The 72,089-nt window shown below is 42.8% G+C and overlaps 1 long non-coding RNA gene and 2 pseudogenes across 2 annotated transcripts in view; all 3 read right to left on the bottom strand.

The window, feature by feature from the left end:
• Positions 1–26,720: 26,720 nt before the first annotated feature.
• On the bottom strand, positions 26,721–29,483 carry LOC129784674 (uncharacterized). The gene is made up of 2 exons (XR_008747685.1): positions 29,396–29,483; positions 26,721–28,296 (listed from the first exon to the last, which is right to left on the bottom strand). It is a non-coding gene; the product is annotated as an uncharacterized LOC129784674 (long non-coding RNA).
• Positions 29,484–35,900: 6,417 nt separating this feature from the next.
• LOC129784673 (casein kinase I-like) lies at positions 35,901–49,266 on the bottom strand (annotated as a pseudogene).
• Positions 49,267–68,415: 19,149 nt separating this feature from the next.
• LOC129784739 (NADH-ubiquinone oxidoreductase chain 2-like) overlaps positions 68,416–72,089 on the bottom strand; it is a 4,655-nt pseudogene continuing 981 nt past the window's right edge. The window contains exon 1 of the transcript XR_008747796.1: positions 68,416–72,089. This exon is cut by the window's right edge and continues 981 nt beyond it. The product of XR_008747796.1 is annotated as an NADH-ubiquinone oxidoreductase chain 2-like (transcript).

Below are 72,089 nucleotides of genomic sequence, written 5' to 3'. Positions count from 1 at the left end.
AGGGGACCAGCTGGGATGTACCTGACACAGCAGAAGGCCCTGGGCTCTGGTGAGTCTCAACCCCTCTGAGGGTTATGAACGTGGCAATGGTTTGGGTTTGTTCTTTATACTTAGTAAACTCCTATTTTATGAACACTCCTGGCTCGGGAATGTGTATCCAACTAAAAATAACTTGAAATGAATGTAAGCCAAAGTCAGCCCACCTGGCGGCTGCAAACACAGTTATCTCTTGTTCCTTCCTTCCTTCCTTCCTTCCTTCCTTCCTTCCTTCCTGCCTGTCTCCCCCAGCTCAATTTAACCAGAGCACAGGTGTCTTCCTGCACACCGGCGCTGGAAAGATGAAGCAACCACTCTTCTCTTAAACCAGTGGGGGTTTGATCACTCGTGTTCATTTACTTGTGAATCAGAGCAGGGCGAAGCTAATGCTTTGCAGATGCTTCCCTTCCAACCCTCAGCAGTCCCCAGAGGGAGCCGGTGAGGTGGGGCACAGGGGATCTGCGCCCCCCCCCCCTTCCCCCCCCCCCCCCCCCTCCGAACCACAAAGAAACAGATCCTCACAGTGACTGTAAACAGATCTGACAGAGGGAGGAGGCAGTACTACATTGGCCAAAGACAAATATAACCATGAGTAATGTCAGCAAAGGTAGTAGGAAGTCCCATCCTGGGGTCTCTACCTTTCCTCTACTCCCTTCAGCTTCTCTTGGACTCTCAACGGTTACTAGTTGAGACCTTCTTTCCATCATAGTTGAAGGGAGATAAGGAGACGTGGACACTTGGATGGTTTTATTGAGCTAGACCTTTTTATGTAAAACAGATCTGATTCATGTTCCTTTGAAAGAACAACTTAAAAGACAGCAATTTCTTTTGGCACAACCGTGTTGATCCAAATCTAACCTGAATGCAAGGCAGGGCAGAGCTGCTCAGCCAAGTCCTGTCCTTGGAAGCAGTTACCAGCTGTGGACACTTTTCTAGACGTGGGATTGTGTGGAAGGGAGCACTGAGCTCTTTCTCAGCTTTCCCAGCAATTCCTGTGCGGACATGAACACATCACCTAAACCTCTGCATTTCCATATATGAAACAAGAGTAAAGATCACTTTTGAGTAAGGATTCACTTTTCCAACTAGCTTTTGGATCTACAGCAGAGAGGTGGACACCATATAGAGGACTTTGGAACATATAATCAGGACCAACAGGTAGCCTGCAGGCCATCCACTGCCTTCACGTTTGAGGTGTTCACTTTAGAAATCCTCCAAGGACATGCTACTGCCCTTGCGTGTGAGCTGGTGCCTGGACCTGTGAGCAGTGTGGGGTATATGGGGGGTCCAAAACAGGGGCCACCCCACACTGCTCTGGAGGCCAGCTCACCCTGAAAACACTTTGTGTTTGCATGGAAAATGGAGCTGCACAGTGTTAGCCCCATGTTTCAACACAGGTTTTATTTTTATCTTTGCATGCGGAATGGTAATTTGAAATGTCAGGTTTAACCCTGAATGAAGGACAAAAAATATGTTGGCAAGAAATCAAAACCTACAGCTGTTCTCATGTCTTTTGCTTCCTTTCCGTAAACTTTGAGAAGAGGCAGCAGCGGTGTGTCAGCAGCAGTCCCACCCAGCCACTGGTGCAGGGAGGAGGATGGGACTGTGTCTGCTGTGGTGTCTCCTCTCCATGTCCCCACCAACTCAACTACTGCTGACCTTCCTGAAATCTCATTTCTCAGCCTGCCTTTTTGTACGGTAGGGCTACATCTACACGGGGGGCAGAGATGGCCTCTTCTGCTTATCCAGCCCAGTCCAGCGATGGGCATCTCACTGATGGGCATGGGTTTGCCCCTCAGGGACTGCCACCACCTTTCCTGAGCAAATGCATTTTCCCCCAGCCACTGAAAGAAGCAGGACCTCCTTCTCAGGCCTCCTTTTTAACCAGAAGGGATGTGGGAGAAGGAGCCCAGGAGAACTGAGCTGTCACACCTCTGGAAGATGTTTGGGAGCCACTTCGTGCCATGCATGTCTGTGTACACCCCTCTTGGCTTGGCTTGTGCTTGGCAGGCAGGCTGCTTGCACTGGCAGTTGGAAGCATCTTGGTTCAGGAGGGGTTTGCATGGCCCTTTGGGGTGAGGGCCCTGGTCCCGACCTGCCCAGCACAACAGTGTATCTGTCTGTATCAACTGCAGCCCTCTCAGCTGGGAAACGGCTTGGTTACCTACTGCCTCCCCACAGAGCCCTAACATCACTCATTAGATTTCAGAAATTGGGCCATGGTGAAGAACCACTCAGAGCTAGTCAGAAATGTTATGGAGCAGCAGGAGAAGGGTGCCAGATGAGTCAAGGCGGCAGAGGAGAGGGGTGTTCTTCAGGGGAGCTGCAGAGAAAACAAAAGGTTGGGCAAGCCAAAGGGAAAGGAATCCTCTCTGCTGTGCTGGTTTTGGCTAGGATAGAGTTAATTTTCTTCATAGTGGCTAGTGTGAGGCTGTGTTTTGGATTTGTGCTGGAGACAGTGTGATAACGCAGGGATGTTTTCGGTGCCGCTGAGCAGCGCTTGCACAGAGCCAAGGGCTTTTCTGCCCCTCACCCCACCCCACCCCACCAGCGGGTGGGCTGGGGGGGCACGAGGAGCTGGGAGGGGACACGGCCGGGACAGCTGGTCCCAGCTGACCAAGGGGATAGCCCAGACCATATGATATCATGCTCAGAACATAAAGCTGGGGGAAGAAGAAGGAAGGGGAGGACATTCAGAGTGATGGTGTTTGTCTTCCCAAGTAACCATTACACGTGATGGAGCCCTGTGTGCCTGGCAGGCTGAGCCTGCCTGCTGATGGGTAGTGGTGAATGAATCCCTCGTTTTGTTTTGCTTGTGTGTGTGGCTTTTGCTTTTGCTGTTAAACGATCTTTATTTCAACCCACAAGTTTTCTCACTTTTACCTTTCTGGTTCTTCTCCCCCAGGTCCCATGGCGGGGGCAGTGAGCGAGCAGCTGCGTGGGGCTTAGCTGGCCCAGGTTAAACCACAACAACAGCTATTGATAGAACAAATCAGAAAGGCAGAAAGAGGGAAACTCTGAAACTGCAAGATGCCATTACTTACCATTCTTCAGCTGATCTGTAAACATATTAATGCCCAGCACATTTTTTTTTCCAGACAGACATCCAGCCCTCTTGTGAATCCAGAAGAATGATGTCTGTGCTCTCATTACTCCCTCTGTTCATACTACCATAAAACATGCAATTGATTTCTTACAGCATGAGGTGCTCTTTTACAGTTCATGGCTCCCTGCTACATGGAGAGACTCTTGCTTTAGTCTTTTTCCTGTTGCTTTTCTCCTGAGTATGATTAGATTTGTCAAACACAGCGGTCACCACCACCACCACTGTTACTGTGTCTTTTGAAAGCTTATATTGCTCTCAACTTGCTTTGATTTGAGTCTTGATAGCTCATGAATTCCTCATGACTATACAAAAGAAATTATTAGCATTTTAGTTAGGGGTTCATTAACAAATTTTATTAACTCTGGAGGAGGCTAGTCACTGTGCAAGGTTCAAATCCTACATCCACACCACATCTTTCCCCATCTTTCCTTTATTATTACTTTAATGAACTGCTCTTCATTTTGTTAATGCACATAATTTTCTTACTGAGCACAGGTTGGAACAAAGGGTTCAATAATATTTAATGGGATTTTTTTGCTTTTGTCTTCACTGAGACTTTCAGCTGGGACCTGAACACTACCACAGTTAACACAGATGAGTACAGTAAATGCTGAAGCCTGCATAGGTGAAGAATAAGTTGCAGAATACATAGAAAGGGAGGTGTTTTCAATCTTCTGGGCTTGCAATTTATGCTGGAGTTGTTAGGAGCCAGCAGAAGCAACTGCAGACCCAGTAGCAACTGTCTTTGGATACTCAAGGAGGATGATGTTTAGGACTGGAAAATACATTGAAATATACTCAGAAAGCAGGGAAAGAAGCTTTCAGGGCATTATAGACCAGTTTGCCAAGCCTCAGTTCTCAGAAAAGCACTGGGAAAAACAAGAACATAGACAAAAAAATTGAAGATGAGCAATAGCCAGCACATATCTGTCCAGAATATGTAATGTCAGATGCATTTAATCCATTTCTGAAAAACAGCAAGCAACTTTGTTGATAAGAAAAGAGCAGTTGACTTCACATTTCTTGGAGCGGTTGTCTACAGATCCATTCAAACTGAACAGGCACCGCATCTCATGGCCATAGTCTTTTCTAGCCTAATCATCATCAAACAAGTGCCCTGCCTTTGCTCTGTCAGGCAATGACCATGCATAATGTATAGTTTGGTTATTGCCCGTGCATCCTCAGATCACCTTGCACATCTAGATGGAACCCTTTTTATGACTGAAGCTTTCTTTGATCTAGCCTTAGATATTCAGCTTGGATGTTAACTTGACTTACCCCTTTCATTCATTCTCCCCCTTTGGCACATTTCTCCCTGAAAAAGGAGAGGCATTTTTATTTAATCTTTGATATTCAGACCGTCAGAGCTGCTGAGCCTCCAGTCTGCCCAGAGACCTGGTGCATATGGACACAGTCTGTTTTTTGAAGTTCCATTTGAAGTCCAGATTCAGTGACCACACCCAAAGCAGGAGGATGTATGGGAACGTATGGGAATCCTCTGGGATGCATGGTTTAGACATATAACCCATTTGCTACAGGTAAAATTCCAACAGTATCAAGAGTTTAACCCTGGGATTCAAAACCAGTATGCAACAGAAAACTCTGGAGAAGAAAGTCTGCAGAAATTTCTCATTAAAATTTTCTGTGTCTTAACAGAGCCCTGGGCTTTGCAATGCCAGCCCGGTCCATATCAGCACCGAAGATGACATCTATACTAGTGTAATAAACAGGGTCTGGGTGTAGGCTGGAGCATTTGCCTGCAACTATCCCAGCTGCGCAACTGCTGGCATACTGCCTGGCATGGTTTTGACCTGTGTCAGTTGGCAGTCCCCAGACGATTCCTCAGGCTCAGTGTGAAGCTGCTCCCTACAGGCAGTACAGACAGGAGTGAAGGAGTTTAGGCCGGTGGATGTGAACCGTGCCACGCCATCTACCATCTGTCCTTAAGGCAAAAGAACAAGTCCTGTCCCAGTTTTATTTACCAGTATTAGCGAAGAGGCTGCCTTTTAGGATGACACAAGGACTTGCCCATTGGCCAAATGGTAAATGGATAAGAGGTCTTTGAGTTTACCTCTGGCACAATACAACCCTGCTCCACATTTCCTGGCCCCCAATGGCCACTAGTGAAGCTCAGCATTGGTATTCCAGCTCTCAGAGATGCTCACAGAACCAAAAACATTGGCTCGACAAATGAAGCTAAAGCTTAAGGACAAATAAACCCTACAACATTAAATGATGGGGAATGCAGGCAAAATGGATCCTAATGGGAAGCATATTCCCCATGCCCCTTGTCAATGTCAACTAAAACAGCTGCTTGAGTTCAGCAGGGTGGTATCCCTCCGCAGGGTCATTGTGGAGCTCTCCAGCTCCTCAGATCCTTTGGAGAACAGGCAGAAAGCTAAAGACAATCTAGTCCCTGGACTTCACAGGGGCAATCTGAATGTGATTCTGGTCAGGACTTGTCTTTCCTGAGGCTCTGTCCCTGTCCCTGTCAGGGACAGACATACTCTACAGCTCACCTGGGAGTACACTGTAAGTACACGGCTGCCTGTCTCTTGCTGGTGTGTGTTATTTAACTCTGCAAATAATACTGCACTATGCCAATTTCTCAGGAAAACACCCCATATAACAGGGTCTACTCTTCTGTATTGTCAAACTGATTGGCATGCCATGCCAGTCTTCCTCACATTTCTCTTTATCATGACTTATTCTTCCTTCTCTGCTGGAATGGGGACACTTACTTGTAAGACCTGAAGGCCCAGAGCCTTTGGTGACCCTAGGAAAGGGCTAGCCTACAAATTCCAGTTTTTTAGCCCCCAGAACAGTGAGGAAGGTCTCTTGATGTTGCCATATCCAAGTGTTGACAAGCCTTACAATACTCTGTATGAAGCAGCTGAGGATGCTCAGTTTCCTCTATTGTGCAGAGAAGACATTTATTTTGGGTTTGTGCATGACACATGTACATGTTTTTCCTCCCAGTGCTGTAACAACAGACACTGAATACATTGCCAACTACCGCAGCCTGTTCTGCCCAGAGTTTCAGCAACAGCTATATGCAGTTTTCCAAAATACTCAAAGCTCATCTGTTTCCTTGGACTTCTACAGAAAAAAAGCAAAAACCTGGGCCTTCTAATAAATACTTTTTGATACTTTTTGCAGGACACATGTGAATTACCTCGAACTCTCTTTAACCTCCAGTACTCTGAAAGGTGAAGGTAGCTGTGATTGTGGTCAGCACAATCTTGTGGATGCAGTTTGATCCCAGAATGTAAAGATGCTATTGGCAAGGGACCATCTTCTCTGGGAAGATAACCTATAACCTATATTTCATAGCAGGAAGACCTATTTTTTGATTCACCTGGATCAGGAGACAACTTTTGCCTGGAAGTTTGAATAGGTCTGGCTCATCTTGGTAGAAACTGATTCTGCTTACCTGAGGTGAACAGCCTGTACTGAAGGAATCAAGCTTCCCATTAGTTATGGCAACTTGGAGCCCCTTTCAGGCCTTCACAGAGCCTTGTGTCCTTTCAGAGCACTGAAAAATTATTTTTCCTTGGGAAAAGGTGTGCTGAGATCCCTGTTCATTTGAAGCAACCTGAAACAAACCACCACGCACTTGTGAATACCTGGGGCACTGTGTGTGCTCACTGAGAGTTGACAGAGTGAGTGATATTCTTCAGCGCATGTTGATCCATGTACTAATTAACTTTCTTTTCTCCTTTTCCTCATAGCAGTCTAGTAAGTGTCTCCACAAACTTAGACTGAAAGAGCTTGTGGGCTTATGAATTCATGCTATTCTTGATCTTGGCTTGGCTTGGCCTACTCCAATAGATACTGCTAATACTGATAAAGTCTCCAGTCTCAAGTGCTTACAAGGCACATCCATCTAGAGACTGGATATGCATATGTATGATGTTCTTAGAGAAATACCAATGAGTCAGAGAAATGACCTACCAGTGACTTCAGCAAGACTTTGGTATTGCTCCATGAAACTCTCTCATGAGCATGTTAAGAAAATATGGACTAAATAAGTCATAAATCTGCTGGAAAACTGTGCTCAAAGGGTAGTTATCAGGGGTCCATGATCAGACTTGAAGGCCTTATTGAACAGATTCCCTATGGACCAGTCCCAGGCCAAGCAGAAGCCAATGTATCCATTAATGGTCCTGACATGGGAATAAACAACGCTCTCAGTGGTGTTGTGGATGATCAAAGCTGAGAGAGGAGAGAAATGCAAACACTTCGAAAGGCAGGATTAGAATTGAAAAGTTCCTGACCAGCTACAGCAAGAACCTAACATGGGTAGTAATAGGGAACTACATAAATGCAGACTGGGTAACTGCCTAAGCAGCAGCTCTTCAGAGATGGAGCAGATGATTAAAAGTGAGCATGAGTCATAGGCTTGGTGCTGCTGTGAAAGGAGGCAGATGCCACGCTCAGATACAGGAAGAAGAGTGGAAGGTAAGATGCAGTCAGTATTTCTTTCTTCACTTTATTCATCTTTTCAAGACTTCTGAAATTTCATGCATTTTCAATTACTACATTTCACAACTCCAACTGGACAGTGCCCTGAGGAAGGCATGGAGGAGTGTTTTGCTTGGAGGCCAAAAAGAACCTGGCCTGAGAAGAAGAGAAAGAATTTGGTTTGGTTCTTCTAGAGAAGATAGGGCTGAAGGGAAGGGCAGGGTGGAGTATGCTAATGCTTTTTGGGTTATGGTAAAAGATTGCTAAGTATAGTAGGGGGCCAAACTGTGTGTGTACCAAGTGTAGAGCAGCAAGTCATGCAGAAAAACATTAGGACAAACTCAAGGATAAGTAAGCTCTGGAACAGATGGCCTAGACGACCAGCAGTATTTTAGAAACAGATTGTAAAATACCAGTAAAGGCTGATCTAGGTATAATAAGATTTAGACACAGGGCAAGATAGCCTCTCTACTTGCTGTCACTCCCATCATATATATGATTCTGTGATCCTGTGATTATTTTTTAATTCAGTATCATACCAACGTCATTACATGTTCTACCTGACTTATTAACCTATTTACCTTTTCTCTAGCATTTCTTCTGCTGGTATTGTCCCTCTCTTCCTCTCCTGCTCTCTGATGGCTTTATCTCAGTGTCTTTGTTGTCTGTTTTTTCTTTTCCCTGAAAGGCAACCTCTTTGATATCATTAGTTTTTCTCACACCACCACCTCATAAACAGTAATTTTCTTCAGTTACACATTCAAAGTAGGTGTTTTCACCCTCAGATGTTTAAGCACACAAAGGTGAATCATTGGGTTTTTTTCCCTTCTTCTTCTTCTTTACATTCACATGCATTTACATGGGTTGTGCCCTCCCAGTGACATGCAGCTTGCTTTCACACCCACAGGCCAAAATCTCTGCATTAAGGATTTAAACAAAAGTGTGGTCTACAAGCTGAGAGTCTTGCAGATGCCTGTTTTCATCTTGTGTTATACATTTAAACAAGAACCTTAAGTGGCAAGCCTACTTGGCTCTGTAAGCATTTCTGGTGGATGATTCATCCTGACTAACACCCCAAACTATTTTCAACATGTAGCTGGGACAGGCTTGCTATCTGTCAGGCAACATGCAAGTTGCAATCAGGGTACTTAAAACTTTCTAAACCAAATAAATGACTTTCTGTCTGCTCTACTAAACTTTTAAAAACTGTGTTTGTATGTATAAAGTGTATGTATGCTAACCTATGATCACTGTAACAAACTTTTTAATTTATGTCTTTACTCATGAAGATGAATGATGTAAAAAAATACAAAAGTTTATAAATACTTGTGAAGAGCTACAACCAAAAAAAAAAAAAATCTCACTGTGTACAGCTTGGTTGCAATGTACCTAATCTCTTTCAGTGTAAGGTGGAGCACTTAATGCAGGCTTCTCATCAGACTCAATTGATTTACTTTTTTATTTCCTTTTTTTACTTTGCTTTTGAGCATAATATTTTTGAATTTTCACTGAATCCACACAGGTCTGGCAAGAAATATTTGAGGCTCAATACGCATTCTATTCTTGCACCTTTATCTCTCCTTAGTGTGTCTCCATAAGCCCTGCTGCAGCCTTCCCCCTTTGCCAGCCCAGGATCCCAGGCCGTGACCAGCCCCAGTAGTACCACCTGGGCTCAGACTGTAGAATAAATTCCTCAGTCTTGAGAAAGAGTTCTGAGAGGGTCTGTAAAAAGAGAAGGTAGAGGTGGGATTGGTGAGTCAGGATTGTTAGTAACTCAAGGGTTCAAGAGGAGAAATACCAACTTGGAAATGTATATAATACTAATGAAAAAAAAGTCTGCTAGAGGCTGGTTAGGAAGCTTTGGGTCAAGTCATCAGTCACCAGTATCGATGGAGCTAGGGGACAGTGGCAACTTAACAAGACTGAGAACTTGTCCCCAGAAGCTGCAAAGGCCAACCTTCCCCTCCTGCGTAGCCAGCAAAGACTTTCTGGGTGTTGTAATGGGGTACTGAGCACATGGATGCTTAGTCTAACAGCTTCTCAAATCCTCAATATTTTTTTGTGTGATAGTCAATTGAAAATTTCTTTTCATTTTCAAGTTGTATATATCCTGCCTACACAGTCTCTGCACCAACTTAAAGGTGTCCAGACAAATTGAGCCAAAACAAGGGAGGTAACATTATCCTCCTTCCATCTGCTGCTGTTCCCCCTTCACTCTCCACCTTGGAATTGCTACCTCTTTTCCTAGACAGCAGCAGCAGGTGAAACTCGGAGCTATTTGACTCCTTTCACTAACCCCTTTTGTAGTCCCATGGCAGTAACACTACAGAAATATCAGTTGGGAAGTATTTTTCCAGCCTGTCTGCTGTGGGTTTCTGTTAGGAAACAGCTGGTCCCAAACATTAAAACCCATTTCAGCCAATGTATGGAAATGTTATTCTTAATTAGGTAGCTGTTTTCTTGAAGCTGAAACCAAACCTTCTTCTGTATAGTAGTGTAAATATAAAATTTAATTCCTATGTTCCAATTGTGATTGTTTTTATATAGACTTTGTATAGATTTCAGATCAATAATGCTTGTGCAGTCAAAGTGGCATTGAAACCAGACCTTGATTTTGCTGTTAATAGCTCTAGAACGAATGAGAAACAAACAGTGAGAACAATTTAGTGAGGTTCACTGCTTCAGTAGCTAAACTTAAACTGATGCATTTAATAGAACTCTGAAGGTGTGAAGATGCTTTCCTTTAACACAGCACTTTTATTTTAAGGTTACTTGCAGTTTCTGGGTAACTTTGTCTCATCAAAGGAAGATACGGATCTGTTGCAGAGGTGCATCTGATACCTTGCAAACCTCAAAACTTCCTGCCTCGATGTTACGAACTGTAGAAAGAATCACCAACAAAGAACATAAAACTCACTTGGAGTTATTGGTTGTGGACCAGGACAACCATTTCTGAAGAGTGGAATTACAATTCTTCCTTAAATAGTGCCAGAAAATTGATTTGTGGTCATTACATCAGAGAAGTGGTGCTCTTTACCTACACTTTCTACCATTTCACATAAGATAATAATAATTTATCATTGCTTCATTTGTTCTCTGCTGCTTACAGTTCTCTACTGGAATTCAAATCTGCTTTTATGTGGCTTCAAGTGGCCCATATTTCTTAAGAAGCATGGTGATCTGTGGCAGAACTTCTGGTGGAAAAGCCATTTTGCTGCCAGTATACCAAATATACTGGAGCTATTCAAATCCTTAGTACCCTTTTTAAGGTTTTCTCGTTTCATGAGCCATTTTCCTGGCATCCGAGAATGGCTAAGTTCTGGTTTTATAAGGGGAAAGTACTGGATTTTTTCCCCATTCTCTAATTCACTCTATCACAAAGGCGCTTTTGCGTATGTAGTTTTGTTCCTCAGTGGGAACATGGTCTAAGCAGATGTTCCTGTACAATGATGATGCAAAGAAGCAGCATTTATATGGCTGGCTTTCATTAGTTTGAGATATCAGATGCAGAAATCTTAGTTTTGGCTTGCAATTTCAGGTAATTGCTGTATAAAATTGTCGATTCTTTATAAACAATTGTTTTTCCAAAACAACAAAAGTCAAAAGTCAATGTTCTTACTCTGGCTTCTGTAGTAGCCTGACAATATAGGTCTGTGGATTTATCTGGGCTTTTCTTGGCCTGAGCTGATATTAGCTCATTTCAGTTGTGGCAACAACTATCTAAGAGTCAGGTTATGAATGTCTAAGGTTGTTGCAGTTTAGTTTACATTCATGACAGGTAGTGATTCTGTACGGAATGAACTGTATATGTCTAGAAAAAAATGCAGTGCAGAAGAGATGATGATCAGCTCGAGATGGTGATCAGCTCAAGATGATACCAGATATTCGAGATGGTGAACACAAATCAGACTTGTCCATCAATGACCACTGCAGGAGTGCACACATGTGAGTCAGTAAAGGAAGAGAGAGAAACAAGGAGAACAGAAGAACTGTGTAACTGGTAACCAATAAAAAGAAAGAACATTGAGCAGACAATCTTAAAAAAGTTAAAAACATAAACAGAAGTGAACCCCAAGAAAAAGGAGGAAAACAGCATCATTACTGCCATTGTCTACCTCCTGAGAAGAATGAAACCCTCATAAGAAGCATCACACTCCTCCTGGTGAAGACTTTGGGATGTTGACAACTTATGCTAAGTGCCACACCTCTTTTTTGTTGAGGAAGACAAGAACTGTCAAGATTAGGACCTGGAGGGATACTGGAAATTTGAAGATAATACCATAAGAAAGGGGTAAATGCTGGGATGGTTTTGTGCTAGAAGTTAAACAAGTTATGAGACTGTTTGTATTAACTAAGAATTTTGATTATCTGACTGTTAAAGAATGAGTTGGACTAGTAACAAATTCATAGCTTCTTATATAAGGTATTTTGCCCGGAACAACATTTTGAGAGTAGAAGTATTCTCATTGAGCCAAGCAGCAGATAGCAAACCTAATATGCCTGCTTACACACATGGGAATGAGAGAAAAGAGGAATGATCAAGAAAGTTTAACAAATTAAGTCAGAACTAATTCTTTCTGGTGAAGAGGGAGGAAAACAATTGCATTTTAACATGGAGATAGACAGAGATAGCTGTTTTCAGTAAATGTTTATAATATTACAATTATAGAGAATATGTAAAGGAATTCAAAGTTAAAACAAGGCAAATAATAAAAACTCGATCATGATTGTTTTTGAGGAAACTGGAAAATAAATTAAGTGTTTCTAAGTGCAAACGGAGAAAGAAGCTCAATGGTGGACACAGGCATGATAAATGAAAGTTAGGACATAATAACTATTAGAGGCCTGGTTTCTCCCAAAGGAAGAGGCTGCATTATAGAGTTACAGGATGTTCCAGAAGAAAATGTTCAGCAGAGAAAAGCAGAAGAGGAAAGGGAGTGTATCTTTGAACTGTAGGAAAGTTAAAAGCACTCTTGAATGAAAAATAAAATCAATTTGGAAAAATTAATATGGAGCAACTGTCTAAGCACCAAAAAAATAAAGTGGTAACTTAAAGACTTCTCATTGCCAAATAAGCACAGAGTAGAGGACAGAAAAATATTTCAGCTGCTCTAAATTAGTACAACGGTATTGCTTTGAGTGGAGCTACAGTGATTTGCATCATCTAAAGATAAAATGAAAGAACAGTCTAGATTAAAAGAGAAGATGAAAGGTAACAGCAGTATTCCTAAGTAGGAAACCATGGAGGAACTTAAATGAGGACTATCATAAATGATCCCTCTTAGAGCTGAGTTTTATTAACTTTATCTGATCTGGATCCACTTAGGCTTTGGAGCTTTTAAAGCTAGATTCAAACTAAAAGCTCTTTGATTTGTTTTTCCCATAAGAAAACTTGTGAAAAGAGGAGTGGGAAAGAAATAGAGGAGAAAAATTCCAGTAAAAAGGGGCATGACATCTGGAGAAGAAAGAACAGGGCATTAAGAACTTTGCATAATACCTCAGAAAACCTATTCACTATTTTGAGCCAGGGTGACATTCCAGCCCTGATCTTGCTGTGACTTTGATCTGCTTTGTGGTCATTATTAACCAGATGGGGTATAATTCTCCATGAAACATAGCTGTGTGAAAAGGAGTATTACAAAATTTGTAAATCACCTCCTATACATAGAAACAAAAATATACATCCCATGTTCCACTCTCTTTTAATGGTGTTTGCAGGTTCAGGCTAGGATGTAACACTGTGTTTCTTAACAGTTTTATTACAGAATATGCTGTTAATTCCTATGTAATACATACTTAGTTCAAATTAACATCATTGTGATGGAAAAGGTCAAAATAAAGCAAAGAAAGCATTCAAAAATAATAGACTTTACGGGGGGGCAGTGTGTAAGTACTGAATATCATACAGACTCAGAGCTCAAATTCCCCATGTGTGTTGGAATTTACATTTGGAGATATAATGAATTTCAGATGCTGGTTAAAGTTGTACCTTTGTCCTACTCTTTGGCTCAATCCCTGCTGACAAGATAGGTTTCACTGACCTCTGGTGTCTGTACACATTTTTTCTCTGGTATGTAACCAATTTTGCTTCCAAATAAAGATTGCCCTGCAATGTTTCAGCTGTTTTTTTCCTTTCCTTTCCTCAACAGGCATAATCAAATGTAATAGAAATGCTATATTCTTATCCTAAATCCTCTGAATTCAGCAGGCTGTACTCAATAACCTTGAATTCCTATTTGATGCTTATAGTCTTAGTTGTCCTGAGTATAATAATTAAATCACCTAACATGAGACAATATGGTGAAAAAGAGAATTTGTACCAATTGCTTTCATACCCTCACATTTTACTAGGAGAAACAGTTGTTTCCATGACAGAACAGTTTTACAAACTACAGGGCGACATTTTGTCATCTTTATTGCTTTTATTGCTTTATTGCTTCTAAACATTACCTTAGTCTAGAAAGTCCTTTACAGAATTCATTGAGATATTTGTAAAATTAGATATAAATCAAGGCTTACACAGGTCAGAATCTGGATCAGGATAAGTGAATAGGGACAGAAAGATCTATGGGATCAAGCTGAAATGCAACTTGGTTAATTTCTTGAAATTACAGATACATGCTTTAGAAAATATAACCTTCATTTTGACCTCTGTGATTTAAAGTCCATTTTCCATAATCAATCTGGGCATAAGGGTGCCATCAGCACAATGTGTCAAGATGCTTTCTGATTCAATTAATAAAAATGAGGCACACTAAGATGATGTTCATGACGTTTCCTACAAGTACGATACAACTCTTAGCTCATACTTTCAGCAGATTAAAAAATCTGATTTTCAACTTGCACAATCATTTCAATGCTCTGTAATGAACATTACAACTAGATTTGTAAATGTAAAGCTGAAATAGGACCTTGACTCAAGTAGGCCAGGACTTGTGTAGTACAGCCCTGTCCTCCATCTATGGTTCTTGCTGGGACCTCTTAATGATTTTTATTTTTTTTTTCACAATTGGAAATAAGTTTTTGCTTGCTTCCTCCATCAAAATTGCTGTCCATCAGACTACTTAATGTACAGTTGGGTTTTTAGACATTTGATGTCTGTAATTTCTATAGGCAATACTATTAAACTGCAAAAAGAAGTGGTACTAATATGAATCAGAAAATGTCTGGAAACACCATTAAGCATGAATTGTTTTTCAAACCCCAAATTTGTGGAGAAGAAAAATATGGAGCAGGTTTGATGCTTTCCTGCTTTCTTAACAGGGCCTTTGCATATGGTGGAGGGCCCTGTCTTGGAAGACAATAAACAAAACAGTAAAAAATACAAGGTGGTGTATTTATGCCACACGGAGGCATTACTTAAGGTATCTCATGGCCATCACATAACTGATGTCAAGTTCCTGACAACATTGCTCTTCGTCACAGTCCAGCATAGGTGTGGGGAAGGAACTGTTGTTAGATACTCAAAACCAGCTATCTCTGTTGTCAGTGGAGAAAGACAGGTGCCTGAAGAGGACAAACCAGAGCAGCAAAGGTGTTAGGTTATAAACAGCTGGTTCTAGCGGTCATCTTTGCAGAGGTCCATTTCTCCATGCTGACCGTAGAGGGAGCCCCATCTCTTAACCTGGGTATCTGTTAGATGCCTAAAGAGCGATGTTGTAAATAACCCCCTGAAACAGCTGTCCTTTTAGTAATGAATCATGTATAGTTATGAGGTAGGCCTTTTCCTCCTATTTTCCTTTTTTAAAAAAACTATATATACCTGTCAATTAAAATCTGTAGCTATTTCCAGGCCACAAAATACCTTCCAAACTAATTTCCAGTACCTTCTCCAAAAGTTTTGTCTGGCAAGCAATAGACATTTCCAGCCTTTTAATATGTACAAGGCATAGTAAATTGGCCATATAGAAAGAGGAATTCTCCAAAGGCCTTGCAGTGGGTGGAAAGACCTGCACTAATATCTTCTCTTCACAGGCCTTGAAACATAAAGGAAGTACATACACTATTTACAGGAATTTAATCTCACTCCAGTTTATTAAGGCTCCCAGTAGCTGGTCCAACTTTGACATGTGCTTAGACAGAAAATCATAATTTTGTGTGTTGTTCTCCATTCCCCCACCCCCTTTCCTGTATGCTTATGAACAATTCCTATTTAACAACACCTAGTGGAACATTTTGTGTGCACAGGAACAAAATGCTACACTGAAATAGGTGTGAGACAGGAGCGTCATAATGAGAAACCACACGCATGTGGAATGCCCACTAATTCATCCTTGCTGTGGTGGAAAATATCTGTTGAAATGTCAGAGGCTTTTAACGCTACTAAGCAGAGAGAAACAAACCATCTAAAACACCGTGTCGGCTCTCCGCTAGGCTCAGGCAGCTGTAATTGTAGTTTTCCCTTTTATATGGTTCCCCTTTTACAAGCTTGCGCATGTGATGGAGTCAGCATCATGGGCATGTGATGAAAACCTCTTCAGGACACTCACAGCTTCTTTCCCAACCTGTACGTGTTTCCAGTTATTCAGTTCTTAGCAGCTGATAGTTTGCCACACACCAGAGCAAGAGAGGGGAAAATGAGAAACCTCTTCCCTCTAGCCCCTTGTCCCCCCAAAAAAAGATTTTGTTTCTGCTGTTTCATATTTAGGGTATCATTTAATCAGTTCATTTTTGGTCAAATAAGCAGAACTCATTTGTTTTGCGGATTGGTCTTCCATACAAAAAAAATTTAAAAAGATCACATTATGAATCTCAAGAGGTATTATCTGGGAAAGGCAAGTATGTTCCATTTGGAAAGAGAATCTCCTCTGCTCTTAGTCATTATTTGGTGAAAGGAATGCTCTTACCAACTGCAGATGAGACCCCTCTATTGATTTCTTTTATTCAAGAGAACATGAGACACTGGATTCTGCAAGGAAAACTGGAACTGTGGTTTTGTGTGTGGTTCAGTCTAGCTAGGACAGAGGACAGACAGGGCTGCTGCTGCCGCCTCTGTGGCCAGTTCCTGACGATTTTCACATAAATGCTCTGCGCACAGACTAACATTTGTTGGAGTCACCTTATGGGCATATGTCTTTGCAGTTCCCTTTGCTGATCCTTGTTAGAATCTGGAAACAAGATTCTCTTATTGTAACTGATCTATTTTTTCTTTGTTGTAGTATGCATGAGAATATTAAACAAGTATTTAATAGCAAAGGAAATATCAAGTATATTAGGTTAGATTGTAGATTGTCTTGGAGGTCTGTGTAAGTATCTTTATTTTGTGAAAAAAATGAACAAACCATAAAACCAGAACAAAGAAATCCAGGCTTCATCAAGAGAAGTTGTGATGAAGAACCTCTAAGATTTTGAACTCCATCCCATTTCTAGGAGCTTGTGGTTACTGCCACTTTTCAGTAGTTTGTGGTGGGACATATTAATCTCATCGAAGTCTAGCCTTTTACTAGAGAAGATTAATGAAGAAAGATTGGAACAGGGATCCAGATCCTAAATCACGGGTCTTAGGATATCACATATTGCTGAATAGTGCTTCATTTGGTAGTTGACAAAAAGGAAGTAAGAATTTGAGGGTGATAGCAATAATTCACTCAATATTATTATTTTTTAAATGTGGCATTATATACAATACTGCAGATTATTCCAAAAACAGTTACTAATTTGGAAGTAAATAGATGTCAATTTTCAAGACATTTTTCCATGTTTCTGTTAAAAAAATGAAAAAGAAACCCAGTAATGTGCTATTCCAGTTCATTAAAAGATGTTCCTTCCAGTTTTGAATTTGGAGGAAGGTATAAGGATATCTTTATAAAATAAAATGTAACTTTAATGCCTCTATTCTAGGCAGCAGAGAAATGTGCATTTTCAGAAGAAATTCCGCATTAATCTTCCTAGACTGGTAAAAATGGACAAAATTTAATTCAAATACATGCAACATTTAAACACTAAAAAGATTAGGAAAAACCAAGCGTTGTTTCCACAGCAGTTAGTTGAAATGGTTGTGTTCCCTTCTGCAACCAAGACATGGCACAGGTACATAACGTAGTAATACATCAGTGTAATGTACAGTTAAGGATGCTGAGTTAAAATAGGGCACAATTAAATATTCTTGTTACATCTTATGAACAGGGAACACACTGTATTTTGTGTTTGTGTGTGTTTCCATCAGAACCTGCTTTTAAAAAAGAGGGGAAAATTGTTATTTTTTCATGCAATTTTTGGTAAAATCTCACATAGTTTCCTGAGATTCATACACACTGTACTCACTTTCTCATGGAACAGAACCACATGAGAAGCCAACTTTTTGAAATAACACCTGGTATCTTTGCAATTTAGCCTTATTTAAACTTTCCATTCCTAATATTTCCCACAAATTTCTTTTTCCAGATGCAATGGAATGAGAGCAGCTCCACTGTTGAAGGCTTAAGATCTTGCCTGTGTACAAGGCTAAAGTATTCCTTAACATCCTAGCCTTTCTTCTGCCTGGTCTTGCTCATGTTGGGATTCAGCAAGCTTACAGTCTATCCATACTTTTCAGACCAAGCTACTTAACTAAAGAGCTCAAATGTGTTGGACACACTCAGATGTGTGGGAGACATAAACTGCAGCTTTTCATAGTGATGCTACCAAAAACCTTCACTAGCAAGATATATGGTGCTGTCAGCCAAAATTGGACCTGACACTGAAGATTTTTATGCTTACTGAATTTAACAGATTGTAGTGTACCCATAGTATAAGTTTTAGAAATTTATCTATCATAACCAATTTTTGGAAGAAGAGACCAGTGCTGGTGCATTAGCTGTCCTCCTTGTTCCACTGTAAGTTTTGTATATCAATGATATACTCAAGGATAAACATGAACATGGGGAAAAAGGTGGTTCAAAGCTGAGACAGGACATCTCATCAGACCTCTAGCAGGTAGACTGCTGACAAGAAAGTTTGCTGGTCTTGTCTGGCAGCTTCAGGAATTGATGGAGATCCTTATCCTCTCAAGATAGGTCCCAAACATGAACCCTCTCCTCCACAGAGGAGGTAGAACTCAGACTGGTGTAAATGCTTTATCCAAAGAAACCAAGTGGAGGAAGTTAATTTAAAGTGGCGTTTCTAGAATAAGACCATCTGAAAACAGGTTTCTTTTTTACAAGACAGTTTTTTTGAGTATTTCCCATGAAAGAACAATTTGGGAATCTCAGAGAAATTGGGAATGAATTAGTGAAATATCAAAATGTTTGTTCATTAAAATTATGCAAAGAAAGGTGCCTCCTTACTTGTTTAGCTAAACACTAAAATATATCTGAAATAGAGTATTTTGGAGGAAAAGGTAGCAAACTTTTTTTTCCTGTTATTTTTTAGCAGTTGTCCACATCTATTGTAATTCTTCCCATGGTTTCACTTTACATTCCAGTGAAAAGCAAAAAAAAATAAAATCAGTGGAAGTCAGAGGTCCTGGTGCAAAAGCAAGATGAGAGATTCTACTTAACAAAAGTCTATCCTAGATTTAGATTATAAACAGAATTTAAGTATAAACCTTCAGAGAGCTCACAACAGTACTTTATTATAGAGTAATCAATAGCAAGGGTTACAAGGGCAACACCCAACTTTGAAAGAACAGACCAATGACTCCTAACTGTAGGCAGAAAGATACAAATCAGGGCAAGTTATTACTCTTTCACTCTTGGATAAGCTAAAATCTAACTAATCCCTCAAACTGCAAGACTTGACAATAAATATTTCAATCCTTGAGGTCTTTCCAGCCAGTCATAGAAGACACTTCTTCATTAATAACTAAGAATCATATTTGCTTTAGTCTCACATATGCCCTTAAAAAGCAAAGGCAAAATGAAGAGTCTAAAAGAACAGAATTAAATTTATTAAGGAAGCAATTCTGTATGACGAGTCCAAGGTAATAACTTAGGCAAATATAATCCTAATATGACAGGGGAATGATTACTTAAGTAGCTGTTCTTCAGCAAATTTGGTAGTTAGAGTAGGTCCCAGTCTGAACATGATAGGTTATTTTGTAGTATAACTTGCAAAAGGCATGAAATAAACTTCTGCTTTGTTAACATTAATAAGGTCTTCAGCTATATCTAGTTTCTAGTAGGTCTTGTAGTGTACACCAGTGTAGACCAACTGGAGACAATGTAGAGAAAACCAAGGGGAAAAAAAAGAAACATCTAGAAAGCGTGACATACGAAAGGTGAAAGATGAAGGAGAGGAAGAGGCATCTAATAACAATTTTTAAATACATAAAATGTGAGAAAAAGAAACAGAACAGTATGCCCAGGTCCATGGTGGATGACATAAACTGAAGCAGGGAAAATCAGTTTAAGTACAGGATAGTTTCTTACCATAAGGAATATAAATACACTTAGGAGAGCTTGAGAAACTGGGGAATGTCTGCATCCGTGGGGCTCCTGAAGAGTAATTTTATTAGGACTGACAAAGGTATAAATGTTTCTGGTTGTAATTGAGGCATGGATTGGAAGACACCATACAACCCATTTTCTATGTTCTATAAGGCTACTTATTTATTTTTTATTTATTCTGGCTGGTGTTCAACTCCTGCCTATGATCTTCCCATGTCAGTTTCCAAAAGAAGTAAGCACTGACAATCTGAAAGAGCACATAGAGCTACCCAGATAGTCTCATCTCACTGAATGCTTAGCAGACTTTAGGAGACTATTTTGAATGTTTTGGCCATATGTACAACGGGGAAGGTGAAACAAACAAAAAAAGGAAAACTGCCAGGAAAAAAGAATAATTAGTTACAGACTGATGGAGAACTGTATTAAATACATTACTAGCTGGGAATGTTCAAAAGAAATTGCAAAGAATACTGTAATAAATATAAGAAATGAGATTTAAGCCCAAATCAAACATTTGGTTGAAATATCTTTAACTTTTGTAGGTTTTGCACATTCATATTCTTTGGATAAAGTGAAAAAGCAGCAATCTCTCAGGTCAAGGACTCTCTTAAGTTTGTTACATTGTGTTAAGACTGATCTTTTGGCTGTTTATGATGACAAACACTAGTGTCTTAACTGGTGACGAGCAAGAAGATCACTGGGCATACCAAAAAATGTGCATCACGCTGACCTTGGCTAAATCGGCACTCCTGAGCTTCCAGGGACATGACTTGCCTCACAGAGAAAAAGGAATGCTGGCAGCACTGTATTTCGTTTGAGCCAGCATACTGTTTCTTTCAAATGTACTTAAAAATGCATATATCCTTTGTGGAAAAAGTTAGGCATCCAACACCGCTGTTTGTATTCAGTGATAGAAAAGTGAAGCAGCAAAGTAAAAGCCGACGTTCAGTCTGGGCGAGGTACTGTTGCTTTATTTTTCAGTCTTTTTATAGCATCATTTTGTAGAAAGAAAACTTTTTTATCTTTGTTGTTGTTTCTTAGCCAAATACTATTTTGTAAATTACTTTCCCTCAGTAGGCTCAAGATGGCTGCAAATGTTCTGAAGAGGAAAAGCTTAAGGGCAGATTTTGTAAGAGAGTAACTGTGACTGCTTCCATCCTTTGTGAAAGTAGGACAATCAAACATGAAGAGTGCCAAGTAAAAAATGAAAAGAGTTAAAGAAAAAAGTTTCCGGTAGGAACAAAAATGTTTCCAGAAAGGAAAAAACTGGAGCAGGGAAGAGGTTCGTCTTGGTCATCATGGCTAAACTACGGTGAGCTTTACATTTCTGTGACACAGATGAAATAAGTCATATTTCAGATCTCATTTAGACACTGAGTATCAAAAACTTCAAATCCACTTCAGCTGTTTGGAAGTACCTTCCAGCTGTTCTGACTCTGTCCAGATGTGTAATTCCATACTTGATGTATTGCCCTGAAGTGAGACCAGTTAAAGCAACTTTCAAACACTGTCAGGCTCGTCAAATGCAGAGCATATATAGTTTACAGTATCAGTGTTGCTTAAAGATAATGTAGGCATGGTATCCATAGGAATCTTGATATAATTGGAATTGCCTTTCTATGAAACAAATTATTAATCTTTTACCAGAGAATTCAAAAGGAAAAAAAGTGTATGTTATTACAAAACTCTGAGATTCCTGTTACAGAACTTGCAAGCTGTTAATATCTCCAAGACAGATGCACTGTTGCAAACATAATAATTCTGTCAGAACAAGATGCATTCCTTTGATTCTTAAACCTGGAAATCCTTCCTGTAGGAAAGTATCTTTGTGCCAGAGAACAAGACAAGCTGAAAAACAATGCTGACTTTTATTGAAGCAGATTATCTTCATAAGTGCCACGAACAGAACATTTGATAGCTTCAAGAATTTATGGAGGCAGAAATGCAAACCACCTTTGCATTTACCTTTGCATTTACCTTTGCATGTACCTTGAGAAACAAATTCTTCATTGTACCAGTTTACTGTAGTTATCTTCTTTAATATGTGAACAACGAATATTACAGTCATAAAACCACTTCAGCAACATTCTTGCTTTAACAACTATTCATAAATCTTAGGGCATATTTAAATCCAATTTCTACATCATAAATAATACATACATTATTGAAAAGTAATCCTTTTATACAGCGATGCTGTATTTGGCTGCTTACAGGTGTTGAGAGCACAGACTTCCTAGGACAGACTAAGAGACACTTGCAGATGACACAGACGTGAAGGAACAGGAGTGTGGGATGGTCTTTACTCTGGCAGTCCTGTTCCTACAGTGGTGAAGGACGTCTCTGCCAACTGCCAGTGAATGGCATGCCATAGGGATGAAAGTCCCATTTCATGTCAAAATTGATCACAGTTTGGGTAGGTTTGAAGAATAAAACGTGCTGCATAATTTCAAAGTAACATCTGACAACATCACCAACTTCCACCTCTCTCTGCACAGAGAGTGAAGAGCTTATGGGCTATGCTGAAAAAGTCCATGAGAACAAAACGTCTGGTTTCTTAAGGTTTCTATGCAGTACAAGTTGTGATGAACCATATAGGGAAAAGAAAGACTTTGGGTATTGGTATGTAAATGTTGATAGCCACATTTCAATGCTCCTCTTAACATTTCAACTTTCAGACCAAGAATAAGGGAACAAATAACTTCCAAGAGATTGCAACATATCTAAGAACAACCTGGAAGTACTACAGCTGAATTTGTCTTAAAAATCTCTCTAAACTTAAAACTGTTCACAGGAGGAAAAAATAAAGTGGTTGATTGCATTTCACTTGCAGGAAAAAATGTAGCAGGAACACACACAGAGAATATTTGGTATTCACCCACCATTTTTATTACAGGATTTTGATGTTGCTTCCAAAGGTAGTGGTAGACACATCTGAATCCTCAGAGGTGGAGCTCAAGAAAGACAAGATATTATTCAGAAAAGATGAAGCTTTTGTCATTTGGGATAAAACCTTATGTTCCTTAAACTAAGAAATCATGTTACATTTTTAAATAATGTAAAAGGTCTTTGTTAGACCTTAAGATGTTTTGGAGTGAACATATTTTTTCAGTACTTAATCTGTTCTGCCATTTATTTTGCCATTACTACATTTTTCAGGAGTCAAAATTTTGCATTTCCTTATGTTCATGCTGAGTAAGAAACTATCTGAAATGCAGGATTCCCACTGATGTCAGTGGGAATGGGACTTATCACTGCATGCATTCATGCTGTGAGTCATGCTAGCATAACTGTCAGATGATCACATTTCCTTTAAGCTTGGCTTTTTAATTTACTATAATTATTAGGATAAAAGGATCGTAGGATCATTCAGGCAGGAAAGGATCTTGGGAGGTCTCTAGTCCAGTCAACTTGAAGTAGCTTCAGCTTTGAGGTCAGACCAGATTTCTCAGGGTTTTAACCAACTGAGTCTTGAAAACTTCTGACGATGTAAACTGTGCAACCACTCTGGGCAACCCCTCTGGGTAAAAGATGACAGGTGGAGGAAAGGTGTTGGGTTTTTTGTTTTCTTTCTCACTGCCCAAATGTATTTGGATTGTCAGTAAATTAAATTATTTTTCCTCAATTCAAGTCTGTTTTGCCTGTGACAGTAGCTGGTAAGCAATCATCCTGTCTTTATTTTCACCAAACAAGCTTTCCCATCCTATTTATTGCTTTTTGTTGAGGAGGGGGACTGACTGAGAGGTGGGTGTCTGGCTGCAGGCCAAAGCTAACCCACTGTGCCAATACAGACCACTCTGATACTTCATTCGTTCCCAGCCTTCACATTGAGTTGACCTATTCACCACCACCCCCTGAGTCTGATCATCCAGCCAGGTTTTTATCCATCTTAATATGTATATAACATCCTAATGTGCTAATTATTTCAATACTATTCTTAAACTTTTTAAAATACTACCTATTTATATTTTATGGCCTTTATTTTACTTGATAGTGGACTTCATATATTTTACATAATATTCAGTAGTTCACAAACATCAACTGCTGCCTGAAACAGTGTAGAGAGAGATTCATAAACATATGAAACCTTGTCTGGATTACAGATAGAGATTGAGCCAGAGACATATCGAGCCAGAGACATATCAAGCCAGGAAAAAATGCTCAACTATTATCCGGAAGAAACTAATCTCTTCTATGGATGAAATCAGGTAAGGATACACTTTGGCCCTTACAGTAGCCCATCAACACTTTACATGGGCACATCCAAACTATTATTTTGTGAAATTTTAACATAAATCAGCGTTAAATGCAGCGCTTAAGCCAGCGGTTTTGTGACAAATACATTTTAGAGTTTTCCAAAGTCCAATCCACTTCAGATTTAAGAAGGCTAAAATTTGATGTTGACCCCTTCTGCAAGTAAATGGCGAGTTGAGGAAATTGTCTGAATTGCTAGAAGTTAAGGGCATGGGTAGCAGTGTTTCACGACATGTGTGTTTCACAAGATGTGTGTGTTAACTCTGGGAGATTACAGGTAGGAAGGCAGCCAAGAGGATTTATTGATACAATAGATACTTATATCTAATTTATATCTTGCAAAGAATTGAATGACTCAAACCTAGCTCTGTAAGTAGCTTATTTATAAAACCACATGGCACAAATAAGGTGGCAATTTCTTTCTTTTCCATACTTACTGTTTGTTTGTTACACTCAGATACTGTGCACAGTGGTGAATCTTCACTGCAGAAATTTTCTCTTGCCTGGCTAAAAGTGGTGGCGTACTCCCTGCCCTTGCCATCCTGGCCTTTATTTCAGTAACCCTGCACAGGTGATAACCACCACTGGAAGTTGTGATGGCTGCATCTGATTGTCATGGCTGTATATGACTCAAAGTTGATTCAGGTGAGACAGATAAAGATGCAATAGCCAAGGGCTAATTTGAACAATGCACCCAGCTACCAGGGCTGGTCAGGGTCCGACTCAAGACAAGTTTGAAAGAAACTGACCTCAGTAGTCAGTGGGCGAATAGGACTGCAAGTCAATTATCTTACTCCATAAATAGTGGATGACCCAGGGCCCACTGAGCTCTATTCCTGCATGTCAGGATGTCCCTTTCAGTAGGGACATCTTCTGAGGTTATTCCTTAAGGCTGAGAGATTCCTTGCTGCAACAGATTCTTGTTAAGTGATTTAGCATGCTAAACTTTGAAACATTAGCTAAGTGGTATAAAGGATTGATTGTGCACATATAATCCTTTAGATATAAATCATTGACCAAGCCTGAGACTAAGTCTGGATCCATCTGCACATGAAATCCCCTCTGAGAAGGAGTTTAGAAAGCAAAGGGATTGTTTCTGAACCTCATGATTCAATGGGAGGGTCTCACTGACAGTTTTGTCTGACCCTGTCCTCTCTGCAGTAAATAAAGTGTATCTTGCTATTGGATCTTCTTAAACCACTGTCACATTTACTGTGAAACTTTGTTAAATTGCTGTTTTATACCAATAAATTATTGCTGCTTCTCTCTTATGTATGCGTAAAGATGAAGTGCGTCAGTCTGTCTGCAACACTGAAGAGCTGCCAATATTTCCAAGTTCAGCATATTACAGTATCCTTCACCCTCCCATCTCCTTTAAGTCCTCTCAATCAGCTGTAGACTTTCATTACAAAGCAAAGACCAATTTATTTAATTTCTCTCATGCTTCACTTGATTTAAATTCATTTTTCTAATACCTTTACATTCCAGTAACTTTTATTCCTTGCCTGGAATTTAGAAAGAATTTAGATCCCAGCGAACAGGAAAATGCAGTCAGTATGGAATGTTTAATACATAAATATGATATAAATGCTGGAGCATTTTTGTTTGTAACATTTTGGTTGCATTGAGGTAGTAATTATAAAAATCTAATTTTGTAAGAAATGGTAAACTATGCTCTGTCACATCCAATTAGTTACACAAGCAGCTTTCAAATGTAGTGCACTGATCACTGCAAAAAGCTGTATTTGCATCTCAGCTGCAAGGGGCTCAGACCAGAGTAGAATATTCTGTAGGTTTTGAGGGCATTCAGACAGTCTTTGGGACAGCTGCTTTGTATTCATAAGCCAATGTCAATGGCCCCAGAAGAGCTGAAACCAATCTCTTATGTCTGAGAAAAAAGGAGAAAAAAACCCCCCAAAAACCCCCCAACAGTGGGCTAGAACAGTGGTTAGGGTATAACAGTCTGTCAGTTTTATTCCTGCCAGCTGAATGTCAAATGCCTGAAGGATTTAGAGAACAGCAGCCTTAGTTTTGCACCTCACTTTCCTATCTGTGTAATTAGGATGTTAATTATATTTCTGTTAATCTCAGGAGGGTGTGGGCTATTGAAGGCTGCAGCCTCAAAAGGAAATAGGTATGTCAGCATTGCCGTGTTTGAGGTCTGGAAAACAGTTCAAATGCAGAAATTGATATCTAGGCTCAGGAAAAACTAGCCTATTCCTTGTTTGGGGCTATGGCTCCTGGTCTTCTGTGTATGCCCCATCTGCACGCCTATGTGATGCTTGAGCTGAGACCTGTGCGCACACCATTTCCTGGCTGAGCAGGCTGGAAGGGAAGTGTGATGCATTTCAGCATCTTCTGGTTTTGAATAGCCAAGAGGTCAAGACTGCAGTACCAGTGTAGACTTAGACACCTCTGAGTAGGATTCATGTGGGTAGGTATGTAAATGTGTAAGTATCCTATGGTGTTCTTTTCCCTCTAAACGTTTAGCAACACTGTTAACTGTGCAGGTGAGAAGCATTTCTTTTGCAACATGTTTTATATACAGACTTGGGAAGATGAAGTGGAATTTAAAGCAAGAGAAGTCTACACACAAACCATAGGGAAGACCAGCATTGTCATTGCTGCGTTTCACGAATCATTCACTTTCAGTGTTAATGATGGTAGTAGTGAAGAGGAACACATTCTTCATTCTGGAGAAAACACCGCTGTCTTTTCCTTGATCTGCCTTCTCTCTTGATTTTTCTGCAGTTTTGTATCTGTTCTCTAGGTGCTTATATCAAACAAATAAAAGTACAGAGGAGTTAACTGACCTGTGTACCCGAGACTGAGTCCCCCTTCACCCACCATGCCATCCAAGCCAAAGTTTGCTTCCCACTGGCTCCCCTTGTCTCAGCATCAACAGACAGGAGCTTTTATTATCACCTGTGGCTGACTGGGAGCATCTGACCCATTCTGGTGGAAACTGTCTGTACCAGAAAAGCATATCACATTAACAGATTTCCAGCCCTCATGAGAATCACAGGTGCTAAAGTTAAAAATTACAAAGCTACCAAACATACGTGGCGAACATATTTCACAACTAATGTAAAAATGCCTAAGAAACTGTGAAGAATGTTAAAGCTCCAGGGAGCAGTTCCAAAAAATACAAACTTGCCTGTTCCTCTCAGCAAGGGCCCTTGATCATAATTCAGACACTGCTGTTGTGAACTTCATCATTCCTCAACAAGCAAAAGAGGCAGCCACAAACTATGTTATTTTCTGTGAATCAAGTCTTGCGTTGTCGGCCCAGCTAAGTCAGTGTCATTTACTGCAGTTCCTCATGTTGTTGAAGAGGTGGGTAAGACCTAGGAAATGTTCATACCCACCTGAAGGACTCCAGATGAACTCACACAAAAGTGTCATGGGCACAAAGATTATTTTGTAGAAAACACCTTGTTTTGGTGTTTGGGTAGATGAAGTAACCAAGTAGTCCCCATTTTTTCTTTTTTACATCTTTATGTCAAGCACCTAAAATATAGTGACCTTCCTGATGAAAGTCTGTAATTAAAATTAGGATGCATCTATGTGATATTCCCTTATAATGAGGAAGATGCATATTCTGAAATCTTTGCAAATCTTGTTTCTGTTTTTAATGCTGTGTGTTAAAACACCACAGATTTTTCTACTAAGTCTGCCCAGCAAACTTATTATTTAAAATTATATTGAATTAAATTAATCATAGCATATTCTCAGCTGATGAAATTTCACCAGGACATTTTTAGCTATAACACAGATTTATTATTCATAAATAAGAATAAGATAATAATAAGAAATGCGATGATAATAATACTCCAATTTATAGGTCTAACAGTATTTCTTGAATGGTTATATCAAGTTTTTCTTAACTTTTCTCTAGTTCTGTGATTTTTCATAAACACTCATTCTTTAGACAATAGGTATTTTCTGGTTTAGGTCTCCATACTCAGGAGTTTGTTGCAGAGTTTGAGATTTTCCTCAAGAGCAATGATCTCCTAAACCCAAGAATTTTTAATTACAAGCATTATGCATTTTTCCAAATTTGAGGTTTCGTTTCTGTAAAACAGAAAAAATAAATAATTTAGGATGAAAACAAAATACCTGGGAAAACCAGGTAAAAATAAAACCTTTATACAAATGCTTCTGTTTGTTTAGAATAGATGAAGAAAAAAAATTCTCCCACAGAACCAAGCAGGTGCAACAATGACACTGTCAACTCAAATGTAACCCATGAGTGATAACACAGGTATATGCAGGACATGTAAGCATGAAGGCAATGTTATGATGTGTTTTCATCAGCAGTTTCTAGTATGAATGGTCTAAAAATGCATCTCAGACCTGAAGTGCATTGCCTAAATTCAGGTTTCCTCTGCAGATTTCTGATTCTGTAGTCAAAGGAGAGAGAGAGAGAGAGGGACACACCTTGGGAGGCTATCCCTCTGAGGAAAAGATAAACGTCTCTTTGGCAGTACCTGTCTATTAGTTCTTTACTAGATTTTGTTTAGTGATATCATTTTGAATAGAAAAAATGTGGACTCAAGAATATTTGTCCTGCAGTGCTAGGAAAACTACGTAACCATTTTATTTTATTTTTTCTTCAGGTACTTTAAAACTGCCAGGCTTGACTAGACATTCAAATAGCAATAAATTTTGCCTTCTTCAAGATAATTTTTGACGTACTAGCTGTAGTTTTTATCTGCTGTCTGTGAGTTCTGTCAGCTCCTTCTTGGAGAAACAATCTAGGCTTGGGCAAATAAAGTTGCATTTGCAGCAGTGATTTTGAGGACAGACTGTCCCTCGGACTGTTGTTACTGAACGACTTGTCTGCTTTCCAATTGTCATAGCAGCGACAGTCTGGAAAAGTCTCCAGAGAGTTTTTGAACCCAAGATCACAATTTACATTCCTGGCCGAACTATATGCCACCATAAAACTCAGAGAAAGCCATCCAAAGGCATAAGTAGTCTAGAAAAGCTCTAAATTTCCTTCATGTTAACGTCCGGGCTGTGACCAGTGTTAGAGAAGTGCAAAGCTGGTTGAAATGAACCTTTTCCCCATGCTTTCCTTTGTCTCAAATTCCACCTAAATATCTACTTAGGAAGCACTTCTTGTGATGGCAATTTAATTTTCTTTGCAGCTAATCAAATGTGGACGTACCATTCCTGGATTTTCTTTACAATTGTCAGTCCAGGAAATTCCAGAGCTGCAAGGCAAGGTCTGCAAAATAAAGATGCCTTTTGGCTTACCTTTTTGCTCCCTATTAATTTATCTTCATGAACAAGTGCAATTGCCAATAAAAAGATTCACAATCTGTCTTTTGATTTATATTAAGTTCTGACAGAATTTCTCTTGGAAAGATGCCTGCCATTTGACGTCAGAGCTCTTGATACATTTGCTTTTCATCTAGTGGTTGGGTCAAGAAAGCTGCCATCTGCCGATGCCTCTGTTTCCCCCATCATGTTTCTTGAATGTTTGATTCCAATGATGCAAGCTTTGAGGGTTCCTTTCTCAGGGTTCCATTTGAGGGTTACTTTGAGGGTTCCATTTCCATACAGGGAGCTAGATGCCTACATCTTGCCCTTAGAACTGTAATCATACCCGAGACCATGTCAGTCCTTCCCTTGATTCTCAGGTCAAGTGTGCCTCAGGCGGTCCAGTTTCCCTGTGTGAAAAGGATTGAACAGAACGCCATGCACTGTACAGACATTGTAAACATAGCGGTTAGATGTATTTTCATTATAGATGTAAAAGGCCAAAATTAAAGTAGGTCACATGGTCAATGCACGGAGATGCGATATGCTGGGATATACCTTGACATACTTTCCGAAGGCACAGAGGGATTCTTAGCTGAAATCTGTCACAGCTACAAAACTAAATGAAGCCCATCTGATTCAATGCTACCGTCATGTTTGTAGCATTTCATGTATATTGACAGATTTTCAGGAAAAATTCCAATAATCATTTCAGCATTGCATCATATTTCATAACTGTGTTACATTGCCTTGTAAAGGTCTGTGTCCTTATCTTCTTCAAAAGTCTGTTTTTCTTGCCTAAACTTCATCTCCCTTAACGTGACATCGAGGTCAACTGGCCCCAGATGTGTTACAAACGGCACAGTCTTCTTAATATGAAAAGGCTGAGAAGTGACAACTAAATTATAGCCACTTTGTGGCCAAATCACCACAAGCGAGGTTTAAAGAAATGAAGAGCTCAGGATTTATTATCACTTTCAGTCTCCCCTGAGGTAGTGTCAAACATAGCCAGGTCAATCCTGACATGTTTCACTGTGAAAAATGTCTGCTGAAGGAAATTTCACTTATTCTCTGATCCACTCACCCACCTGCCCACTGAGTCTGCAGGTAAAAATGTCCAGACTAATTAGACCAGGGGTCCTCAAACTTTTTAACCAGGGGGCCGGCGCGCAGATGCAGTGGCAGGAAGCCATCTGGGGCTGCTTGGTTCCCCCCCCCAACCCCCGGCAGGGGGGTTCTGTAAATACCGGGGGCCGGATTAAGGACCCCTGGGCCATAGTTTAAGGACCCCTATTAGACTATCTTCAAAGTACAGCACTATGTAGAAATACTGTCATCAGCACCACGCAAATAAGGAAATTTATCTTTCCTGTCTAACATGAGGCTAATTAATGTAATTTGACATCCACCTACATATATATATATATGTATGTATGTTACATATTGAAAAAAAAAAAAATTTCGTGTCAACACATCAAAAATGTGATCTTACTCCAAAAAAGTGCCAATACATAAAACTATTATATATGAGATAGAAAAATTAATATTTTGATATCCTCAGAGCTAGTGTGACCTAAGCTGGAAAATAATTTTCAGTTCTAGAGACTGAGACTTCAGAAGAGACGCTGATCTGTGAAAAGAGTGCAGAGCAGATCCAGATATATGATACAGGGTTTTTTACATATGTTGAAAATTCATGAAGAAATGTACGTATGAGAATGTGGAGCCCCTGAATGACTAGAAGACACTCGAGATTTTGAGAAAAAACTTTGTCAAATGCTTTTCCCTAGTTCCACCAAAACCTTTGCTATGGCCACAGTTTATGTAGTAGAAAATCCATTGTGTGCATTTGTTCATGGACAAAAATACCACCTTATTTGCTTCTAGGACCCCATCATTCTTCGCATGAAATCTTTAATGTTATAAAGCTGAGGAGAGGTTGTAGGTATCTATTGCCTTTAAAAAATTAAATAATCCTTGAAAAGTAAAAAAAGCTTTTAAAAGGCAAGTAAGTAAGGATTTCTCATGTTAGTGCTTCCTTATATTTAATATTACTAAAGGGTATTTTGTTATCACTTTTTTCACAAACATTCTTTTTGAAATAACTATTTAAGTTCTAATAATCTAAACAAATAACAATGACCACAACTGGGAATATGTTTCTTTATTTGCATCTGTCACTGCAAAATTAGAGAGAAGAAACCCTGCAGAGTTAACATTTTTGGGAAGCTGCAGTTGAACAGAACCCATTAGAAAGAAAATGTGGGTCTTTTTGATATTTTGGCACTATTTCATGCAAAGGGTATAGGCTGCAGCAGAAGCATCAGCCATAATTTGTGATGCAGTTAACATGAAAAATTATACAAGTAGACTTTCAGCCAGTTACCAAGGCCCTTTGCATGCTACAAATGCGCTTTTTTGCTTCATATCTACTGAAGTAACATGTTCATAAAGTATTGAGGTCCTTTGCCACTCTTTTGCTGATAGATAATGTCAATGAGTTTGAGTCAGCCTACTATTTGTGGAATATGTAGATTGTGCTTCTGGAAGATCATGACTTAATGTTGAATATAGTCACTTAATGTGACTATATAGAAACTAATGTTTCTATATAGTATAGAAACAGTGATTTGTTTCCTTTGTGTTGGTGTGTCAATACAACTAGGTGATATTCAGCTGTGTTTGAAGAGTCCATGGTTGCTGAAGGAATAAAGCACCAGCCATCACCATGTCATTACTTTTTGTAAGGCTGTGTGGTAAGTGAGGACAGCAGTTGGTTAGACCTATATCTAATGTTTAGGAGGCATAAAGGAATACATCCAAAGACATATATTTGTGCCACTGGCAGAAATGTAAAATGCCCCTTGAATTTGGTATAAGATTCAGATTTTGAAGTTTATTTTGACTATCATTTAATAACCAGTATTGTCTGACTTCAATTTCCAGGAATATAGTTATTTAATATGCTAAAAGATACATTAGAGTAAGCATGTAGAACTTTATGAATTTTTTGAAAGTAATGCAGAAAAATCAATACCTCCTCTGCTGTTTTCTGTTTCTCATACTTGCAAACCCTCACAAACTTGTATTTTTTAGTTTCTGGCTGCATCTTCATACCAAGAGTGGATTGGCATGTGGTCAGCCTGATATGCACCGTTTCAAATCCCAAGTCTGGCACAGGGAATGCATTCTAGGGGTCAACTGATTGCACTGCCCAAGCCACTATCAAATGACAGCTTCAGTGCTGAAACTGAGAGCATTGACTCACTATGCTTAGGCTGGGAAAGGACGGTCCTGGGGATGGAGAGGGCACTGCCTTCATTTAAAGACTGGGGAAGTACAGATTCATCTTCCTCCTCTAAACTCCTTTTCTAATCAGCTTGTCTGAAGGGCAACCCCTTCTCTGGCATGCTTTCTGGGAGCTCTGAGTGTATGTGAGGAACAGCAACCGTATGGAGTGGAGACAGGTCTGGAAATCCCATTAGCCCAGCCAGCAGGCTGGCTCCAAGTGAGCTGGTGGCCAGTGCACATACTGACCAAGAATACCACAGGCAACGCTTCCACTCTGCTGCTGCTTTATGTGGAAAATATCACAGCTGATTTTCTGAAAAAACAAAAACAAAAAACCAAACCCAAAGAAAAAAAACAACAAAAAGAGAAGGTAGTCCAAATGTTTTTAAGTGATCAGCAATAGGAGCTGATTAAATGAGGCAATTTGAAAGGTTATCTAATGGTGATTGTCCCCTTTTTTCACGTTCACATAATTGTCATGACATACGGAAAAGAACTTTGCAGTTGAGGTGGAGGGACAGCATCAAACTGTCACATTCTGTGTAACTTAAGGAGTTCTGGGATTCTCTGACATGCTTGTGCTGTGCAGGCAATGTGTGTGAGAACGCCTTATTACTCTTACGGTGTTTGTTCCTTTCTGAGAGGAAGAGAAGTACAGTGATGGAGGATTTTTATTTTCTGGTCCTTCAGGCTTATAAACTGTAGGGTAAAGAGGAAGGCAGAACTGGTACTAATGTCAGCCAGGAAATTAAAGGAAAGATATGGTCACTCTTCAGACCAGGGAGCCATTACAATGCACTTCTCCAGAATAATGTCAGCACGAGGTGTAAAAAAGCAGCAGAGTGCCTCTTCTCATGAGGCGTCATCTGCTTCTGCTCTCAGAAGAAGCACAAAAGAGAGATGTGGTTGAAATAACTCTTTGCTACTTGGGAAGTTCACTGTCATGCTGCAGCTAGGAGTCTGAGGCCACTGTGGGTTCCTCAGCACATCTGGATGAAGGTGCAACATGAAGCAGTGGAGCTGTTGAATGTGAACAACTTGACGACTGAGGCAACGGTGGACCAATGGCAGGCAGCAAGAACTCCTGAACCTGCACTACCAAGGGCAGGATTGAATGCCATAGATAAGACCACAACTATCAGCTGTTTTGACATAAGATTCTTCCAGATTTGCTGGAGTTTCTCGAGTGGATGTGATACCCCTCTGTCCCTTCACAAAAGCAGAGCAAATGTGTGGTGGGCAAATCAGTGACCCACTGAAGGAACCACTCTGTCTCTAGCAGTAGGGGAGCACACCAGCTTGGCTGCTGTCTGCAGGGCACCCCCTGGCAGCCCTCAGCATCCACTGTCACTGGGTTAGCAATGATAGGGACATCACATTCCTACTGGTACCTCTCAGCCTGACACCTAAAACCCTACCCATTCATTTTTTGAACCTTCTGACACTGCCCGCCTCCATGATCGCCTACAGCAGTGGGGGCAGCCCCAGCCTTGGGCATCAGGCATCTCCGGAGGATGGGGATGGGCTGAGGCTGGGCAACAGAACCACACACAGCATCGAAGGTGTGAGCGCACAATGCTTTTATCTGATTGCAGATGAGGTTTTCTATTGCTGTAGATTTATTTACATGGTGGGGGTTTTCTTATTTTTTTTTTTCTCCTCAGTGGTCCTCTTGAAATGTCCAGCTCTCTATTGGCTTTTTTTGGCTATTTTTGTATTTTGAGCTGACATATAAAGATAATCATCAGAGAACTCCAATGTTCCTTTCCTGCATTGCAGCCACCAGTTATGAGTTTGGTGTCACCTAAGTATAGTTTAAATTATTTCCTCTAGGTCCATTTTTAAGCAAATAACTGATTCTTTGGACCTGAACATAGATGAAACCATTTTGCAAACAAAGACTCCTTTCAGCTTAAATGAGAAGGTAATGTACTACCTTCTCCCTCATTCTTTCTTACCCCTTCCAGGTCTATACAAGCAGTTGTAATTCATTCAGACATAATACTATTGTAAAGACATGTGGTTAAGAAAACTGAGACAATGTTAATTTGTGTACAATACGGTGGCAAGTAAGGAGGTGCAAAACTTCCCAGAAAATAAATTTTAAAACAAACAGAAATTAGCTTTGTTTGGGTTCCTCTGTGCTAAGGGCACTTAAATATAGTAAGGTAGATATTAATGATATTGTCATCAAGAGTAAAACCACAGTAAAAGGAGAGGATGAGCAAAACCAAGGTAGAAACTGAAGACTAAAGAACCACCAAATGGCTTACAGGAATCACCCTGTTCTGTGACAGTCTGGCAATGTATAGCATTTCTTCCTAACTCATGTTTCTACATGACTATTATTTTTGCCCATTTTTTCCCTAGCATTAATTTCTGGAGCTGCGCAGCACGCCACAGAGTGCCAAATGCAGTCTGTCTGAGGCACACTGAGCTGACACGGAGGTCACATCTGATGCACCTTTCCATCATTGCTTATGCTAGGCCACCATGCAGACAGGACTTCCCGTAGTTCCCTTTGAAAGCAATTAAAATGCTAAAAATAATTTACAGAAAAGCAGGTTTATGGTGTAACTGAAATTCCTTGAGATAGTCTGTACCTAGACTCACGCTGGCTGTGAACAGGCTGAAATGGCAAAGGACTATCAACCAGGCCCAAGGGAAGGCTCAAAGGCTGTAAAAGCTAAAGAATAGTCAGGGAAGGGATTTTAGCCCAAGCCCAAGCGGGCAAAAGGAGACGACATTAGTCCTGCTGCCTGCAGGTGTGTGGGAAAATCACCTCGAGGCGGGGGGGAATTCGAGAAAATTGCATCCTAAAAGAAGCATAGCATTACGGAAAGCATTTTTAGGGTAAAATACAGCTATGGCCTTCAGGATGGTTGGCATGCACAGAATCTGTATCACCACAGTTCCCTAAGCAGCAGCTCAGCGCACATGGATAGTGGTGACGGAGGACGCACTTAAGGCAAAAAGCCAAAAGCAAACCCCTCAAAGCCCAGAACCATTCTCAGGAACACAGGAGTTAAGCCTAGAAGTGGCTAAAAGCTGCCTCCTACCTCTTCCCCCGCCACTTTTCCCCCTTCAACATCAGCACATTTCCTTGTGATCCCTTTTCACAAAAAGATGGAGGCCTGTGGTATCAGCTCGGTACCGAAGCACCACGATGCGCTTGCTGGCTACATGCTCTCTTAGAAGGCTGACAGCTTCTCCGCACACAACAGCCGAGGCTTCCAGTCTCTCTGGCCTTCCCACGCCCTGTGAAACATGAGGAAGGCAAAGACCGATAACATCTCCGGGGGGGTCAGGAGGAAGTCAAGATGCACTACATCTAGAGCCCAACGCATTACCCAAAGGAATTACCACAACAGAACAAGAGGCAGGAGCGACTGGTAGACAGGCGGATAACATGCACAGCAGCAATACCCAGTCAGACTTGCAGGGCTTCCAGTCACTTCATCCCGCAACTTTGTTTTGAATTTAGTTAAAAGGTAATCAGATTCTTAATGCTCATTCTGCTTTTACAACTTCTGGAGAAAGGCTAACAAGTGGCATTGGCATTACAGTCCAATTATTGCCCAAGCAGCAGCCCAGCACTCTGAAGCAGCGGGCACACGGAGCCTCGTGGGCCCTCGGCAAGTACAAAAGTTATCCCTCCACAGTCAGCAGTGCGACTCACAAGCACAAGGCATATGTGGAAAGTAACATCTAGGCTGACCTTCACTTTAGCTCCCCTTGATTTGTCAGCGTACATTGTTTTTTCTTTGTATTCATCCGGAATGAGAAAGAGCCCCGTTTCACTGGGAAGCAAATCCAAAGGCCTCTTCTCCTCGGCTGCTCCCGCACGGGAGCTGACTGTCACGACACAGGATCAGCGAGACACCTGAGCTGCTGCCTCCCAACCCTCCCCGGCAGTTAAACGCTTGCCCTTTGCGGTACTTTTTAGAGAAATCAGCAGTCGCGGGCGAGGGGTGGGGATCCCGCCGCCGGCTTGCTTTTCCTCCCCTTGCCCGCTCGCAGGGGCTGCAGAGGCTCCTGAGCCGCCCCCCTGCGCCAGCGTTACCGCGGGCCCCGATGCAGCCCCTGCGGCCCCAGCCCGCTGCCACGGCCCCGGCCGGCGGCTGGGGGAAAGACAAAGCCCCGCGCAGAGCTGCGGCGGCTGCCCGAGCACCCGGAGGCGGCGGGGGGGGCGGCAGGGCGCCGCGGGCCGACCCCCCTCCCGGGCCCCGCCGCCACAAGGGAGCACCGGGGCCGCCCCGCCTCGCCTCCTCGCTGAGGCAGTACCGCAGCTCCGAGAAAAAAAAAAGGCAGCACCGTGAGCAGCCCGCTGACCACCGTCACTGCCGGGGAGACCAGAACCGCCGGCAGCCCCGCCGGGCCCGGGCCGGGCCGCCCGACGGCCCGCCACGTCCCCCCCAGCCGGCCGCGGCCCGACGGCCGCGCCCGGGCTCGCCCACCGTCCCCCGGCCGCTCTCAGCCCGACCGCTCACCCAGCGCGGCGCCGCACATCCCGGCGCGAAAGTCTTCCGGGCTCCCGGGGAAGCCCCGCACCGCCGCCGCCGCGCCGGCCGGCAAAGAGCCACCCCCGGGCCGTACGCGCAGCCCGTACGCGTACGTAGCCGGAAACCCCGCCCCAAGGCGTCAGGCCATTCTGCGCAGGCGCTGCCCTTAGTTTGGCTGGAGCGCTGCTGCCATCTAGCGAGTAAAAATGGATACTGCAGCCATTCTCTCAGACGGCAAAGTTTATTATAGGAATGGAATCAATAATAACAAATGCTGAGAAAGAGAAACAGCTGAGCAGTTTTTTCTGAATTATGGTGGCTGAATTGGATGAAAGGAGGAACCAAAAATGCCATTTAGCAGACCCTTGGTATCACCAAGTACTCTTACAGAATGAGGTGTTCCCACTTGGCTAGCACTAGCTAGGATAAATACTGGTAACAATTGTTTGCTGTTTCTGTCCCCTAAAGTCTGCTCTGAGGACTAAGTGAGACATTCCTCCTCTGTGAATATCATTAACGGTATCTGGCTTTGCTTTCCTTTGGTTGTTTCTGTGTTTTTTAGAAATCGTATTTGCCTATGTGAAAAGGGAAAGATATGATGCTTACTTTTTAGATTCATTGCCATTGCTGAAGTTGAAGAGTCCAGAAAAATGTAAGCTGTCTGAAGACATGGGTTGACCTCAAAGCTGTGTCTATCTCCAAACAAGAGAAATCCTGTTTCTCCTGATGAGAAAGGATCATTGTTAAATAGCCATCACATTACCACATCACCAACATATAATGCCTAACGTTATGTGTTTGTATATGTAACAAAATCATACGTGCATTTATTTCTCGTTTGAGAATGCTGTCTATGGAGGGGTTCTCTGCGCTGTAGTTCAGAGACCTGCAACTTAGGCTTAATTTAGACCTGAATACACCACCTAGAAATAAATCCAGTTTTGATGCAAAAGCAAAGGGGACAGATGTTCTAAAAGAAGTTGTTTCAGTGGCTAACTGCCTTCACTTAGATCTCAGTTTCACTTTTTTTAAAATGTGAATGGTTTTAGTAGTAAGCAATAGGTTCTTCACATATGTCTTTTGCATAAATGTCAGTTCCTGTTAAAATCAATTTATAAAATACTACACCAACTAACTTAAGACGATCTCTTACCTTTCAGACAAACTTGAAAGACGCTGATTTGAAACTCTTGCATTGTACAACCTGTTTTCCCAAGCTCAACTTTTATGCCTCTTCTCTGTGTTACATACCGTTTTCCAAGAACTTAGGATTCTGAGAACTGAACTAAGCATAATATTCCAGCATCTGTCTCATTAATGACATGAAATCATGTCTCAATTTCTGTTCATTACTATACCATACATAGATTCAAGGATGAAGTTACTCCTTTTGTTATGACATCACACCAACCCCTCCACCATTACACCTAAAGCCTCCTCAGTCATCGCTTACCACAGATACAGTTCCCGTATACGAGACAATGGGCTCCACTTCATCATCCTGATCAGTTTTTGGAGTACTGCTGTAACACACGTTTTATTTGAATAGGCTTTACCTGACTGCTCAACTCTAACATTTATCACTGTCAAACATCTCACAACTTGCAGGTTTGTAGCTGTTGCATTCGCTTCCATATAATCAGGAGAACTACCAAATAATGTGACACATCGAATTTACATAATTTCCTTATCAACACTGAAGTTTCATGAACCATTTTGTAGACATGCTAGCTGATACTCCAATAAACCCTCATTAGTGTTACAAAGCGCTAGTCTTTCTAATGAGAATAATTTAGGTACTGCCTGGACAATACCTTGGAGGTGGGGAATATACATGACACTTTGCTATCCTTACCAATTACCATTTTCCCGAGTACTAAATTTCTCTGGGAGGGATGTATTTTCCATAAGAGAATTTTCATTCCTATTAGCTACATTCCCAGACTTAGTTCTCAGTTTCAGACCGAACTAATCGGAACTCATTTTTTTTAAAAAAAAAAAAGATAAAAATGCGGAGTCATCTTTAAGAACTCTACCTAGAAGTACACAGCTTTCATTATTTCTCCGAGTAACTTCTGCAAATCTCCATTGCCCAGAGTTCAACAGGCAGTAGCCCTTCCTCTAGATGACGAAAGCTGGGGATTGCAAATGCAGCATTGCCTTAGCAAACGAAGGCATCCAAGTAAAACAAAATTGATTTATCAAATTATAAATAAAAAACGTAGTCCTCAACATAAGACATCAGTAGATCTGCATAGCAAACTTTGCTTTCTACCAGGAGTATGGTCTAAACGCTTCCTGAAACAGGAACAGCAGCAGCGTATTTACTTAAGACTTACCAAGGAAACTAACACACTTGGAACGGGTATGGACAAACAGCTGCTGTTCTTTACTGTTCTGGTAAGAAGCGGTATGAATGATTTTCTATAGTCTTACACTTAGCCAATCAAAATTCTCCTTGATAACCTTGCCACGTGACCCGGATACTTGAGGTTTTCCTGACTAAGAACAAGGTATAAAGATAATGGGAAAACCGTAACTTTAATTGGTAACCCAGTTAACATCTAAGGATGCGTTTTGATTATGGAAGAATTACTTTAACATTATGAAGATAGTAAGAGCACAAGCTATGAAAACTTGCAACAATATGAGCCATCTCGCCTGCTACGGAGTAAGCAAGAACCGGGAAAATTAAAAGCAAATTTTCTCTAACGAGCTCAAGTCTTTCTGGCTGAAATGATATATTAGTAATTTACGTTAAGAAAGAAATTCTAACAAAGAGCACAAGAAAAGTTGATTATGTCTTTACTGCCTGTTAATCCCAGAGAAAAAGCACAGTTAATGAATGTAAAGGAATACCTATGAAAGGACAGCTGAAACAGATCAAAGACAGTAAGTTTTCACACAACCATGACAGAAACCATAGCTCTCATTGTCATACCTAGCTGCTGAAGCCAAGAGTGTGGACAGAACAGAGACAGCACTCTTTTTACAAAGATCAGCAATATTCCCTGATGGCAGCTAACATTAACAAGTTTTAAAATCAATTTAAGTACCATTTTGCAGGGCTCAAAACCACCTCATTATTACTGTGGCGTAAATACCAAACTGAGAAACAGAAAAGGTTTGAAGCACGATGCTAGGATATAGGAGGGTTTCTTACACCTCTCACAGATGCTGACCATCAGGAGGCCAAACTACATGAATCTGGAATGACAATTCTCAAGTGAAACAACTGCAATAGGTGCATCTGACTGCAATCCAATTAATTCAAGAAACAGTACCCACCCATATGAAGAAATGGGTAGTTTCTCAAAATGCTATTTGCTGTCAAGAGTTATCCAGCCAACACCAACACATGCACACACAACACAGTGCAAATCAGATGTACTAAGCTACCCTATGAACTGAGGGCACCTCAATGATTGTTTACTAATAGTTAGGACAAAGGATAATTAGAAATGGTCTATGAACAGAAAGATCCTGGTCTTGAAAGCACAGTATCTTTATCACAGAGACGCCTAATCATGCAGGGTTGGGGGAATTTACAAAAAAAAAAAAAAGCAAAAAAAGAGAGAGAAACACAAGTAAAAAGACTAGTAGAATTCAGTGTAAAGCAAAAAGAAATCCCACTAAAACACGAACATGTAAGCCTAGTGCCACGGGAAAGTAACTTACAGGAATATCCTTTACACAAAACCTCAACGGGTGTAGACATTTTCTTTTCACTGACACGTTCCTATTTCTGCCTCTTTGTTGCTGCTTTCAGTCCCTGCCAGGGGAGGGAGCCCAGGTTAAAATACATCAGTACATATCCCAAGGACTCCAAGTCATCTCTGCAAGATTGCTCTACAACAGTATAAAAAAGTGGACTCATTAAGAGTACTAGAAAAACAAAAGACTGTGCAACAAGACTCATAAAAACCCTCTGAAAAACAAGAGATAGTTGAGAGTTACTATGCCCATGATAAACTCATCCAGTACAAGAAAAAACCTATTACCCTTGCAAGTATTAAAAAAAAGTGTTAATTCCCGAGAATTACAATCTGACCAAATCCCACCCCATCAAGAGATAAGAGGCCAAGCACACTGCACTGTTAAGTGCCATAAATAAGGACCGTCTTCTATGCCTCATTAAAGCAACATCTACTTGTGCTAAAATTATGTGCATCGACACTACTAAAGTTTCTATTTACTGCTTTCTCCAGCTCACCGATTCCAAGATGTGTGTTGATGGATTCATAACAGGCAGTTCCTGTTAAGTTTTTATTTTCACGATATGGAATATGTTGGTGAGTTCGAGCGTCTCGATACTTCTTTGCTAATCCAGAGTCTATTATGTAGACAAGATTGCCTTTCTTCCCAAGGCCCATTATGAAGTTGTCTGGCTTCACAACTCGGTGGATGAAGTTCTTAGAGTGAATGTATTCAATTCAACTAGTCTAGATAAAGTGGAAAGAAAAAAAGTATCACTCGACAGACTAGGCATACACTTTTTTCCATATAAAAACACTAGCAACATTGTCTTTAACACTAAAAGAGGTAATGAAACTTTTTATTGTAAAATGTAAGGGCATTAAAGAGAACATAATTCAATAGACAACACATAAACCTCTCCAGCTCTTTCCCCGTGTCTATTTTACATTTGTTTCCAAAAACTTTCTCGGGCGAACTTCTTTTGTCTTTGAGCAGTGCAACAGACTGTTTGCAAACAGCGCAAGTCTGCTTTTTAAAAATCAATGAAGACTTTGTAATCACTTTAGATGGGGCACTTTGTATTTAAGAGAAAACCAATTTTGAGTCTTTCCTTTAATGATACAGGCCTATTCACCTCTAAATTACAGAAACAACGTATTTGGTTCTGGTCTCTCGAGGAATCTTAATATTCCAACATACTGCACCATTGTATCAACAAAGCAGTTTCCTACCATTTGGTCAGCGAGTAATAGGACTGTCTCGAGACTAAATTTCCTTGAACAAAAACTGAAGAGATCTTCAATACTTGGTCCAAACGGCTCCATCACCATTACATTGTAATCCCCTTCAGCTCCACACCACTTAATTGTGGGAACGCCCACTAGAGAAAAAGAAACAGTTCATTCAGTATAACAATTTGATTTATATACAAATCTTCAAGGCTCCCAAGATGAATTCTAAGAGGGTCACAACTGCGAATGTTTGTACTCACAAGGAAGCTCAATATTTTATGCAACCTTCAGCCAAGGAAAAGGTGAAAAACTCACCATCGCCAAACATTTCATCATCTGTAAGCTGCCCATCCTTAGCGTAAAGGACTCCAAATTTAAAATTCACAGGTCCCTGAGAAATAAAACCAAATATTACAGGACAAACAGACAAACAAAAAACCTAAAATAATGTTTCCTCTAAGGACTTGTATATACATCTTTTGTGTATGTCCTACACACAGGAGTATACACTTCATACCAGCTCCATTACATCCTCAAGTAGCATATACCTAATAATTTACTTTTGATCATAGGTTATGAATTTTATGATATTACTAAGTTGGTCATCTATTAATATGATATATTATGCCGGTGCCCAAAATGATTTTTGATCTCATGTGTTGCACAGAAATGCCACATTTTTTTACTGCAATAAGCAATTGCTATCTAAGTCGTTATACATCACCAAGTGAGTGCTAGGAGTGAAAAGTTTACATTTACCTCTTGCTCTTCAAGAGCCAGTAAATCCTATAAAAAATATCTTTAGCACACCGGTACTGAAGACAGCACAAAACCCCCTGTAACGTACTCTTATAGTGGTTTAATTTCAAAGTAGCCAGTTCAACTGATAAAGACAGCTTCTTTTGTAACTGTAACCCTACTCCTCATTATTATCCTGCTACTGAAAGAAACAAACCACTAGCATTTATACGTAATGACTTATTTTTCCAGAAAATAATAAAAAGCCACAACCAAACAAAAAAAAGAAGTCACCTCCTACCTTCTGTATCGCAGGATGAAAGGTTTCCCTCAGGCTCTTCCCAAATTTGTCATGACTCAAAGCACTGAAATGCAAATGAAATACTGCTTTATAGGAGAGCAAGCATACATTTCAACATTAAACTGCTAACTGGCTGTAGTTGAACAATTCTTTTTGAAATTGGTTCTAAAAAGCCTTGCTTACATGGAATTTTTTGTGGAAGAGCCATTTACTTCCCACAATACTAACCTCTAAGACTTCCTAAACTTCTTTTGGATTTTAAAAACAGAAATAACTAGGACTCTGCATGGAGATCAGGTTTAAGTGTACTGTATTTACTTATAAAGCACAGAATTTTATTCCATCATCCTTCACTTTGGCTTTTTACATAATAGTTGTGAGCGTTTTAGGAAGACTCAATAACCTATTCTATTTCATAAGCTTCTCTTCTATCTCTTGGAAAATAATTCAAGGCATGTCAAATGAAAAACGAGCTGTTCAGCATCAAGTTCACACCCCAAAGATCCAAAGCAAGATCAACTGCCTCAATCAACAGAAATACCCAATTTATAGCATTTCTTCCTAACTCATGTTTCTACATGACTATTATTTTTGCCCATTTTTTCCCTAGCATTAATTTCTGGAGCTGCGCAGCACGCCACAGAGTGCCAAATGCAGTCTGTCTGAGGCACACTGAGCTGACACGGAGGTCACATCTGATGCACCTTTCCATCATTGCTTATGCTAGGCCACCATGCAGACAGGACTTCCCGTAGTTCCCTTTGAAAGCAATTAAAATGCTAAAAATAATTTACAGAAAAGCAGGTTTATGGTGTAACTGAAATTCCTTGAGATAGTCTGTACCTAGACTCACGCTGGCTGTGAACAGGCTGAAATGGCAAAGGACTATCAACCAGGCCCAAGGGAAGGCTCAAAGGCTGTAAAAGCTAAAGAATAGTCAGGGAAGGGATTTTAGCCCAAGCCCAAGCGGGCAAAAGGAGATGACGTTAGTCCTGCTGCCTGCAGGTGTGTGGGAAAATCACCTTGGGGGGGGGGGGGGGGGGGGGGGGGCGGGAATTTGAGAAAATTGCATCCTAAAAGAAGCATAGCATTGCGGAAAGTTTTTTAGGGTAAAATACAGCTATGGCCTTCAGGATGGTTGGCATGCACAGAATCTGTATCACCACAGTTCCCTAAGCAGCAGCTCAGCGCACATGGATAGCGGTGACAGAGGACAGTGCGGAGTGGAGACACCACAGCCAGCCTGTCGCGCTCCCTGCAGGAAAGGGAACCAGACAGCACCACACAGCTGATAAGCTGCACACCAGTTGTCACACGAAGAATCCAGATGTCTGTGGCTGAGCCAACCATTATGGTGAAATTACTTTCCTCAGCTGAAATAATCCCATTGTAATACTAACACACACCTCCATCTCAAAGCTGCCTGCCTCCAAGGTACTACTACACCTCACTGGGCACACAACACCAGTTAGTAACAACAATATGCATGACTAAAGTCACTCAAGCTCCGCCTAAATGTGATGGGAATGGACTGGTCCTGGACTGAAGTAAGTCCAAAGGTGGTGGGGGGGGATTGTCTGAACTCCCCGATTACCCAACTCTGATTCAGTGTTCACAAAGCTAGGTCAAGCTGACTCACTCTCTACAGTTGTTATGCAGGGACTTCTCACCAAGGTAGTCAGCCTTGGGGAGGATGAGAAACAAAGAACAGGTATGAAAACAATGCTGTTATTGAGAGTTATGCAGCAAGAAACCTTCAAGATAGGAAACGGGATGATAAGGTGTTGCAATCCACTGACATCAACAGAAAATTAGTTGAAAATAAGACAAAGACAATTGCCTTATTCTTAGTGGGAGATCACAACCTCCAACTCAAACAGCCCCTCCAAAGGAGAGCAAAACCCCGCCTGAGGAGCATGTGTAGTTAGCAGAGAACTTCAGCAGTGCTATCTGGGGATACGTACTAATTTGTACTAGAAGCCAGAAACTTGTAACTAATCCTGTGTATGATGAATGAATATGCAATGTACTATGAAGTATAAAAGTGGACAGATGAAGGGAGAAATTAGGGAAGACTCCATCAGAACTGGGATCCGTCGATGGGCTGAACCGGTCTTCTCCCCCATAGGGACACCTATCAGGTAAGAACTTTGTTTTATGCATACTAAATAACTAACTCATGCTAGCTGTTATTAGCTATAATTTACTTGTATGTAGTTTAGTTGTATATAATTCAAAGCTTGTTTTTGCAGACAGGCCCTATCATTGGCAATCACGAACCTTGATTTGTCACAATTTCCTATTAATAAAGAGTGTTATTCTGTGAACTGTTGGTGTGAGTCCTTTGTGGGTGCTGGCAGTTGCCGGCAGCGGGTAACACAATCAAACAAAGCGGGAAGACCCGCTGAGGGGGCCCCCTAATGCTGCTACAGTCAAATTGCCCTTCGATCCAGTGGGACTTTTCAGTGAAGGGTCCCTGTATTTGGATGCTGACAGATTGGTTGGGAACAAGGGTCTCTGCTTTCCTGGGGCGCTAACAGACAGATCAAACACCTTGGGTTGAGAGGACTGTGTACTGCTCCCCCACCCCCCCCTTCATGTGACAACATGGCACACACCTTGGGAGAAGCAGGGAACAAGGTCTGAAAGAAGCCTGCACTTTCCTTGGTAGAGTAGTGGAGCATCAAAGGATGGAACACACGAGGGCACTTCAGCAAAGGAGTTACAACTCTAGTTAACAGAAGACAGTTTCTCTACCCTGGGATGCCTGACCAAAAATGTATATGTGGGTGAGAGTGGAGGGAGAGGCTGCGTTAGGATGGATGCCTAGGAAGAGGTATTTCAGCACTGGTGGGCAGACATGGAAGATCGGGTGCTCACGCAGGTACAACATGCAGCACTGACAACTGGGAACACTACTCAAGCCAGTACCATAGGAGCTAGAAGACAACACTTAGCTCACCTTGATGAAAAAGATCTGAAGTGTTTCCAACTCTTAATCTTGATACTCCAAACAAGCCACAGCTCAGGAAATCAGAATTAAGACGCAAGGCTCAATGGACCTGCTAGCCCCTCTGGCAAATTCAGTGGTCTGGGACCTCTCAGACATCTTGTTGTTGACACAGGTGTTGGAAAATCCAGATCTGATGGTACTGACTTCACATCCCAACACACACCCTGTTCCCAGAAGTCTCCTCTCACATCAGGACTGGCAGTGTTGTCTCACGTACCAGCTTCAAGCAAGCAAGAGGCATTTGCTCATACTCTATAGTGACCAAAGGTTCTGAAGACACGCAGACTGCAAAGTCAGGACAGCATTACTGTTAGATTGCAACACTACCAGAATCATTCCCGGTTTGTACTGAAGTACAACAGTAAGTCATAACATGTAAAAAAATGCAGAGGAGAGGTTTATGTAGCCAAGGACCACTTACTCCAACTTGTAACTGATCAACCAACTGAAATCTATGAATCGCGTATGCATTAACACACACAAAGCAAACATAGTAAGACGCAAATTTAGGCTTAAGGGTCAAGTCAGTGGAGCCTTCCCTGGAAAGAGGCTCTTTAACCAGCTCGTCCGATTTGTCAGCCTCCTAGGATTTAAAGATGCAACCAAAATCAAGTTCTGCCAGAGCAGCTGCTTGATTTCTAGTAGGAAAAGCCTGTTCACTCAGCAGCTTTGCTCCTGAAATGCATCAATGAGTCCTTGTCCCAATTTCAGAGGGACTTGCCTCGCAAAAGTACCAAGTATAATATGTATATATACACACACACACAGAGGAGCTTGTCTGATCTGCCAGTGTAATAGATTTGTGTCCTATAAACTCTTCAGGAGTTTGTGGTGTTTAAAACGCTGTGAATTCAGCCGTCCCTTGTTCCCACAAATCTCATAGCAGGCACACAGTGATGGAAAGGATATGAGAGCATCCATCCAAGAATGGCAGAATAGCATCTTACCATGTCTCTCTGTTTCTGGAGTCACACGATTGGCAGCTTTATCCAAATGTTGTTTAAACGGCTTGTGCTCTACGTCCTGCTGCTGCTCTCCTGTTACATCCATGGCATCGACGCTCAAATCTGAAAGCAGCGAGCAAGGAAAGTGGTCTATGAACACACAAGTGTTATGGCCTCTGACAAGCTGAGGAAATGAAAAGACAGAATCTTTCAGCCAACAGGATAAGAACGTGCCAAACTGGGAGAGCATGTACAGCTAGGGCCAAGTGATTGACAGGGAATAAAACGCAAGGTGCAGCACGCTGAATGGCCCTCCCAGGTATGGGGTTTGGTTTGGTGTCCAAAAGGACTGTTTCCAACTTCCAAGAAAGCGTTACCCAAGTAACGCTTCCAAGAAAAGGCACTTAAGGCAAAAAGCCAAAAGCAAACCCCTCAAAGCCCAGAACCATTCTCAGGAACACAGGAGTTAAGCCTAGAAGTGGCTAAAAGCTGCCTCCTACCTCTTCCCCCGCCACTTTTCCCCCTTCAACATCAGCACATTTCCTTGTGATCCCTTTTCACAAAAAGATGGAGGCCTGTGGTATCAGCTCGGTACCGAAGCACCACGATGCGCTTGCTGGCTACATGCTCTCTTAGAAGGCTGACAGCTTCTCCGCACACAACAGCCGAGGCTTCCAGTCTCTCTGGCCTTCCCACACCCTGTGAAACATGAGGAAGGCAAAGACCGATAACATCTCCGGGGGGGTCAGGAGGAAGTCAAGATGCACTACATCTAGAGCCCAACGCATTACCCAAAGGAATTACCACAACAGAACAAGAGGCAGGAGCGACTGGTAGACAGGCGGATAACATGCACAGCAGCAATACCCAGTCAGACTTGCAGGGCTTCCAGTCACTTCATCCCGCAACTTTGTTTTGAATTTAGTTAAAAGGTAATCAGATTCTTAATGCTCATTCTGCTTTTACAACTTCTGGAGAAAGGCTAACAAGTGGCATTGGCATTACAGTCCAATTATTGCCCAAGCAGCAGCCCAGCACTCTGAAGCAGCGGGCACACGGAGCCTCGTGGGCCCTCGGCAAGTACAAAAGTTATCCCTCCACAGTCAGCAGTGCGACTCACAAGCACAAGGCATATGTGGAAAGTAACATCTAGGCTGACCTTCACTTTAGCTCCCCTTGATTTGTCAGCGTACATTGTTTTTTCTTTGTATTCATCCGGAATGAGAAAGAGCCCCGTTTCACTGGGAAGCAAATCCAAAGGCCTCTTCTCCTCGGCTGCTCCCGCACGGGAGCTGACTGTCACGACACAGGATCAGCGAGACACCTGAGCTGCTGCCTCCCAACCCTCCCCGGCAGTTAAACGCTTGCCCTTTGCGGTACTTTTTAGAGAAATCGGCAGTCGCGGGCGAGGGGTGGGGATCCCGCCGCCGGCTTGCTTTTCCTCCCCTTGCCCGCTCGCAGGGGCTGCAGAGGCTCCTGAGCCGCCCCCCTGCGCCAGCGTTACCGCGGGCCCCGATGCAGCCCCTGCGGCCCCAGCCCGCTGCCACGGCCCCGGCCGGCGGCTGGGGGAAAGACAAAGCCCCGCGCAGAGCTGCGGCGGCTGCCCGAGCACCCGGAGGCGGCGGGGGGGCGGCAGGGCGCCGCGGGCCGACCCCCCTCCCGGGCCCCGCCGCCACAAGGGAGCACCGGGGCCGCCCCGCCTCGCCTCCTCGCTGAGGCAGTACCGCAGCTCCGAGAAAAAAAAAAGGCAGCACCGTGAGCAGCCCGCTGACCACCGTCACTGCCGGGGAGACCAGAACCGCCGGCAGCCCCGCCGGGCCCGGGCCGGGCCGCCCGACGGCCCGCCACGTCCCCCCCAGCCGGCCGCGGCCCGACGGCCGCGCCCGGGCTCGCCCACCGTCCCCCGGCCGCTCTCAGCCCGACCGCTCACCCAGCGCGGCGCCGCACATCCCGGCGCGAAAGTCTTCCGGGCTCCCGGGGAAGCCCCGCACCGCCGCCGCCGCGCCGGCCGGCAAAGAGCCACCCCCGGGCCGTACGCGCAGCCCGTACGCGTACGTAGCCGGAAACCCCGCCCCAAGGCGTCAGGCCATTCTGCGCAGGCGCTGCCCTTAGTTTGCCACTAACACTATTGCGCGTGCGTATTAGGGCTAGGGTTAGGGTGAGGGACAGGTTAGGTTTAAGTTAGGGTTAGCGTTAGGGTTAGGGTAACCCAATAAGCTTAATATTTAAGACTTAACCCTAAGTCTTGACGGCAGGACTAAACACTAAGACTTAGGGTTAAGTCTTAAGGTTAAGTTTTAAGGTTGAGTTTTAGGGTTAAGTCTAAGAGTTAAGTTTTAGGATTAAGTCTTTAGGCTAAGTCTTAAGGTTGAGTCTTAGGGTTAAGTATTAAGGTTAAGTCTTAAAGTTAATTCTTAAGGTTGAGTCTTAGCGTTAAGTCTTAAGACTTAAACTTAACACTTAACCCTAAGACTTAGCACGAAGACTTAACCTTAAGACTTAACACTAATTCTTAACCCTAAGACTTAACTATAAGATTATCCCTAAGACTTAACCCAAAGACTTAACATGGAGACTTAGCCATAAGACCTAAACCTAAGACTTATCCTTAAGACTTAACCCTAAAACTTAACCGTAAGAGTTAACACTAAAACCTAACCTTAAGACTTAACTGTAAGACTCAACCTTATAACTTAATCTTGAGACTTAACCCTAAGTCTTAACCGGAAGACCTAATCCTAAGACTTAACCCTAAGATTCAACCTTAAGACTTAACCTTACGGTATAACCTTAAGAATTAACTTAAAGACCTAACCCTAAGACTCAACACTAAGACATAACCTTAAGACTTAACCCTAAGACCTAACCCTAAGAATGAACCCTAAGATTTAACAGTAGGACTTAACCGTAAGACTTAATCCTAAGACTTAAGCATAATACTTAACCTTAGGAGTTAACCTTAAGACTGAACCCTAAGACTTATCCTTAAGACTTAATCCTAAGACTTAACCATAAGAGTCAACCTTAAGACTTAACCATAATACTTTACACTTAGACTTATCCCTAAGACTTGGTGGGGGAAAGGTTAGGGTTAGGGTTCGTTAGGGTTCAGGTTAGGGTTAGAGTTAGGGTTAGGTTTAGGGTTAGGGTTAGCGTTAGGTTAGGGTGTAGGGTTAGCGTTGGGGTTACCGTATAAACTTAATATTTAAGACTTAAGCCTAAGACTTGACGGTAGGACTAAACCTTAAGACTCTAGGGTTAAGTCTTAAGGTTGAGTCTTAAGGTTAAAGTCTTAGGGTTAAGTTTTAGGGTTACGTCTTAGGGTTAGGTCTTTAGGTTAAGATTTATGGTTAAGTCTCAAGGTTAAGTCTTAGGGATAAGTCTTAAGCTTGATTCTTAGGGTTAAGCCTTTAGGTGAAGTTCTAAGGTTAAGTCTTAAGGTTCAGACTTAGAGTTAAGTCTTATGGTTAAGTCTTAAGATTAAGTCTTAGGGTTAAGTCTAAAGGTAGAGTCTTAGGGTTAAGTCTTAGGGATAAGTCTTTGGATTAAGTCTTAGAGTTAAGTCTTAAGGTTAAATTTTAAGGTTGAGTCTTAGAGTTAAGTCTGAGGGTTAAGTCTTAGAATTCAGTCTTAAGATGAAGGCTTAAGGTTGTGTCTTAGGGTTAATTCTTAGGGATAAGTCTTAGTGTTAAGTCTTTAGGTTAAGTCTTAAGGTTGATTCTTAGTGTTAAGGTTAAGTCTTAGGGTTAGGTCTTTAGGTTAAGTCTTAAGGTTGAGTCTTAGGGTTAAGTCTTATGGTTAAGTCTTAAGGTTAAGACTTAGGGTTAAGTCTTGAGTTAGGTCTTAGGGTTACGTATTAGGGTTAAGTCTTAAGGTTAAGTCTTATGGCTAAGTCTTAGGGTAAAGACTTATGGTTAAGTCTTAGTTTTAAGTCGTATGGTTAAGACTTAGGGATACGTCTTAGGGTTAATTCTTGGGGTTAAGTCATATGGTAACGTCTTAATGTTAAGTCTCAAAGCTAAGTCTTAGGGTTAAGCCTTAAGGCTGAGTCTTAGGGTTCAGTCTTAGGGTTAAGTCTTAAGGTTAAGTATTAAGGTTATGTCTTCGGATTAAGTCTTAGAGTTAAGTATTAAGGTTAATTATTAAGGTTAGGTCTTATGATTAAGTCTTAAGGTTAAGTGTTAGGGTTAAGTCCTAGGGTTATGTCTTAAGGTTAAGTCTTAAGGTTACGTCTTAGAGTTAAGTCTTAGGCTTAAGTCTTATGAGTAAGTCTTAGGGTTAAGTCGTAGGGTTAAGACTTAGGGCTAAGCCTTACGGTCAGGTCTTAGGGTTTAGACCTAGTGTTAAGTCTTAGGGATAGGTCTAATGGTTAAGTCTTAGCGTTAATTCTTAGGATTAAGTCTTAGTGTTAAGTGTTAGGGTTCAGTCTTCTGGTTAGGTCATTAGCTTAGGTCTTAGGGTTAGGTCTTATGGTTAAGTCTTAAGGTTGAGTCTTAATATTGAGTCTTAAGGTTGAGTGTTAGGGTTAAGCCCTAAAGTTAAGTCTTAGGGTTATTTCTTAGGGTTAAGTCTTAGGGTTAAGTCATTATGTTATGTCTTAGGGTGATGTCTTAGAGTTAAGTCTTATGTTCAGTTCTTAGGGTTAAGTCTTAAGGTTAAGTATTATTACCAGGAACCGAGGTATAGTTCTCAAGATCTTGCAACTTAGTCTTCTGCAAGATTGATCGATAGATAGATAGTCAGACAGACAGAAAAACTATGCAATAGCTGCCTTAAATGGTTCAGAGATTTGTTTACATCAGGGTAGGGCGCAGAACTTCCTACAGTGGTTATCTACTTCCTCACGCTGCCAAGAACTCCATCGTGTTTGCCATCATTGCTACCAGTTGCTCTGTTCCTTGCTTCTTTGGGCAACTTTGGAGCCTTTGCTGTGGAAACAGGCTGGTGTGATGAAATTTAGCACATAGGAATACTTCATGGTTTTCTGGCTCTTCAGCAGGGGTTTCCTTCCTCCACTCCCTGCCCAGCTCCACCCCTGTTCTCTTCATTCCTCTGTCCCTCTCCTGTCCCTCTCCTGCCACCACACCGCCCCATCTCACCCCCCTCTGCTGCTCGAAATATTAAGGGAACTAGACCTGTATTGAAAAAAGTGGGGTTTCTCTTTCCTCTGCTGAGGATTTACCACCCAGAGCAGGCTCAGGTTCTGATCCTGCCAACTGCTCCCCAGCGCCTGGATGCTTGCTCTGGGAAACAAGGACAGCTGCTCTAATTCTTTTGCAGGCACAATCTTTGTTTAAATTCTGGTTGAAATGAAATGAACAGCTGTCATCAGTCCCACTTGTGGCACAGAGAGACACCTGTGTTTCATGCACATGTCTGCACAGAAACACACGCAGAGGGAAAAAAGCCCAAACCGCTTTGTGCAATGAAGTACGTAAACTCTCCCTATCAGCATTGCTGCTTTGAGCAATTGAATTGTTCTACAGTCAACTGACAAGCCGACACGCTGCCCATCAAATGAGAACCAGAATGTATGCCATTTGCAAGATGGGGCAGCAATAAGCTTTTGACCACTTTCCTGCAAGATCAATTCAAGCAAGGTGGTGTATTCATGGATTTTCTCCTCTGCAAAGCCATGAAGAAAACATGAACCACACTCCCCAAAGGCAAAGGAGCAAACTGAGGGGGGAGCAGCTCATCGGCGCCTTTCAGAGCTTCAACAGCCTGGAGAAACGGGGAAAAAAACCCATACAAAGATAAAGAGCAGCCAAGATGCACTTTTATAAAATGCATATTGGGGCCTGTTCCAGATCTCAGAATGACTTTCAATATTGCTTTGCATGACTATTAGACCAAGGCCTAAAGTGGCGTGATAGCTTCTGCTTGCCGGGGCATGAGAAGATCACTCAAATGAGCGACACAGTAACAAGTAAACACCAAAGGCAACAGCGGAGCTTACCATTTCCCTCCACTGGCGACCAGCTGTGCAGTAAACCAGCTTAACCAGCCTCCCTAAGGATGGCTCTAAAGTTGCTGAAAAGGAAAAAAAGAAGGTAAGTTCCTAGCCTGGAATGCAAAGGCACCACCTTGGCTCCCAGGCAGGTGGCACTGATGGCCCAGCAGGGTCATGTCCCCACGTTCCAGGAAAGATAAAAAAAGCGCAGGACGTCTTTGCGGGGTGGGCTTGATGCATCCTTTCCGTTTGGTGAAAGCCTGAGGAAGGATGTACCCCACGGTAGGACCGGTGGCACGTTAGACCTGAGGTTAAAAAAGTGCTGCACTTCATGACACTCCCCAAGCTGCTTTCACCACCAAACAGAAAAAGATTTGCTTTCTCCAGTATGGTGGGAATGATGCCATAAAGTCGGTCATGGAGAGAAACCCTCTAAGCCTTGCTTGCAAGTTTCAGAAGGCAGGCATTCTTTATGGCAGTGCTGGGAGCACAGGGGAATGTTTCCTCTGAGCGTGCTCACCCAGTTACTCGAGGGCACGCACTATGGACAGCAGAGCACTTGCACACTCATAGCGCATTACACATGCATTTTCAGTCAGGCACGGGATGGGTTACAAGTTTCTTGCTTTAATACAAATGAGCACACACCCTCAGACAGCACTGCTGAGGTTTTTTACTAGCTCCCCATGCTCCCCAAGCGGGGCCTTGCCCTCTCTCGGGGGGCTATCTGAGTCAGAGGTCGCGATCTCCCCCCACAACAATTACCTCTGCCCGACTTCCAACCAACATTCTGCGGATCGCAGCACTCTATCGGCTTGTCTCCTCCTGTGGCCACAACGTCCTCACCCAGAGGCTCTTTCTGCATCACTGAAGAGAACGGAGATCTTTTCCCCATCCATTCTTTATTCCCCATCCTTCCCAAGGCTGACTCCCTGGATGCAAAGTCCCTTAATTTGTCACTTCTAACAGCTTTAGAGAGTCAGCTTGGCCTAACCTTTGTGCGCAGGTGTGTTTAACGTAGAGCTAAACACCAAATCAGTGTGGTAACTGGGGAGCTCAGACATCTTGTCCCTTTGCCGAGCCAGCAGCCTTCCCTTAACAGAATCCCTGGACACAAACGTATATACAGTGGAATCTATACGGTGGCATCAAACGTCCGCCCAGACACCACATCCGTCCCTAAAATCCTTCCCCCCAAACAACCCTGAAAGACTTCCCTTGACCCCCTCCTCCACCCTGGCTGTTCCTGAAATCATCCCCCACCTCCACCTCCCCGCCCTGTCCCTAAAACCTTTTCCCCCAGACCCTGGTCCAGCCCTCAAGTCCCTCCCCCACCCTTGGTCCATCCCTAAAGGCCTTCCCCCAACCCCCCGGTCCTTCCCTAAAGGCCTCCATTAACCCCCCGTCCGTCCCTAAAACCCTTCCCCCAGGCTCCCCACTCTGTTCTCTAAATAACACACACACCCTCAACCCTCCCCCCCCCCCCCCGTTTTATCAATACACACACCCCCACCTCCCCCCACCCCCCACACCCACTCCCACAAACACACATCCTTGCCCCGCCCCCACACACCCCGCTCCATCCCTAAACACCTTCATCCATTCCCACCCGTCCGTCCCTAAACCCCTTCCCCCCGCCCCCTCCCCTGCCCCCGTCCCTCTGTCCCTGGCACGGCCCAACTGCCCAGCACCACCAGACCACTCTGGCCCAAACACTGTAAGGCAATGGTTCCCACCTGCCAATAGCAAGTCGAGGAACATTTTTTTTTCTTAAATAGAGAGAGTTTTACTTCATACGATGCTGACTACGCCAAATTATGTTTTGCTGACTGACTGGATACACAGCAAAGCTGAACTCCAGATCAAATGTAATCAAATCTATCAAATCTATCAAATAATGGAATATATCAAATGCAGTTTCTTACATTTCAATAAAAGAAAATAGCATGCAATATGATAAAAGGAACCAGTAGCAGTAACTGTGAGCGATATGATAAAAGAGCAATAGGGGTGAAGCATCCAATTGTTTTTGCAAAGTGTTAACGTGACTAAGGAAAGGAGACATCACCAATTCCCACCCCAACAACACCCAGGCCCACCCTTCGGCTGGGAGCCCCCTTGCAGCCGGTGCCAGGAGTCTCTTGGGAACTGGGAAATTCCCCTGGAGAAGGTGCCAGGAAGGAATTCTTTTGCTGCTTCCCACCGTGCATGGTAGCCATGTGAGGCACAGCGCACGAGTTTTGCTCCCTGTTTCTGTGGTGAGAAAATTGACACAGCACTTTTGAACTCATACAGTGACGTACGGAATTAGACTCTATAACTCGAAAGTTATAAAGTAGGTATGTTTATTGTGCGCAGATGCACAGGGGATCGCTCCTCCACAAGCGTGCATACCCGAAGTGACGAACCATCTCACATTTATACAATAAAACAAATGAATATTCAATTAATGCCTATACATATTCGTTACCTAAACCCCGCTTTGTATGTTAATTAGCTTATCAGTCCATTGCCTGGAATGTGGTGGTCTTGCAGGTCTGTAGGTGATTCATGTTCATGTGACCATCCGATCTTCTCCAGCAAGGGGACTTAGCACTCCCTCCCTCTAGATAGCATTGGAATATCTCTCATCCTTTTCTCATTCTTTTTAAATAGCCCCTTTGTTAGAGGAAGAAGGGCAGGGTCTCCTCAAAACTGTAGTTGTCTCCTCAGAGCTGTGTGCCTATGTGACCAGACACCGCACCCATGACTAGTCACCATACCCACATTCCTTGAGCAGACATATACAATCACAATCGATGTCCATTGTCCCCATTTCACACTATTTCTCCATATCAATCCCCCCTTTTCTATCAAACTAAGTAAATTCTTTTACTTAAGCAGCCTTCCCGAATGATATAAAGCATCATACATAAGTGTTACCCTTTTAAGCATTCTCCAAACCCACAAATATAACATAATGGTTAGTATTAAGGAAATTCCTAAACTGATCAATAAGATCACAATGGGGTGTACCAGAGTGTTAAGAATTCCTGTTGCAGAAGGTGACCAGCCAAAGAGACTATCCCACCAATTATGGTTTCCATCCTGTTCTACCTTTTTTAAAACTTTCTTGATCCCCTCTACATCATGATGGATCATAAGAAGAGTTTCGTGTCCCTTTTCTTTGGTTTCTTCCAGTATACGTTGTAAATCTGCATGTTTTAATAGTTCTTTTATACTACTTATATTTAGTCCTATGGGGGTAGGAATTATCATCTGTGATAGGGTAAAGTTGGATTTTAAGAACTGATGAGACACTACTGGGGCTGAGTAACTAAAATTGCATCCTGTGATTCCCGTGAATTAAAGCACATGGTTGTATTTAGAAGGGTAAATTTCTTATCTACCTTTCTGACATTAATCAGGGTGTCTCCCGAAATCTTGGTGTTATCCTTTTCATTATATGTTTGACACCCTACTTTTATCCTATCTCCTAATTTTCCCCATAATCGGTCGACTTTGTGTACATCCTCCCGGTCCCATTGATTCCTTTGGTATACCTCATTTTCAGAAAAAAACACCACAGCTAGTTTCGTCTTTGAGTCCACCTTTCCCATTATTCCAGTGTATTTTTTCTGGGCATGATTCCAAGGCCAGTTATCAGGCTCTTGGTTGTAGGCAAGAGAGAGGGTACAAAAAACCACAAATGGTTTAAACCCACTATTGATCATTTTAAGAATCTAAACGTTCCTCATATATACATATAAAATCTGTTTTGATCAAAAATATCTTTGTTTGAGTTGGGGCTTACTGATAACAAGTTGGGCAAGACTGGCCACTGGCTCAGTCCCAGACTCTTTTGTTCTATATTGTTTGTTGTGGTGCCCTTCCCATATGGTGGATCCGCAACCGCTCAGGTTCACTTACTTGCCACCCACATTGTTCCCATTTGTCCAAGTAAATTTGAGTTTCAGTTCTTTTTTATCTGGGGTTACTTTCCAAGAAGTTGCAGGGGCTTTCTTAATCCGGGTATGGTGAATCCAAGAATTCTGTCCCTCAACCTTGATTGCAGTGTAGGTGGTGAGTAGGACTTGAAAAGGTCCGGTCCACTGTGGTTCCAGGGTTTTATCTGCAAAACACTTAACGTATACATAGTCCCCTGGTTGTATATCGTGAACAGGTCCATCCAGACCCCTACTGCGTGTTCCCATCACATGCTTCTCAATTCTTATTGTTTGTTTAGTGCCACCATATAGGAAGTCATTGTTTCTTCACCAATCTGTGAAGACATCCCCTTTTGTACCCCATAGGGTCGTCCATATAAAATTTCAAATGGGCTAAGCCCCTCTTTTGCTCTTGGTCTAGTTCGAATTCATGTAAGAGCTAATGGCAAAGACTGGGGCCAAGTTAGATTTGTTTCTTGACCTAACTTGACAATCTGTTGTTTGATTAGATGATTCATCTTTTCCACCTGGCCACTCGATTGTGGTCGGTATGGGGTATGTAATTGCCAATCTGTTCCTAGATGGTGGCTGATCTGTTGTACTATTCTGGACACAAAATGTGGTCCTCTATCCGAGGACATTACCGCTGGGACTCCAAACCTAGGTATTATCTCTTGGAGTAGTATTTTGGTCACTTCCCGGGCTTTAGCAGTTCTGCACGGGAAGGCTTCTGGCCAACCTGAAAAGGTATCTGTTAGTACCAATAAATTATCGATACCCCCCTTTTCTAGGAAGTTCCGAGAAATCGATCTGCCAATGGTGCCCTAGAACATTCCCTCTACTAATGTTCCCTAGTTTTATTTTATTTGCTGTATTGGGATTATTGCGTAAACACATTTCACATTGCTGAGTCACCTGTTTTATTACAGTATACAAGTTTCGCCCTTTCAATTTTTGATTTAGACTTTTATATAAAGTATCAGCTCCCCAATGCGTCTTATTAATAATAGGGCTGTGGTCCATATTAAATTGGATGGTACCACTATACAACCATCCCTTAAATAAATCCACTTATTTATTTTTATTTTATCATTCATGTCCTGAATTACCTTTAAGTTTTCTTTAGAATAGTTTGGCTCCTGATCTGTACTTACAGTTTGGATTTTATCGTCTTGTATTAAGGATAATTCCTCCTTTCCTACCTCCTCTGTTACTTGTCTGGCCTCATGGTCAGCCAGGCGGTTTCCAATTTCCAAATCAGTGCCTCAATGGGCCATCTTATATTCTTTCTTCCTGGATGACCCTCTTATAACAGAGGGGGCCATTCCTCACATCAAGGTCTGGCATGGCACATGTTCCCACCACTCGGCACCTACTGGCTTGCAGCCAACAGCAGAATTCAAGATTCTTCTTGGTGGCAAACACAGAGGCCAACCCAGTCTTGCCCTTGACTACGGTAGGAGGCACCCGACCAACCTTATTCCTTGTACTTCGTTGTCAATGCAGAGTTTCATTTGGCATCCCATAACAAGTCACTGTCATGGTAAAACACAGATTTACATTAGTAGAACTACTACAGAGTGTATTTTATTTCACTTTTTCTGCCAATATTCCCCACAGCCTTGCTGACCAAGGGATATTGTTTTTATCTGAACTGGGCAGGCCTCCCCCTTATCATTTTTACTGTAACAGGTAAAGCATTTTTCACCTTTCCTGGAATTTATTTTCAGATACACCTGGTTAAAAATTTCTCTTACTTCAGGGAGGTCCTCTTTTCCTCTTTTCTGCTGAATTAAAGATAAGCTCAATATTTCAATTACTTGATCATATTTAACTTTTAATTTCATTTCTCCTTCTTTAAACGTCTAGATGTTCTAATAAATCTCATCCCAACAAAGATTTTAGTGAATTTGGCATTCTTATTTGTTTTCTTAGTTTGTACTTTAAAGGTTTCAGGATGTTTTCCTGGTGGCCAGCAGCTCCCACAACTGTAACAAATTTATTTATTTATTTATTTTTTACTGAAGTTTAATAAATAAGTTGGTTTTGTATTCACTAAAATTCCACCTCATACCCATTGCCTGCCCTAGAGGGGCCGTTACCGGTCCTGTTGTACTGCAAATGCTGCAGCAATTGGGGTGACATTGTCAGGTCCTTCTGCTCAATTGTCAGCAACAGCAACCCCCTCCTCCTCACCATCAGAAGGGTTCGGGGCAGGAGATGCTCTTCCTGCTCTGCAGGTTACACAAGCCTGCCTCTGCAACAGCACTTCTGTTTTAACTCTTTCTGACCCTGAATGCAAATCTGCTACTTGTTGCTCTGTGTTCTTACATATCACGCCTTCGCAGGCAAACAGCAAACACCCTGCCATGCGTCCCAGCATGATTCAGTCGCACCTTCGAGGGGGTACGGGGGTTTGTACAAACTCACCCCAACACTTTCACAAGGTCTTTGATTCTCCACACACACACACACGCCTCAGGTTTTACATACATTAGTACAAGTTTTTATATCTTACAACGTGTTTCATTCTGGTTGCTCCACAGAAGGAACCGCAACCTGAGCTTTTTAACACAAAAATTTCAACAAGAACATCTTTCTAGTTTAGGTCTCAGGTTTTTTCTATCCTTTTCGGGAGCCATAATCAAAGATCAGGTGATGTTAATCCCGCACTCTTTCTAGTGCTAGTACCATAGGATCCCGAGGGGGTACTAATCCACAGTCCTTTTGCCACTCGGGTTTGTCCCAGAGGACGAAGAACATGTCTGCATATGATACTTTGTCCCATTTTCCCTCTCTTCTCAGACACAACATTAATTGCAGGAGAGTGTTGTAATCTAACGTTCCTCCCTCCTGAGGCCATTTCGCATCACTCTCCAATTTATACAAAGGCCACCACTGATTACAATATTTAACCAATTTCCTTCTATTTTCGGTACCACCCTGTCCTACAATATCCCTCCAATGTTTTAATATACAACCAAAGGGCGATTTTTCACAGGGCTTACTTCTTCCATTTCCCATTTTGCAATTTTAATTACTTTGTTTTTCTCCGGCCGCCTTAGCCACCCAAGGTCGGAAACGTGGATAGAGCTTCTTACTCGTTTTGCACTCAAACACCTGTCTCAAGCACTCTTGCACTCACACTTAGTCAAAATAATTAAGCTATACACGGAAAATCAAAATGCGCATCTCAATCACACCATTCACACTCTCCGGGCAGCCCGCAGTCACACAAGCAGTATGTTATACGGTACCGTGCACTTACGTACAACTTTTAGGAACACTAACAGTTCACAAAGTATGCATTTCAATGAACAATTGCCAAAAAACAAACAACAAACAAAACCCAATTTTTCCTGGTCTTAAGCAGAGATTAAAGTTTTCTGCTATTTGCCACGAATTACCAGAATATTAATATTTTTCAACATACATTTCATAACTCCGAGTTTTGAACATATAACAAGACAACACATAGAACAAACAAGACACAGAGCGCTATTTCAGCTGTTACATTCCAGGAATTCCCCAATTCTTAAGACAACGTAAAGGAAGTTTTTAGCTTCCTCTTTTTCCTACGCAAAAGTTTCCCTTTTACTTTTGCTGTGAGGTCCTTCTTGTTCCTGTGAGATTCCGCCTTATTCCGTCCCGCCCCCCGCTTTCCGTCACGAGGCCTCCGGGCTTTTAGGAATGGCAGTAACCTCGGGTTTGCTCGATCTGCCCTCAAGATCGCTAGCGGCCACCCCTTGGTCAGCAAACCCCCTCCCAAGGTACCTTTCCTCCTGGGGACTACGCTGCGCGCCGGACGTCTCCGTGCGTCTCACCAGCCGCCCCGTTACTAAACATACCGTTTTATCCGTGGATCCAGGGGTTTCTCTTCTGCTCCCGGGTGAACAGCTGAGAAGAGGAGGCTCCTCCGAGGAAATCTCCCGGGGCGCGCCTAGGAGCGTCCGCTCCGCAGCTGGTCCCTCAGCCGAGCAGAAATCCTCCTGCCTGGCTCGCCAAAATGACGTACGGAATTAGACTCTATAACTCGAAAGTTATAAAGTAGGTATGTTTATTGCGCGCAGATGCACGGGGGATCGCTCCTCCACAAGTGTGCATACCCGAAGTGAGGAACCATCTCACATTTATACAATGAACAAATGAATATTCAATTAACGCCTATACATATTCGTTACCTAAACCCGCTTACTCTCGCTTTGTATGTTAATTAGCTTATCAGTCAATTGCCTGGAATGTGGTGGTCTTGCAGGTTTGTAGGTGATTCATGTTCATGTGACCATCCGATCTTCTTCAGCAAGAAAAGGTGATTCATGTCCTTGTGACCATCCAATCTTCTCCAGCAAGGAGACTTAGCACTCCCTCCCTCTAGATAGCATTTGAATGTCTCTCATCTTTTTCTCATTCTCTTTTAAATAGCCCCTTTGTTAGAGAAAGAAGGGCAGGCGTCTCCCCGTCTCCCCTTTGTTAGAGAAAGAAGGGCAGGCGTCTCCCCAAAACTGTAGTTGTCTCCTCAGAGCTGTGTGCCTATGTGACCAGACACCGCACCCATGACTAGTCACCATACCCACATTCCTTGAGCGGACACATACAATCACAATCGATGTCCATTATCCCCATTTCACACTATTTCTCCATATCACCACCACCTGTAAAAGTGCTCACGGAAATGAGCAAACCCCACCCGCCAGAAAGAGGCAGGGCTTTCAAAGGAAAGGAGGGTATTCAATGGGAAGCTGCAGATTGCCCTGCCTGAAGAAGGCACCACTGGCAACCCCTCCTCTGTGAGAGCTGGGGAGATGCAGAGGGGCAGGAAGGCAGGCGTCCGGGAGTAACTAGAAGCCCTGGTTTGCTACTGCTGCAGTATCCCTGGCTGGGGGGACAATAGAGCTCTCCATGAAATAACGATCAACCAAAAAATTTCAGAGGGAGCACAAGCTGCTGGGTATCAGCAAAGGGCTGTGCTCAGCTTTTCTGCAGCAGGTTTTCACAGGCAAGGTGAACACGAAGCACAGGGAGGATCTGCAGTTCTACCTGACTTGCAGGGGCCTGGCCTGAGCTCCCCCTTTGCAAACCAAGTCACCCTCCCACCACACGGCACAATCTCTGCTTAATGTATGTCCCAGCAACTGGGGTACCCCATGCAGAGAAATCTGAGAGGTCCCCCTTGTTCACAGCTCTAGTCATCAGTGGTTCCAACAACTTCTGATGCTCAGGGTGTCACCTGCGCCAGTGGTCCTCCCTCCAGGCGCCCCTCCTCCTCTCCATTTGCCCTGGAGTAGACGAACTCAACATCACACCCATTCTGGGGAGATTTAAGCCCCAAAGAGCTCAGAACTGGCTGAAGCCAGCACAAAAGCCTATCTTCTCTCTCGAGAGTTGCAATGTCCTTACACCCTCCCTGTCCTTCCCGTCTAGATCAGAAACCAAACAGGGGAAGCGGTGCATGCAGATACACAGAGAATACTGAATGGGACACACTGGCTCCTCTTCTAACTCCTTTATTGTCTTGATATGGAGAAATAGTGTGAAATGGGGACAATGGACATCGATCGTGATTGTATATGTCTGCTCAAGGAATGTGGGTATGGTGACTGGTCATGGGTGTGGTGTATGGTCACATAGTCACACAGCTTTGAGGAGACACCTACCCTTCTTTCTCTAACAAAGGGGCTATTTATAAAAAGGAGAAAAGGATGAGAGACATTTCAATGTTATCTAGAGGAAGGGAGTGCTAAGTCTCCTTGCTGGAGAAGATCGGATGGTCACAAGGACATGAATCACCTACAAACCTGCAAGACCACCACATTCCAGGCAATTGACTGATAAGCTAATTAACATACAAAGCGAGAGTAAGCGGGTTTAGGTAACGAATATGTATAGGCGTTAATTGATTATTCATTTCTTTTATTGTATAAATGTGAGATGGTTCTTCACTTCGGGTATGCACACTTGTGGAGGAGCGATCCCTGTGCATCTGCGCGCAATAAACATACCTACTTTATAACTTTCGAGTTATAGAGTCTAATTCCGCACGTCAAGGCGGCCGGAGAAAAACAAAGTAATTAAAATTGCGAAATAAGAAATGGAAGGAGTAAGCCCTGTGAAAAATCGCCCTTGGGTTGTATATTAAAACATTGGAGGGATATCGTAGGACAGGGTGGTACCGAAAATAGAAGGAAGTTGATTAAATATTGTAATCAGTGGTGGCCTTTGTATAAATTGGAGAGTGATGCGAAATGGCCTCAGGAGGGAGGAACGTTAGATTACAACACTCTCCTGCAATTAATGTTGTTTCTGAGAAGAGAGGGAAAATGGGACAAAGTATCATATGCAGACATGTTCTTCGTCCTCCGGGACAAACCCGAGTGGCAAAAGGACTGTGGATTAGTACCCCCTCGGGATCCTATGGTACTAGCACTAGAAAGAGTGCGGGATTAACATCACCTGATCTTTGATTATGGCTCCCGAAAAGGATAGAAAAAAACCTGAGACCTAAACTAGAAAGATGTTCTTGTTGAAATTTTTGTGTTAAAAAGCTCAGGTTGCGGTTCCTTCTGTGGAGCAACCAGAATGAAACACGTTGTAAGATATAAAAACTTGTACTAATGTATGTGAAACCTGAGGCGTGTGTGTGTGTGTGGAGAATCAAAGACCTTGTGAAAGTGTTGGGGTGAGTTTGTACAAACCCCCGTACCCCCTCGAAGGTGCGACTGAATCATGCTGGGATGCATGGCAGGATGTTTGCTGTTTGCCTGCAAAGGCATGATATGTAATAACAGACTTAGAGCAACAAGTAGCAGATTTGCATTCAGGGTCAGAAAGAGTTAAAACAGAAGTGCTGTTGCAGAGGCAGGCCTGTGTAACCTGCAGAGCAGGAAGAGCATCTCCTGCCCCGAACCCTTCTGATGGTGAGGAGGAGGGGGTTGCTGTTGCTGACGATTGAGCAGAAGGACCTGACAATGTCACCCCAATTGCTGCAGCATTTGCAGTACAACGGGACCGGTAACGGCCCCTTTAGGGCAGGCAGTGGGTCTGAGGAGAATAAAGGTGAATCTTTGATGGGAAATTTAGATGTTTGAAAGTTGGTTATGGAAGATTTGTCAGGATGATCTAATAGGCCTAGGTAAAGGTTCGAGTTACTAGCTAAGTGTGATATAAAAAAGTTGATAGAAGGAACAGGGAACGTGTACAGAAGGTAAGAGAAGAAGAGCTGGGTCGTGCTGAACTGGTAGAGGAGACGAGGCAGAGACAGGAGGAATGTCAGGCAGAAGTGAAAAGTGAATCCCTCCCCTATGGGATCGGATCACTGTGCATATTGTAGGGAAAGTGGACACTGGAAGCGAGATTGCCCTAAGCTAAAGAACCAGCAAGGGGTTCTGGTGAACTAGGGACTAGGAAAAATGAGGTGGAATTTTAGTGAATACAAAACCAACTTACTTGGTGTTAAACTACAGTGAACAGAATTTGTTACAGTTGTGGGAGCTGCTGGCCACCAGGAAAACATCCTGAAACCTTTAAAGTACAAACTAAGAAAACAAATAATGCCAAATTCACCAAAATCTTTGTTGGGATGAGATTTATTAGAACATCTAGACGTTTAAAGAAGGAGAAATGAAACTAAAAGTTATCAAGTAATTGAAATATTGAGCTTATTTTTAATTGAACAGAAAAGAGGAAAAGAGGACCTCCCTGAAGTAAGAGAAATTTTTAACCAGGTGTATCTGAAAATAAATTCCAGGAAAGGTGAAAAATGCTTTACCTGTTACAGTAAAAATGATAAGGGGGAGGCCTGCCCAGTTCAGATATAACAATATCCCTTGGTCAGCAAGGCTGTGGGGGATACTGGCAGAAAAAGTGAAATAAAATACACTCTGTAGTAGTTCTACTAATGTAAATCTGTGTTTTACCATGACAGTGACTTGTTATGGGATGCGCAGATGAAACTCTGCATTGACAACGAAGTACAAGGAATAAGGTTGGTCGGGTGCCTCCTACCATAGTCAAGGGCAAGACTGGGTTGGCCTCTGTGTTTGTCACCAAGAAGAATCTTGAGCTCCGCTGTTGGCTGCAACCCAGTAGGCGTTGAGCGGTGGGAGCATGTGCCATGCCAGACCTTGATGTGAGGAATGGCCCCCTCTGTTATAAGAGGGTCATCCAGGAAGGAAGAAGATAAGATGGCCCATTGAGGCACTGATTTGGAAATTGGAAACCGCCTGGCTGACCATGAAGCCAGACAAGTAACAGAGGAGGTAGGAAAGGAGGAATTATCCTTAATACAAGACGATAAAATCCAAACTGTAAGTACAGATCAGGAGCCAAACTATTCTAAAGAAAACTTAAAGGTAATTCAGGACATGAATGATAAAATAAAAACAAATAAGTGGATTTATTTAAGGGATGGTTGTATAGTGGTACCATCCAATTTAATATGGACCACAGCCCTATTATTAATAAGACGCATTGGGGAGCTGATACTTTATATAAAAGTCTAAATCAAAAATTGAAAGGGCGAAACTTGTATACTGTAATAAAACAGGTGACTCAACAATGTGAAATGTGTTTACACAATAATCCCAATACAGCAAATAAAATAAAACTAGGGAACATTAGTAGAGGGAATTATCCAGGGCAACAGTGGCAAGCTGATTTTACGAACTCCCAAGAAAAGGGGGGTACCAATATTTATTAGTTATGTCTGATATGTTTTCAGATTGGCCAAAAAACTTTCCTTGTCGAACAAAAGAAGCAAGAGAGGTAACGAAGGGATTGTTAAATGAAATTATCCCCCGCTTTGGTGTTCCGGCAATAATCTCTTCCAATAGAGACTCACACTTTTGTGCCAAAATAGTACAACAAGTGAGTACAGTATTGTGAATAGATTGGCAATTACATACTCCTTATTACTTTAATGTTCTGTTTGGTGCTGTCGAAGAATGATCAGAGAGCATAATGATAGTTTTTAGAACAGGGGGGATTGAATAATGAGCTACGAAAAATGAGTGATGAATGGTATACTACTTTTTTAGAAAATAATTTGCTTATATATATAATTATACAAAGTTGTGCATGGGGTGTGCCTTGGAACAGTTTGTCTCCAGCCAAGTCCAAAATTCAGCGGTTCCCATTCTCAACGCAGAAATCAGGTAGAACAACATTTGTGGTGTCTTTCAGCTGGCTACCGAGGCAGTGTGAGAAATACCAACAGAACTCCTGTCTGGCACCTTCCCCAGTGGAGTTGTGCATTGGGTGTGTTTGGAACATTTTGTCTGTAGCCAAGTCCAAAAGTCAGCGGTTCCCCATCTCAGCCCAGAAAGCAGGTAGCCCAACTTTTGTGGTGTCTTTCAGCTGGCTGTTGGGGCAGTATAAGAACTACCAACAGAACTCCTTTCTGGCACCTTCCCCGGTGGAGTTGTGCATGGGGTGTGTTTGGAACATTTTGTCTCCAGCCGAGTCCAAAAGTCAGCGGTTCCCCACCTCAGCCCAGAAAGCAGGTAGAACAACTTTTGTGGTGCCTTTCATCTGGCTACTGCGGCAGTATGAGAACTACAAGCAGAATTTCTTTCTGGCACCTTCCCCGGTGGAATTGTGTATGGGGTGTGCTTTGCAAGAGTTTGTCTCCAGCCGAGTCCAAAATTCAGCGGTTCCCCATCTCAGCCCAGAAAGCAGGTAGAACAACTTTTGTGGTGCCTTTCAGCTGCCCACTGGGGCAGTGTGAGAACTACCAACAGAACTCCTTTCTGGCACCTTCCCCGGTGGAGTTGTGCATGGGCTGTGCCTTGTAACAGTGTTTCTCCAGCCGAGTCCAAAAGTCAGCGGTTCCAAAAGCTGGGCTACCTGCTTTCTGGGATGAGATGGTGAACTGCTGACTTTTGTACGCGGCCGGAGACAAACTGTTCCAAGGCACACCCTACGCACAACTCCACCGGGGAAGGTGACAGGATGGAATTCTGTTGGTAGTTCTCACACTGCCCCGGTTACCAGATGAAAGGCACCACAAAGGTTGGGCTACCTGCTTTCTGGGCTGAAATGGGGAACTGCTGACTTTCGTACTGCGCCAGCAACCAACTGTTCCAAGGCACACCCCAGGCACAACTCCCCCGGGGCAGGTGCCAGGAAGGAGTTCTGTTGTTAGTTCTCACACTGCCCCAACAGCCAGATGAAAGGCACCACAAAAGTTGTTCTACCTGCTTTCTGGGCTGAGATGAGGAACCGCTGACATTTGGACTTGGCTACAGTCAAACTGTTTCAAGGCACACCCCATGCACAGCTCCACCGGGGAAGGTGCCAGGAAGGAATTCTTTAAGTAGTTCTCACACTGCCCCGGTAGGCAGCTGAAAGGCACCACGAAAGTTGGGCTACCTGCTTTCTGGGCTGAGATGGGGAACCGCTGACTTTTGTACTGGGCTGGCGACCAATTGTTCCAAGGCACACCCAATGCACAACTCCACTGGGGAAGGTGCCAGGAAGGAGTTCTGTTGTTAGTTCTCACACTGCCCCAACAGCCAGATGAAAGACACCACAAAAGTTGGGCTACCTGCTTTCTGGGCTGAGGTTGGGAACAGCTAAACATTTGTACTCGGCTATAGACAAACTGTTCTAAGGCACCACAAACGTTGGGCTACCTGGGTCCAGGTCTAGAGGTGGGGAACTGCTGACATTTGTATGCGGCTGCAGACAAACTGTTCCAAGGCACACCCCATGCACAACTCCACCGGGGAAGGTGCCAGGAAGAAATTGTGTAGGTAGTTCTCACACTGGCCCGGTAGCCAGATGACAGGCACCACAAAAGTTGTTCTACCTGCTTTCTGGGCTGAGGTGGGGAACAGCTGACTTTTGGACTCGACTGGAGACAAAATGTTCCAAGGCACACCCCATGCACAACTCCACTGGGGAAGGTGCCAGGAAGGAGTTTTGTTGTTAGCTCTCACACTGCCCCAACAGCCAGATGAAAGGCACCACAAAAGTTGGGCTACCTGCTTTCTGGGCTGAGGTTGGGAACAGCTAAACATTTGTACTCGGCTATAGACAAACTATTTTAAGGCACACCCCATGCACAACTCCACCGGGGAAGGTGCCAGAAAGGAGTTCTGTTGGTGGTTCTCACACTGCCCCGGTAGCCAGATGAAAGGCACAACAAAAGTTGTTCTACCTGTTTTCTGGGCTGAGATGGGGAACCGCTGATTTTTGAACTTTTCCGGAGACAAAATGTTCCAATTCATAACCCATGCACAACTCCACTGGGGAAGGTTCCAGGAAGGAATTGTGTTGAGCTACTGCTGCTTCTAGAATGGTGAGTAGTAGAAGGACTAGTATGGTTAGAGCGGAGAGTGCGGGTATGATGGGAAGAAGGGTGGCGGTGGCTGTGGAAATGAGTTGGATAAGTAGGTGTCCTGCTGTTAGGTTTGCTGTAAGTCGGACTCCAAGTGCTAGTGGGCGGGTAAGTAGGCTTGTGGTTTCAATTATAATTAAGGCGGGAATAAGCGGGGTGGGGGTGCCTTCGGGCAGTAGGTGTCCTAGCGAGACTGTGGGTTGGTTTCGTAATCCTGTGAGGAGGGTGGCGAGTCAGAGTGGGAAGGCTAGTGCTATGTTTATGTTGGGTAGTGGGGGTGAATGTGTATGGTAGTAGGCCTAGGAGGTTGATTGTAAGGAGTAGTATTATTAGGGATGTGAGGATTAGCGCTCATTTGTGGCCCTTTTTGTCTAGGGGTATTATTAGTTGTTTTGTGATTAGGTGAATTAGTCATAATTGAAGGGTGGTGAGGCGGTTGTTGATTCATCGGGTGTTGGGGCAGGGGAATAATAGGGTGGGAAAGAGAATAGAGAGGAGGGCTAAGGGTATGCCTATTAAACAGGGATTTGAGGATTGGTCAAAGAAGCTTAGGTTCATGGTCAGGTTCAGGGGGTGGATTTATCAGGGACGTTGGTTTTGTTTGGGGGGTGGTTGGTGGGGGTGAATGGTAGGAGTTTAGGTTGGATGATTAGCGAGAAGATCGTTCAGGTGGCAAGCATGGTTAGGAATCATGGATTTGGGTTTAGTTGGGGCATGTCGTTAAGGAGGGGTGGGTTGTCCTCTTTCTCTAGCTTAAAAGGCTAGTGCTGGTACATAGCTTCTCAATGATTAGGATGATAGGAGTGTGGATCAGCATTCGAAATGGGCTAGGGGGGTTGATTCTACCAGGATTGGTATGTAGCTATGGTTGGCTCCACAGATCTCTGAGCATTGGTCGTAGAAGATGCCCAGTCGGGTTGTGATGAAGGATGTTTGGTTAAGTCGCCCTGGGATTGCATCAGTCTTTACCCCCAGGGATGGGACAGCCCATGAGTGGAGTACGTCGTTGGCGGTGATGATGATACGGATGGGGGATTCCATTGGGATTACAATGCGATGGTCTACTTCTAGTAGTCGGAAGTGCCCTGGAGGGAGTTCTGTGGTTGGGATTATGTAGGAGTCGAATATTAGGTCTTTGAAGTCTGTGTATTCGTAGGCTCAATAACATTGGTGTCCGATGGCTTTCAGAGTTAAATCGGGCTCGTCAATTTCGTCTATTATGTATAGAATTTGTAGAGATGGTAGGGCGAGTAGGATGAGGACAATGGCGGGTAGGATTGTTCAGATGAGTTCTACTTCTTGTGCATCTACGGTGTTGGAGGATAGTTTTTCTGCTAGTGTAATTGTCAGCAAACAGAGAACTGGGCTGCAGATTGTGAGTGCAACTATTAGGGCGTGGTCGTGGAATTCTACGAGTTCTTCTATGATCGGTGAGGAGGCGTCTTGGAATCCGAGTTGGGATTGGTTGGCCATGGTAGGGGTGTACAGGGGTTTCACCTGTGATTTAGCTTTGACAAAGCTGTGTAATGGGTTTACTAACACTCCATAAGAAAGAAGCATAAGTGGTTTGATGCAGTTGGCTTGAAACCAGCGTGTGAGGGTTTGATTCCTTCCTTTCTTGGGTTTGGACGAAGGTTGGTTCTTCAAAGGTGTGATAGGGGGGTGGGCAGCCATAGATTCACTTGATGTTGGTAGCTGTTAATTCTGTTTGGAGGACTTTTCGTTTTGCTGCAAATGCCTCTCAGATGATGAATATTAGTAAGATTACGGCTGTTATTGAAATTAGGGAGCCAATAGAGGATAGGGTGTTTCATAGGGTGTAGGCGTCGGGGTAGTCTGAGTAACGTCGTGGTATGCTGGCTAGACCTAGGGAAGTTGTTGTTGGGGGAAGAATGTTAGGTTTACGCCTGTGAATATAATTCCGAAGTGGGTTTTAGATCATGTGGGGTGGAGGGTGTATCCAGTAAATAGTGGGAATCAGTGGGTAAATCCAGCGAGGATGGCAAATACAGCTCCTATTGAGAGGACGTAATGAAAGTGGGTGACTACATAGTATGTGTCGTGTAAGGCAATGTCTAATAAGGAGTTTGCTAGTACAATACCTGTTAGTCCTCCAATTGTGAAGAGGAAGATGAAGCCCAAGGCTCACAGTATCGGTGGACCTCATTTGATGGTGCCTCCGTGTAGTGTGGCCAGTCAGCTGAATACCTGAATGCCAGTTGGGATGGCGATGATTATAGTGGCAGAGGTGAAGTATGCTCGGGTGTCTACGTCTATTCCTACAGTGAATATGTGGTGGGCTCATACGATAAAGCCGAGGAATCCAATCGATAGTATAGCTCAGACTATTCCTATGTAGCCGAATGGTTCTTTTTTGCCTGCGTAATACGTTACAACGTGTGAGATGATTCCAAAGCCGGGAAGGATTAAGACGTAAACTTCTGGGTGGCCAAAGAATCAGAACAGGTGCTGGTAGAGAATGGGGTCTCCTCCTCCAGCGGGGTCAAAGAATGTAGTGTTTAGGTTTTGGTCGGTCAGTAGTATGGTGATACCGGCAGCCAGGACTGGAAGTGAGAGCAATAGGAGTACGGCGGTGATGAGTATGGATCTTACGAATAGGGGAGTTTGATATTGCGATAAGGCAGGGGAGTTTATGTTAATGGCTGTTGTGATAAAGTTGATGGCCCCTAAGATGGAAGAGACACCTGCGAGGTGTAGGGAGAAGATGGCTAGGTCTACTGAGGCGCCAGCATGGGCTAGGTTGCCTGCTAGGGGCGGGTATACGGTTCATCCTGTTCCGACTCCAGCTTCTACTGCGGAGGATGCTAGGAGCAGTAGGAAGGACGGAGGAAGTAGTCAGAAACTTATGTTGTTTATGCGGGGGAATGCTATGTCTGGGGCTCCAATCATAAGGGGCACTAGTCAGTTTCCAAACCCTCCAATTATAATGGGTATAACTATGAAGAAGATTATTACGAAGGCATGGGTGGTGACGATGATTTGGTCGTCTCCTAGGAGAGTTCCTGGTTGGCCAAGTTCTGCTCGAATAAGGAGGCTGAGGGCGGTACCGTACCGGCTATGCCTGCCCATGCTCTGAAGAGTAGGTATAGGGTACCAATGTCTTTGTGGTTTGTTGAAAATAGTAATCGGTTGATGAAGGTCATGGGTAAGATGGCTGAGTGTTTAGGTGTTAGGCTGTAGTCCTTTTTACAGAGGTTGAATTCCTCTTATCGACTCTGTGGTGAAGTTCATGTTGAGTTGCAAACTCATTGATGTACACTGAGAGTGTGCCGGAGTCCGGTAGACAGAAGCTTGTTGGTTTGAGCGTCTAGCTGTTAATTAGAAGTTTATGGGATCGAGGCCCATCTGTCTAGGCTTATCGTGGAGGCCCTAGCTTAATTAGAGTATCTGAGTTGCATTTAGATGGTGCAGGTTTAGTGTCCTGCGGGCCTTAGTGGTGTGGGCAGAAACTAAGAGGATTTAATCTTATTTAAGGCTTTGAAGGCCTTCGGTTTGGTAGGCAGGGTATCCTAAGTTTCTTAGGTAATGGTCAAGATCACGGGAGAAAGGGGGAGAAGGAGGACTAACAGGGAAATTAAGGTAGCAATTGGTGTGCCTGTGGATTTGTTATTGTATCATTGTTTTATGAAGTTTGTAGTGTTTGGTGG

This window comes from Falco peregrinus, chromosome 6, assembly GCF_023634155.1.
Source record: "Falco peregrinus isolate bFalPer1 chromosome 6, bFalPer1.pri, whole genome shotgun sequence".
NCBI classification, from domain to species: domain Eukaryota; kingdom Metazoa; phylum Chordata; class Aves; order Falconiformes; family Falconidae; genus Falco; species Falco peregrinus.
Note: the sequence above shows the minus strand (reverse complement) of the source record. Positions and strands in the feature narration are given on the sequence as shown.